This window comes from Capsicum annuum, chromosome 3 (genome assembly GCF_002878395.1).
Source record: "Capsicum annuum cultivar UCD-10X-F1 chromosome 3, UCD10Xv1.1, whole genome shotgun sequence".
Taxonomy (NCBI): Eukaryota; Viridiplantae; Streptophyta; class Magnoliopsida; order Solanales; family Solanaceae; genus Capsicum; species Capsicum annuum.
In genome coordinates this window covers 269,918,579-269,989,258 of record NC_061113.1, presented here as the reverse complement: position 1 = coordinate 269,989,258, position 70,680 = coordinate 269,918,579, and the positions used below count along the sequence as shown (strand labels likewise).

The 70,680-nt window shown below is 35.1% G+C and overlaps 7 protein-coding genes across 10 annotated transcripts in view; 2 read left to right on the top strand and 5 right to left on the bottom strand.

Moving 5' to 3' along the window:
* The window catches only part of LOC107861644 (1-phosphatidylinositol-3-phosphate 5-kinase FAB1B), a 10,585-nt gene extending 668 nt beyond the window's left edge, over positions 1-9,917 (top strand). For 2 of the 3 annotated variants that reach the window (XM_016706944.2, XM_016706943.2), the window contains exons 2-12: positions 1-750; positions 1,654-2,382; positions 2,916-3,069; positions 3,159-3,503; positions 3,694-4,536; positions 4,646-4,980; positions 5,149-5,272; positions 5,351-5,518; positions 6,014-7,567; positions 8,017-8,283; positions 9,241-9,917. The exon at positions 1-750 is cut by the window's left edge and continues 281 nt beyond it. In XM_016706944.2, the coding sequence (XP_016562430.2) occupies positions 173-750; positions 1,654-2,382; positions 2,916-3,069; positions 3,159-3,503; positions 3,694-4,536; positions 4,646-4,980; positions 5,149-5,272; positions 5,351-5,518; positions 6,014-7,567; positions 8,017-8,283; positions 9,241-9,555 (5,412 nt within the window). In that variant the 5' untranslated portion in view covers positions 1-172 and the 3' untranslated portion in view covers positions 9,556-9,917. The remainder of the gene's footprint in view (positions 751-1,653; positions 2,383-2,915; positions 3,070-3,158; positions 3,504-3,693; positions 4,537-4,645; positions 4,981-5,148; positions 5,273-5,350; positions 5,519-6,013; positions 7,568-8,016; positions 8,284-9,240) is intronic. The other variant, XM_016706945.2, reaches the window with a different exon arrangement.
* A 333-nt stretch (positions 9,918-10,250) lies between these two features.
* LOC107861645 lies at positions 10,251-11,197 on the bottom strand. Its single transcript, XM_016706947.2, has 3 exons — positions 10,859-11,197; positions 10,621-10,745; positions 10,251-10,503 (listed from the first exon to the last, which is right to left on the bottom strand). The coding sequence occupies exons 1-3, from the start codon at positions 11,036-11,038 to the stop codon at positions 10,434-10,436; spliced, it is 375 nt and encodes a 124-aa protein (XP_016562433.2). The 5' UTR covers positions 11,039-11,197; the 3' UTR covers positions 10,251-10,433.
* Positions 11,198-30,758: 19,561 nt separating this feature from the next.
* Positions 30,759-34,558, top strand: LOC107861642. 2 transcript variants are annotated; one of them, XM_047410245.1, is made up of 5 exons: positions 30,759-31,154; positions 31,244-31,799; positions 32,155-32,662; positions 32,740-32,821; positions 33,663-34,558. In XM_047410245.1, the coding sequence occupies exons 1-5, from the start codon at positions 31,098-31,100 to the stop codon at positions 33,888-33,890; spliced, it is 1,431 nt and encodes a 476-aa protein (XP_047266201.1). In that variant the 5' UTR covers positions 30,759-31,097; the 3' UTR covers positions 33,891-34,558. The 2 variants fall into 2 exon arrangements, with proteins under 2 accessions (XP_047266201.1, XP_047266202.1); XM_047410246.1 differs by having other exon boundaries at positions 30,760-31,159.
* A 1,139-nt stretch (positions 34,559-35,697) lies between these two features.
* On the bottom strand, positions 35,698-43,231 carry LOC107861641 (alanine aminotransferase 2, mitochondrial). Its single transcript, XM_047410247.1, has 14 exons — positions 42,156-43,231; positions 41,950-42,000; positions 41,521-41,586; positions 41,379-41,440; positions 39,911-40,007; positions 39,741-39,845; positions 39,528-39,638; positions 38,836-38,973; positions 38,589-38,663; positions 38,296-38,416; positions 37,992-38,146; positions 37,101-37,175; positions 36,568-36,771; positions 35,698-36,138 (listed from the first exon to the last, which is right to left on the bottom strand). Exons 1-14 carry the CDS (start codon positions 42,207-42,209, stop codon positions 36,022-36,024), a joined length of 1,431 nt encoding a protein of 476 aa, XP_047266203.1. The 5' UTR covers positions 42,210-43,231; the 3' UTR covers positions 35,698-36,021.
* A 26-nt stretch (positions 43,232-43,257) lies between these two features.
* Positions 43,258-50,788, bottom strand: LOC107861640 (alanine aminotransferase 2). The gene is made up of 15 exons (XM_016706941.2): positions 50,421-50,788; positions 49,553-49,603; positions 49,349-49,399; positions 49,124-49,189; positions 48,986-49,047; positions 47,973-48,051; positions 47,787-47,891; positions 47,573-47,683; positions 47,201-47,338; positions 46,969-47,043; positions 46,665-46,785; positions 46,329-46,483; positions 44,989-45,063; positions 44,286-44,489; positions 43,258-43,649 (listed from the first exon to the last, which is right to left on the bottom strand). The coding sequence occupies exons 1-15, from the start codon at positions 50,643-50,645 to the stop codon at positions 43,533-43,535; spliced, it is 1,635 nt and encodes a 544-aa protein (XP_016562427.2). The 5' UTR covers positions 50,646-50,788; the 3' UTR covers positions 43,258-43,532.
* A 2,092-nt stretch (positions 50,789-52,880) lies between these two features.
* Positions 52,881-56,047, bottom strand: LOC107861639 (pectinesterase 3). The gene is made up of 2 exons (XM_016706940.2): positions 54,779-56,047; positions 52,881-53,777 (listed from the first exon to the last, which is right to left on the bottom strand). The coding sequence occupies exons 1-2, from the start codon at positions 55,812-55,814 to the stop codon at positions 53,098-53,100; spliced, it is 1,716 nt and encodes a 571-aa protein (XP_016562426.2). The 5' UTR covers positions 55,815-56,047; the 3' UTR covers positions 52,881-53,097.
* A 2,812-nt stretch (positions 56,048-58,859) lies between these two features.
* LOC107861638 (pectinesterase/pectinesterase inhibitor U1) lies at positions 58,860-63,468 on the bottom strand. Its single transcript, XM_016706939.2, has 3 exons — positions 62,878-63,468; positions 61,554-62,234; positions 58,860-59,860 (listed from the first exon to the last, which is right to left on the bottom strand). Exons 1-3 carry the CDS (start codon positions 63,272-63,274, stop codon positions 59,169-59,171), a joined length of 1,770 nt encoding a protein of 589 aa, XP_016562425.2. The 5' UTR covers positions 63,275-63,468; the 3' UTR covers positions 58,860-59,168.
* Positions 63,469-70,680: the final 7,212 nt, after the last annotated feature.

The following is a 70,680-nucleotide window of genomic DNA, read 5'->3' as shown; positions in this document are numbered from 1 at the left end:
CCATCTAGGGTTCTACTAAGACTTTGTGAGGTCAACTTGTTGAGTTAAAGGTTTTGTACTGTTGTTTGGATCAGAAGCATTTTGTTGAGGGAAATTTGGTAGCTGGAATTGGATATGAGGGTCGTGACCGAATGATTGTGGAAATGAGTGGGATAGAAGGTGTCGTTTGTCGATGGATAGGACATCCCTTGATCTGTTAGGGTTGCTGAAATCGTGGATCCCTAAGCGGGATTCTTCTGTGGAAGTGTCGCGGGATTTTTGGATGCCCGATCAGAGTTGTAGGGTGTGTTATGAGTGTGATTCTTTGTTCACGTTGTTTAACCGTAGGCATCATTGTAGACTTTGTGGACGTGTTTTCTGTGCAAAGTGCACATCTAATTCTGTTCCTGTACCACCTCGCGAACCAGGGTTACTGAAAGAGGAGTGTGAAAAGGTCAGGGTCTGTCATTTCTGTTTCAAGCAATGGCAGCAAAGTTTGAATCATGCTATTCAGGTCTCTAACCTGGATTCCAATAGTTTCCTTTCCGCGGCTAGTTTTATCAGCAGCAAATCTAGTGGAACTGGTGACAGTGCTAGCATTTCCATTACTTCAGTACCACACTCTTCTGTACTTAGTCCACTCCAATCACCAGTAATGGAATCTTCTTTGGTCAGTCAAAATAGTGTTGCCACAGCAAGAGGGAGCACTGATCCTGCTGATACAAGGGTTGGGGACCTGTCGACAAACCAGTTTTCATTTTGCACAACTAGGTACTTTTCTTCACATCCTTACTGATTTTTCACCTTGGGAAGTTGCAACAATTGTCGTTTCTTTCTTTTCAAATGTTAATTGGTAGACTGCCTAAAGGTTTAGGCATCTTTTTATTGGATAGTGAATGAGGTAGATTGGCCTATTAGAGATATTTGTGATCGATCACCCTCAGGCTTTGCCCTCTTTATTAGATTTGATTCTACAATTTTCCTCTATGCCAAAAGTGGCATTAATTAAACCCATAATTGAAATACTTTTCCTTCTTAAATGGAGTATTATAAAAAAGAAAAGTAGAAATATTATGCGCTTTCTCAAAAAAATTATGCGCTTTTGTTGAAATACTTTAACAAGGAATATCAGAAGCAATATTATAAATGCCATGTTGTGATTTGCTGCCTGGTCAAGGCCCTTATGGTGGCACATATGTTGTCATTGCAAGCCTTCGTTTACCCAAGGCCAGCTATGTCCAAGCAGTGACCAGTCAGAGGAAATCTGATGCTATTCTTACATGCAGCTTGCATGATAATTATCCAGCGATAGTACCTGACCAATCTCCATTAACCCTAATAAATTATAAGCTGAATAGAGAAAGGAGAATTTATATGTTTTCATTTGCTATAGATATTTCTTTCTTTCCTCAATTTGTCTGAGCTCATGAGTCTAGACATGAAAATAGGAAACCTAAATCCCCTTTTCTAATGATCTGATGAAAGATGGGTTTCATTGAGAACAATGTTTTTTCCTTGTTGCTTTTCTGAACTCGTTTCCAGGTCCACTTTTCTAGTTGAGATTTTTTTAATTTTTAAAGTTTGATTTCCTCTATTTGACTGCCCTTCTTGCTACTTTTGGTCGCACATGTATTTCACTTTAGTTAACTGTTTCCTGTTATATTCTGGAATCAGGAGTTATGACGAAGATGATGAGTATGGTGTTTACCAGTTAGATTCCCAAGGAAAACATTATTCTAAGACTAATGGATACTTTAGTTATGTTGACTATGATGACATTGATAAGGACTACGGATCACATAAAGTTCATCCTAATGGGGAAGCTACTGATGAAAAAAGTCTGAGCAGGTTGTCCTCGCAAAATAATTTTGATCCCCAAGCTTCTGAAGAAGTACAGCAGATTGTAAAACAGGATATTGGTGATGAAAGTGAAGCTTCATCATCCCTATATGCTGCACAAGATGCTAATCTGGAACCTGTGGATTTTGAAAGCAGTGGAGTTCTGTGGCTCCCACCTGAACCAGAAGATGAAGAAGATGAACGGGAAGGACTGCTGTTTGATGATGATGATGGAGATGCTGCAGGAGAGTGGGGATATTTACATGCGTCAAGCAGTTTTGGAAGTGGTGAGCATAGAGGTAGGGACAGGTCAAATGAGGAGCAAAAGAAGGTAGTTAAGAATGTTGTTGATGGCCACTTCAGGGCTTTAGTATCTCAGCTTATGCAGGTTGAGAAACTTGTCATTGGTGAGGAAGACGACAAAGAGAGTTGGTTGGAGATAGTTACATCCCTATCGTGGGAAGCTGCAACACTTTTGAAGCCAGACACTAGCAAAGGTGGGGGAATGGACCCTGGGGGATATGTGAAGGTGAAATGCATTGCATCTGGGCGTCGTAGTGACAGGTAAACAAAATAAAAAATTTCATTTTGGTGCACTGTGTTGCTCAGTTCTTTGTTTGATTTTTGCCTCTTATATTACATGGAGTTAGGATTATTAGCAAAACATCTTCTGAAATTGGAGAATCGGAGCATTATTGTGGGTCCTCTATGTGTATGTACAATCTCTCACTATCTGTCTGTCTCCCCCCTCCCTCCCTCCTTGTATGTGAGCCATTTGTTTCTGGTGAGTTAGTGAGAGATTGTGGTTGTCCTCGACTAATATTTGGTATAGTGGTTATAGCATTACAATGAGTAAAGAGGTTTTTGGAATTGGGTTTGCTTCCTTCCTATGATCAGCTTGTCTTATTGTGCTAGCTGTAAACACGGTGCGACATAATTGGGAAGCTTTTATTTCTTGTGATTATGTTCTTGCCTCCTCTTCTTCTTCTTCTTCTTCTTCTTGAGTTCTATCTGCACTTCTTCGCCTCCTTTTGTTTTTGTATAAATTTTTGGACATATCTTCTCTCATCTGAGCATGTTTCCTTCCCTTTACATAGTGCTGTGGTGAAAGGAGTTGTCTGCAAGAAAAATGTAGCTCATCGGCGAATGACATCAAAAATAGATAAAGCCCGCATATTAATCCTTGAAGGTGCTCTCGAGTACCAGCGTGTCTCTAACCACTTATCAAGTTTCGATACATTGTTGCAGCAGGTTTTGATGATTTTTTTACCTTTACTTCCGTGACTTTTTAACAGATAATGTTAAGCTCTTTGTGCTTATAAATATTTATTGCTCTTCAGGAAATGGATCATCTGAAGATGGCTGTTGCCAAAATTGATGCACACAATCCAGATGTCCTTCTGGTGGAAAAATCTGTTTCTCGCTATGCACAGGAGTACCTCTTGGAAAAAGACATATCACTTGTCTTAAATATCAAAAAGCCAGTCTTGGAGCGTATAGCTCGCTGCACTGGTGGTCAAATAGTTCATTCAGTAGATCATCTATCATCTCAAAAGATGGGATACTGTGATATGTTTCATGTTCAGAAGTTTTTGGAAGAACATGGTACAGCTGGAGAGATTGGAAAGAAGCTGGTAAAGACACTGATGTACTTTGAAGGCTGTCCAAAGCCACTGGGATGCACCGTAAGTTTATTATAAATACAAGAAGAATAAGAACATAAGTGGATAGCTATCTATTGACTAGCAATGATCTAAATAGTTATCTGAAAGCCTACTTTTTGACAAAGACCAAATTCCATTAACATAAAATCTTTGCAGTATTCCCCAGGATATTGAAATATTTAATTGACTTTCTTTGCATGGGTTGTCTCAGATATTACTCCGTGGTGCAAATGGGGATGAATTGAAGAAAGTGAAGCGTGTGGTTCAATATTCTATTTTTGCGGCTTATCATTTGGCTTTAGAAACATCATTTCTTGCTGATGAAGGAGCCTCTCTTCCTGAACTTCCTTTTAATTCTCCGATAACGGTGGCACTTCCGGATACACCATCAACAATCGACAGATCCATCTCAACTATACCTGGTTTTACGATTCCTGCCAGTGAAAAAACTCAAGGCCCCCTATCTGGTAGTGAGCCACAAAGGTCAATGAGTGCTCCGCCAACCGACATGGTCAAGGCTGCCAGCATTTGTGCTCAGAAAATGGGTGTGTCAGAGTCTCCTGGCTTGTGTGCTGCTAAAAATACCATGTCTTCCTTCTGCAAGCCCTTTCTTGATCATGAATCCGACAAAGGTATTACAGATATGATGAAGTGCTATGTGGCAAAGGCATCAGTAGCCAACGATGTAGAAGATGCTCAAGGATACAAGTTCCTTTCTACTAATTTTGGTCCTTCACAGGATGTTGATCAAGGCATGCTGTCACAGAGTGTTCCAAATGAATGCAATGCTATGGATGTGAATCAAAGTCATTTGCAACTAGATGGGAAAGACATTCCTGATGAATTGACTTCTTCCAAGGAAGAGTTCCCTCCATCTCCATCTCCATCTCCATCTCCATCTCCATCTGACAATCAAAGCATTTTGGTTTCCTTGTCGTCCCGATGTGTTTGGAAGGGAACTGTCTGTGAAAGGTCTCATCTCTTTCGGATTAAATATTATGGGAACTTCGATAAGCCATTGGGTCGTTTTCTTCGGGACCATTTGTTTGATCAAGTAATCTCTCTCTCTCTCTCTCTCTCTTTTTATGCTAGAATCATTATTGATATGCTTAAAGTGACTGAAAGGATCTTCACTTTTTTTTCTTTTCAATTTGTATTCTCAGAGTTACAGGTGCCGTTCATGTGAGATGCCTTCGGAAGCTCATGTTCAGTGTTATACTCACCGACAGGGTACTCTAACTATTTCTGTTAAGAAGCTGCTGGAAATTCTTTTGCCTGGTGAAAAGGAAGGAAAAATATGGATGTGGCACAGATGCCTTAAATGTCCACGTGATAATAAGGGCTTCCCTCCGGCAACTCGAAGAGTAGTGATGTCTGATGCTGCTTGGGGCTTGTCCTTTGGGAAGTTTCTGGAACTTAGTTTTTCAAACCATGCAGCAGCAAGTAGGGTGGCAAGCTGTGGTCATTCTTTACATAGAGATTGTCTTCGGTTTTATGGGTATGATCTTACTCTCTTGGTAGTATGAAACGCTTTGTCCTTCGTAGTCATGCATGATATTTAATATGTTGACATGATTTCAAACGTTATTGGTCTAATAATGTTTGACTAAGCTATGATGAAACTCAGTTGAGTATATTTTCAATACTCACTTTGGAACTTTTGCAGCTATGGGAAAATGGTTGCTTGCTTTCGCTATGCATCCATTGATGTTCACTCAGTATACCTTCCTCCCTCAAAACTGGATTTCAACTATGATAATCAGGAATGGATACAACATGAAGTGAATGAGGTGTGAAGAATGTGACTTTTTGGATTTTGAGTAGCTGGAATCTCTCCCTTTACTGATTTGTTTTTTTAATATAAGCAGGTCATTTTCCGAGCTGAACTTTTGTTCTCTGAGGTTCTGAATGCTATTCGGCTTTTGGTAGAGAAGAAATCTGGGAGACAACTTAACAGCAGCATTAATGTACCTGAAGCAAGACGTCGGATTTCTGATTTGGAAGGGTTGTTGCAGAAGGAGAAAGAAGAATTTGAGGTATGAACCAATGAATTGGACTTGTAAATATGGTTCAGTGATCACTAATTGACCACTGTTTAACCTACATGGTCCTGCAGATCTCTCCCTACCGTTACCTCTCTGCATTTGTTGGATGTTGACTACTAGTAATTACACTTAAGTGCACCACTAATTTTATCTTCAGTTGACTGATCAGAAACCTCTCTGACATATAGATCTCTATATAATTCCTTATGTTGGTTTGATTGTGGGTTTATAACCTGTCATGCTTGTGGAAGACAAACTGTGGTGAAACTGTCTTCTCTGCTGGCCGTGTTGCATTTGTCTACCGACACGGTCTGATGCATCAGATACTGTATTGTTTGCTTTCTGTTAACCATTTGCATGATTGTTGAGCTTAACATGTGTGTCCTGATCTTACCGTCCATTAATTTAAACAGAAAAGCTGAATTCTCGAAGGGTTTGATTCCAATGCTGTTTTGGAGGATATTACTAATCTAGTTTTGATATTAGCAGGAATCTCTTCAGAGAATGCTTTCGAAGGAAGTGAAAAAGGGTCAATCTGTTGATATTTTGGAGATCAATCGACTGAGAAGACAGCTCCTTTTTCAATCTTATGTTTGGGACCACCGTCTAGTATATGCAGCCAGTATGGATGACAAGGCTCATTGGATTAATGGAGATGTCATCTCTCTGGAACCTGAGAAACCATTGGTTTGTAGTGATAAGTCCACTGATCTAGATAATTGTTCTGATCCCAGCAAAGGACTTAATAGCTCTGAATCTCTTTCTGCAATTTTAAAGGCTGGTGAAAATGGGGATGACGCAAAAAGTGTTAGCCAATTCAGTCATGTGGATGCTGTTCATCAAGAATCTGTAATTGGTTTTGATGCTGATTGTGCAATCGAAAAACCACCTGGTCATCCTGTTTCAACAAAAAGTTTCTGCGGATCACATCCCGAAGAATCCATATTACAGGGGCGAAGAGCACTATCCGATGGGCAGTTCCCAAACATGGAGAGTTTGTCAGATACTCTTGACGCTGCTTGGACTGGTGAAACAACTTCCGGTGTTGGAGTTATTAAGGGTGGTACCTGCAAAACTTCTGAGCCACTTCTGGTGGATACGTTGACTACTGGAATGGCAGAAAAAGTGTATACCAATGACCATGGGGTGGATGAACACAGTGGGACAAAGGTGTCTCAGTCTCTTCCTCTGTTATCCTCTAAAGGCTCTGAAAACATGGAAGATGCTAGAAGCTGGTTAGGTATGCCTTTTATTAGCTTCTATCGGACGCTGAACAAAAACTTCTTACCAAGTGCTCAGAAATTGGATCCACTTGGGGCATATAATCCAGTATACATTTCATCATTTCGGGAGTCAGATGCCCAAAGTGGAGCAAGATTGCTCCTACCTGTTGGGGTTAACGATACTGTTATACCAGTGTATGATGATGAGCCCACTAGTATTATATCTTATGCCCTAGTATCTCATGATTATCATTCCCAATTATCTGATGAGCTTGAGAAATCTAAGGATGCTACTTTGGACTCTAGCTTTTCTTTCCAGTCACTAGATTCCAGTAATCTGCAGTCCCCTCAATCAATTGATGAAATGGTTTTAGAATCCTACAAAAGTCTTGGATCTATGGATGAGAGTCTCTTGTCCTTGTCCGTTTCTCGCAGCTCTTTTGATTTGGATCCACTCTCATATGCAAAGACATTGCATGCCAGGGTTTCTTTTGCAGATGATGGATCGCTAGGGAAAGTGAAGTACTCAGTGACTTGTTATTATGCAAAGCGCTTTGAAGCCTTGAGGCGGATATGTTGTCCTTCAGAGATGGATTTCATAAGATCTCTTAGCCGCTGTAAGAAGTGGGGAGCCCAAGGAGGCAAGAGCAACGTTTTCTTTGCTAAAACCTTGGATGACCGATTTATTATCAAGCAAGTGACAAAGACAGAGCTGGAATCATTTATGAAATTTGCTCCTGCATATTTCAAATATCTTTCTGAATCAATAATCTCGGGGAGTCCAACTTGCTTGGCAAAAATTCTGGGGATCTATCAGGTATTTATAAAAAGCTAACTACTTCAGCTTCTCAAATTGCTGATTTAGATTTATAAAGCTCTCCGTGACAAGACTTGCAACGCAGATAATGGCCTGATTGCTGTGAATTATGAGGCAAAGATTAATTCCGCTGTGGCGAAACAGGATTGATATTATGGATTCTTGATTAATGGGTTGTGAGATTAGTATTTACTTTCATCATGGTCTTCTAACTCTAAAGACCGATGATATTATAGTCTTTAAGGTGATACTGATTAAATGCATGGGGCACAAAACATGAGGTGCATTTTTGTTGCTGCAATGTTTGCAAATATTTTCACAAAATAACAAGTTCTTCATTTTTTCCTTTCTGTGTATTTTGGCTAGTCATAGTGCCTGCATAGTTGAGTGAGTATATGATTTTATTATCAGGCTGTTTAGAGTATTTATTTCTGTTGGTTTCTGTGAAGGTGTCGTCAAAGCATCTTAAAGGAGGAAAGGAATCTAAAATGGATGTGCTAGTTATGGAGAACCTTCTATTTGGGAGGAACCTGACTAGGCTTTATGACCTGAAAGGTTCTGCGAGGTCTCGTTACAATCCTGATTCCAGTGGAAGCAACAAAGTCTTGCTGGATCAGAACTTGATTGAATCAATGCCAACTTCACCTATTTTTGTTGGAAACAAAGCAAAAAGACTTTTGGAGCGAGCTGTATGGAATGACACTGCTTTTCTTGCTGTAAGTTTGGGATGTTGTGATTACATATAATGTATTTACTGTCCATTCCATTACTGTGCACCTATTGTGGTTGGATCATGTACTGTGTTCTCTCTGTGATGGCCCATCATAGCTTGGTAAGTGGGCATTGCAGTTGATTGAAGCACTTCCAACCAGTGAGATTCTCATATCAATTCAGAATAACTTAATCTGTGTTTGTTACTAGATTGGGTGTGGAAGAGCGAGGGGTCAATACACGTTTGTTGACCATTAGGAGTCATTCAAGTGATGATGGTCCAGCAGAATCTGGGGGTGTTTGAGACTGAACAAACCTTATCATTCCCTCCCCCCCAATTCCGCACCGAAAACTAAATAAGTAATCAGATGACATTATGACAGTAATAAAGTGGAGATTTGGAGTTCAATCCCTCCTCCAAAATCTTCCATTGTCCAGAAAAATCAAGATGGGGGTGGTCATTTTAAAACTTTGCCTTTTCTTCCCTTCCAGATAAGGATTAAGATGCTTGCCTTACCCAAAGCCCTTCATATTCGTCCTACCTAAACCACAGTTTGGGTGCCAAGAATGGAAAGGAAAGAGCTAGAATATTAAAATTGTCAACCTTTTTATTTTTTGTGTGTTTGGTTAGTAGGGAAAGGGTGAGAAAGTGGTTAAAATACTTTTTTCTGGAAACAATATCCTCCAGAGCAAATCAGTCCTTCAAAAAAATGCAGATCTCGAAGGAAGTGCCAACTATCCTTCCATTTCAAATAAATACATGCAAGAAAGTTTGTTTCTTTCCTATTTTACTTTGCTTTTCTCAAGAACATAAACTTTTTTTGACATTTTATTGAAGACCATTATGCTGTTGTATATGTTACATTTTCTTATAGTTGGCATCTAAGTGTACTTCCTAACAAATTCCTTCTGTGGTCAGGATTAGTGAGGTTCTTGACTAACTGAGTAAATTATCCTTGCAGTTAGTTGATGTGATGGATTACTCACTATTGGTTGGGGTTGATGAAGAGAAGAATGAGCTTGTACTTGGGATTATTGACTTCATGAGACAATATACGTGGGATAAGCACCTGGAGACTTGGGTTAAGGCCTCTGGGATCCTTGGTGGACCCAAAAATGCATCGCCGACTATAATCTCACCTAAGCAGTACAAAAAGAGATTCCGGAAGGCCATGACGACCTATTTTCTGATGGTCCCTGATCAGTGGTCACCACCGTCTGTTGTTCCCAGTAAATCGCAGACTAATTTATGCGATGAGAACATGCAAGGTGGATGATCTGCTGGGTGATTCTGTAAATCTGTTTGTCTGTATATTGAGCCACATAATTGGGTTTCTTGCATTCGGTATCCCAGGTTCATACATCTCCCCTATATTTGATTCCCATTCTTTTGGAACACAGTTCCAGTTGTGTTCTCCCTAAATGGGAGAACACTCGATTTCTTGTCCGGACACTGTTGAGGCTTGTATTTCGTTGAAAGTCTCTGCTGCTTAGAATTCAGGTGCCCCTCCGTGGAAATATTTTGTACATCTCTTTGGTTTCGTTATGTTTATTTTCCCCTTTTCTAGTGTAAAATACAAGGTATACATGAGTTCCAAAGGATCAGTGTCAATTTTATAGAATGCATGATTTTGGAGCACTTTAGCTGGTGTGGTGTAGTTTCAAGTGTATCGAGCTAGTCTTTCCTCCGTGTATTCTTTGTTATTGTGATTTGGAAAGGTGAATTATTCCATTCAACTTCCCAACGGGTTGATTTCCATGTTCTCGGTATAATCTTTAACGGAAAACAGAGCTGATGGAATGAAGTCTTCGGAGGCTGGACATGTGGTCCAAATGGTTGCGCATGTACCTATCCGACACTTAAATTCATAACTGAATCTTGTAAATGTTAATGTATACTGATCCATCTGGTATTTATTGTATTGCAGTAACTAGTGAGGGGAGAGAAAAATAGATTGAAGCAAAAACAATGGGTTGCAATGAGAAAATTAATTATCAATGCTTTTTTAACATTGGACTATTTTACACTAGGACCTTGAAAAGAAAGGTCCTTTATCTCATACTCCAGCAACAACTGAACAAGCAAGCTAGGACGCGGAAACGAGCTATCACTGTTTCATTGTGTTATTGTCAGTAGTACGAAAGTGCTGAGAATCTAATTGAACTCTGCAGAATCAGCTATATGAAGCCAGCATCTTTGGAGGAGTTCTATGATTTCTTCATCTCTGCATATATATTTACAGAGAGATAATAATAATAAGCCACTTGTCCATTTCCAGATGAAATACTCAAATATAGTCAGTCTTCATGTACCGCTATTATAGTATATGTTGCATATGTACCTTGACTTAGAGGAAAATCTGGGCAATTGCTGGCAGTAACGAGGACCTTCATCATATCCTTCACAAGTGATGTCTCCATTCTCATCTCTATAACAGACTATCCCTGTCGACCGATCTTCAAATACCTATCAAAGGGAAAAACAGATTAATAAACATTTGTAGCGCCATGGAATGGTAACTTTCCGACTAAGGGGATTCAGTTGAACCCCTTATTCTGCTTGCAGAAGATAAAGAAAACCTTAAGTTTTTGGCTTGATGTTGATCTGATTTGAATAGCAGTAGAGTTACTTGTAGCTTTGATTGAAATATTTTGATCACTTGAACACACCAACACTACTCTATGCGCAGGTCTTCCCCTTTTGGTGGAAGATGATTTCCAAATTAGAGTAGCAGCAAATGGAGAGTGTCTCACAGCCATTATTAGCAGTAATAGAAATAATGGAGGAAGAAGGAAGTGAAGAAAAATTATAAATGAAAGGAAAGGAAATGTTTGTTGTTTTATACAAATGTCGAATAAACCAAACTAATTTAGACCTTGTATTAATACTAAAATATTCAAATGATTAGGTGTTAACCATTGTTTTCTTTGTAAGCTAAAGAGGATAATATAAGCTAACATTGGTTGTCTTGTCACAATGCATCATCTAATTATAGATTCAAGGAGGAGTGGGACCTATGAGCATTATCTTCATACTATTAATGTTGGTATAGAAGGCTAAGTCATTTGGACGGTTCATTACATTTTATTTTCTTTCCTATTTGATTGATTAATTGGTGGGTCTCCCATTCTCTTTATGTGACAGCATATTTATATTTGCCTCTATTTCCATGAGAACTAAAATAAGAAAGAAGAGTATTTATTCTAAGTATATTAAAAGGCAATTGCAACTGATTCCCTATACAAACATTAATTGATAACCTTAAAAGAAGAAGAAAAGACAGAGAGAAAACAATCTTGTATAACAGGTCACATTAATGCTTAAAAGTTTGATAATATACTTATATTGCCAATATATATAACTTAAATTCTATTAATAAAATCAGAAAGAAACTATTTATGGACTAAAGAATGACTTTGTTAAATATGGACCTAAATCAGAGTACTTGAAGAAATGACAAACTTCTGTGTTTTCGTTGAATGATTAGTTTTTCCTGATTATTTCTGGCAAATCAAATCTTACTATTTGTTCTCTCTTTTTTTTTTTCGTCTTAATTTTAGTGTCTTACTTTTTTTTTTTTTAATTTATTTATCTAAAAAAGAATCACTCGCTACACTTAGTAATTGACACTTCAAACATCCTAAAAAATTTAAAATCACAAGATTCAACAGACTTTTTAATACATTACACATATCTATAATTTATAACAACAAAATTTTAAAAGTCTCTTTTTATTTAATAAATTTCATGTCGAATCAAACTAAAACACTTAAGTTTGGGCTGAAGGAGTATATCTTTTACAACGAGTTTCGTCTTTAACTTTATTTCTTCCCTCATTTCTGGAAATGTAATTAGATTCGTTGAAGAAAAAACGTACTTAGATTATCTCGTCTCTCGTTGTTTATCAGTAGTAGAAATATTTGATTATCTCAAATGCCTAACTGATAGTAATTACAAGGTAAACTAAATAGATACTCAGTGTACTTCGGAGAAAATGTAGCCTCTTATAATTTGATTAGAAGAAAATAGATCTCCTATGTGTAAATTGAAGAAATCTTAAATATAAAAATGAAAATTTCTTATAAAATGACAAATGACATAAAACTTTAAAAAAAATGGTGAAGGACTAAAAAATTATTTCTCCATGGAGAGAATTTTGTATAATATCTCAGAAGTTGTTGCTTGCACGCTGAATATTTGGCTATTACGTACTATAATTTTATTTAAGCATTTTAATACACTTTTTATGACTTTTCATGATTTCAGAAGCCAATTTAACTTTACACGTTATTCAGAAGTATTGCTCGATTGGGGAAGAGACCTATATTACTCCATAATGAGTTTTAAGATTTACACTACAGTTTAATTAAAAAGTAAATGTAAGTAATTCAACTTAATGCATTAGAATGAAATATATATGACTGTTATAATATGTTAAATCTGCTTTTTTTATAAAAAAAGTTATCTTGCATCATAATAACGAGATTACTTAGTAGATATATTTTAACAAGTTTGGTTGATAGATTAAATAGGCGTTTGGACATGCGATTTCATTTTTGCGATTTAAAATCATAAAATAAAATTAGCATTTGGACGTGTGATTTCATCTCATGACATGAAATGCTAAATTTTTCAAAAAGTGTGATTTGAAAATTTCATGTCATGATTTAAAAATTTTCAATGTAACAATGTTGGTTCGTCCTCTTGATCATCTGATCAAGAAATGTATACTTAACGTGAGGATATTGTCTTATATTAAAGAGTAATACACTACAATTCATGTTCAATTTTACTTTTTTATTGAGCTAAAGTTGATAAGAAAATGTTGTATTTTCTTTTAAATAGCTTTGTGATAGTGTATCATACTTTTGTTATAAACTTTGCTTATTTTTGTAATATTGATAAATAATTAAGAAAATTTTAATAATTTTCACAACTTAAGAGGATTTTATATTTATAGAAAAAAAAAAAAACACTAACTTAAATCCTAAATTGCATATCTAAAAAAACTTCTGCTTCATCTCATATAATTTCATATTGTTATAAATGTACCATATATAGTGAATGTTTACTTTACCATATATTGTGTATGTCTATTTATGAAAAAATTACAAATTCCAAGGTTAGTTTTCCCTTATAAATAAAAGGATTTTCGTTTATTGTAATTCAACCCTCAATAATTCCTCAAAAGAAATAAAGAAGTCTCTCTTTCTTTCTCTCTTCTCTCTCTACTCTTTTTATTTGTTCTTTATTATTTTATAACACGTTATCAGCATGAGACTCTGTCAAACAAGGTGAGATTACAAATCTAAAGGTAATTCAAGGTTAGTAATTTCTTATGTAATTTGTCTTTTGCTACTAGTGATGTAATTATTGTTGTATTTGAGGAAAAATAATTGATTTTGAACCACTTATACTTTATATTTGTTCATGAAGAACAATATTGTTAAAAGATATGATAATGAATTTAAATCTCATCTCATTAAGAGGGTAAGATATTGGGTTAAAAGTATCAATGCACCATGATGATAAAATGTTGGGTTCAAGTCCCTTCGAGTTATAGCCTAAGACGCTTTTTTATATAGATAAGATATTGAATTTGAATCTCAATATACCATACTGATGATATTATGATAGCTAAGGCAAAATAATGGGTATTTGGTGAAAATTCATGAAATTCGACCCATTGAATATGCTTCATTCCATGAAGTGAATGTGGTAACAATATATGATAAGTCTGAAATATGACAACTTACTTCATTCTTGAGGTGTATATAGGAGCAGTGCATAATATGTCTGAAAGAAGACAAGCGATTGAATGCACGAATATAAGTGTGGAGGGACAATATGATAATAATCATCAAAAGTGATAATAGTTTCACACACTTAGTATGACTATAAGATATGTTAGAGAAAAATTCTCTACATCATATGTATGCCTCGATTTGCTCTTGTAATAGCATATCTTGAAAGAGGTTATAAGCTATCAATTTGAAAGGCTTAAGACACGATTATATTTCATTCATGGGAATGAGAATTTTAATAGTTATAAGCATAGATCCATTCCTTAGGGTGAATGTGATGATACTTAGTAAAGCTCATCAATATAAACGTGCACTTGATTGTGATGGTGTTGCCACCTAATTTTTGCCTTCCATAACCCAATTTAATTTTGAGTTTCTTCAATTTTAAAATAAAATCAAAACAATTATTTATTCAAATAAATGTAATTTAAAATATTTATTTGAGTTAATTTTAGCATTTAATTAATGATTATACGTTTTCATATCTTTATATACGAGAGTGTATAAATTTTGTTATTTAAATGAACATTTTTATTTTAAATTAGACTTCTATCGATTAAACTTGAAAACTAATCCAAATGGATAAAATTTTGATTTTAAATATAATTTGTTCTCCAAATATTTTATTTGGAGGAATATTTGTTTGATTTTTATCAAATCAAAAAACTCGAGGTTAATTTGTTACTTAATTTATGTCGGCTTGCGATTCAATTTAGCGAACTAATTAAATATGACCTCAATTGAAATCAAATTGGCGTCAATTATAATGCAATTGACCAATGGATATTCAATTTGGTTAGAGTTTAAAGAAGTCGCCTAAATTGTAATTCAATCTTAATCCCCAAAAATTATCACTTCCTAATTGGGATTATTTTAGGGGCAAAATTCAGAAATAGCATACTTATCCCCTTAATTATAAGTTTCATAACAACAGTTTCATAATTACATAATATAGCAAGTTGTATTTTATATTTCTACAAAACATTGCTACAAAAATACAAATACATATGATTTTTACTTCCCTTATTGATCGATATGTATTTTGTATTTTTGCAAACTGTTGCTACAAAAATACAAATACATATACTACAAAATGTAATTTAATAAAAGTGTTGCTATTTTTTGTAATTTAATACTTAAGTATGTTAATTTATATATTTTCTCCTTATTTCAATCTAATTAAATTTCATTAGGGTTATTTAATAACCCCCAAACATAACCCAATTTGAGACCCAACAAACAACCTGCCCACAGCCCAAAACCTCACTCCAAATCTGCCCAACAAACCAAACCCGCCCCAAGCCCAAATGCTAACCCCCAATTCATCAACCGCACAAGCCCAGTCCACTTATCCATGACCCGGCCCAGGTCCTATATCATTCAATAAAACAATGACATCCACCAGCTACTAGATGCGCGTACAACTCCTACAGCAACATCATCGGCAAAACGACAACAACGGCAATCCCAATTCAGCGATTCCACCACCAACAACGAAGACCCGTATGTGTCCGACCCGTTCAACAATGGAAAATTCACCAGATTCCAACCCGATAACCCCTAATAACCGACCTCAACCCGCCCCTTTCCCCATTCGCACGCATCACGTGATCCCCATGCGATGTTATGGGCATGACCTTGAATTCATAATGCCCCAAGTGTGTTTTAAAAGCTGTCTTGTGAATGTCTGGCTCATTCATTCTAATCTGATTATAGCCAGCCCGCAAATCTATTTTTTAAAACACCACTGCCCCATGTAGTTCATCTAATAGGTCATCAACCAAGTGAATGGGAAATTTATCCTTCACAGTCATTTTATTTAGTTCCCTATAGTCCACACAAAACTTATAGGTTTCATCTTTCTTCTTAACTAATAACACTAGAGAGGAAAAAAAGGGGAGTGGTTGGGCTAGATAATGCCATGCTTTAACATCTCTTTAATCTGATTTTCAATTTCATTTTTCTAAAAATAGTTACATCTGTAAGGCCTTATACTTACAGGAATGCTTTCGGGTTGTAGGGGAATAAAATGATCATGTTGTCTTCGAGGTGGCAGAGTAGTTGGTTCCATGAAATCATCAGTGTATTCTTCTAGTGTTTAGCTAAAATTCCTGGTATGCTCTCCTATTCTTTTCCTTATACTGCTGTAATGGTGAAAAGCTGGACCTCGACCAGGTGAAGTGCATTAAGGGGGAGGATGGTGGAGTGTTGGTGGAGGACGGGCTCATTAAGATAAGATGACAGTCGTACTTTGATATGTTATTGAATGACGAAGGGGATAGAGCTATTGTGTTAGGGGATCTGGAGCACTCTGAGGAGTATCGTGATTTTAGGTATTGTAGACGCTTTAAGGTAGAGGAGGTCAAAGAGGCGGTTCGCAGGATGCGTAGGGGTAGGGCGACGGGGCCTGATGAGATTCCAGTGGATTTTTGGAAGTTTTCTGGCGAGATCATTTTGCGATGGTTGACTATTTTGTTTAACGACATTTTCAAGTCGGCAAAAATACCCAAGGCTGGAGATGGAGTACTATGGTCCCGTTATATAAGAACAAGGGCGACATTCAGAGTTGCAACAGCTATAGGGGGATAAAGTTATTAAGCCACACTATGAAAATTTGGGAGAGCGTGGTCGAGTTGAGGTTAAGGAGGTTAGCGACTATCTCAGAGAACTAGTTTGGATTTATGCCCGGGCGCTCGACGACGGAGGCAATTCATCTGGTGCGGAGACTGGTAGAACAGTATAGGGAAAGGAAGAAAGACCTGCACATGGTGTTTATCGACTTGGAGAAGGCGTACGACAAAGTCCCTAGGGAGGTTCTTTGGAGATGCTTCGAGGTGAGTGGGGTCCCGATGGCGTATATCAGAGCAATCAAAGACATGTATGATGGAGCTAAGACACAGGTTAGGACGGCGGGAGGAGATTCAGAGCATTTTCCTGTCTTGACAGAGCTGGATCAGGGATCTACTCTTAGCCCATTTTTGTTTGCTTTAGTGTTGGATGTGTTGACGCGACGTATTCAAGAAGAGGTGCCTTAGTGTATGCTTTTTGCAGATGATGTAGTTTTGATTGATGAGGTGCCAGGGGGGGAGGGGGGTGAATGATAAACTAGAGGTGTGGCGACAGACCTTTGAGTCTAAAGGGTTCAGGTTGAGTAGGACCAAGACAGAGTACTTGGAATGCAAGTTTAATGACTTGCGGCAGGAGGACGATGTGGTAGCAAGGTTGGATTCCCAGGCGGTGTGCAAGAGGGGTAGTTTCAAGTATCTCGGGTCTATGATTTAGGGAAATGGTGAGATTAACGAGGATGTCTCCCACCTTATTGGGGCGGGATGGATGAAGTGGAAGCTCGCCTTAGGAGTGTTGTGTGACAAGAAGGTGCCGCCCAAGGTAAAAGGAAAATTCTAGAGGGTGGTAGTTCATCCGGCCATGTTGTATGGAGCGAAATGCTGGTCAGTCAAAAACTCTCACATTCAAAAATTGAAAGTGGCAGAAATGCAGATGTTGTGTTGGATGTGTGGGCTTACTAGGGGTGATAGAGTTCGAAATGAGACCATTCGGGAAAAAGTTGGAGTGGCTTCGGTGGAGGACAAAATTCAGAAAGTTTGATTGAGATGGTTTGGGCACGTGATAAGGAGAGGCACGGATGCCCCGGTTCGTAGGTGTGAGCGGCTAGCATTGGATGAATTCAGGTGGGGTAGGGGTAGGCCAAAGAAATACTAGAAAGAAGTGATTAGGCAGGACATGGAGTAGTTGCAGATCACTGAGGACATGACCCTAGATAGGAAGATCTGGATGACGCGAATCAGGATAGAAGGTTAGTGATAGTTTGGGTCATTGGGGTAGGGCAATACTGGGTGGGTGTACTTTTCTTGTTATGCCACATTGTTGTATGCCTTATTATGTATTTGTTTACTATTCTTTGTTTATTATCCTTTGTGGGTGGATTAGTTATGTCTTTTCATCTTTTCCCATGCTTTATTTCGAATTTAATTAGTATCCCGTGCCGTGAGCTGGGGGTCTATCGAAAACAGCCTCTCTACCTCATTGGAGGTAGTGGTATGGACTGCCTACATCTTACCCTCCCCAGACCCCATTATGTGGGAATACACTGGGTTTGTTGTTGTTGCTGTTGTTGTTGCTGTAATGGTGAAAAGATGACCCCAAACTGATTTTCCCTTCTTCATTAGTTGTTTTAAAGTTCCAGATGACATACTTTGTAATGTAGCTTCATGGTAAATACCCCTTAACCTCACCCTTTTTCCTTTGTGTGAGACTTGAGCTTCATAAGCTATGAAGTCCAGCAGCATCGGATTGTGATTTTTCATCCAATCACCCTCTAAAATCATGTCACAAGCTCCCAATTTTGCCAATCTGATTGAGTCTTCAAACCCTATTCCTTGAATTTTCCATTTGAACATAGGACAAGAGTGATAACTCATAAGGATACCTCCATCCGCAATTGTCACCCTCATTGGATTAGCATCTCGTATGGTACATCCCATCCTTTTTGTTGTTGCTATGTCTAAGAAACTGTGTGTACTCCCTGAATCTAACAATATCATCAAGTTTTTCTTGCCCACTTCCCCTTGAAGTCTTATAGTGTTTGGAACTTCCACCCCTGATAATGCATGTAGGCTAATGGCCTCATCCAATTCCAGTTCTTCATTGAATTCCACTACTTCTTGTGCTTCTTCTGTTATAAGATCCTCAACTGCCCTTTCTTGTTCTTCAATAGCAGTTAAAGCATTTAACTGTTTATTTTTGCACTGATGCCTAAACAATACTTATCTCCACACTTGTAACACAAGCCTTGTGTTCTTCTAGCCTCCATTAACTTATTGTTAGTAGATATTGTGCCGGATTGTCCTTGCTTTTGTGCATTATTGATTTGTTTACTAGGATATGTGAGGGATAGATTGCTAGGCTTATCCCACTGAATTCTATTCCTCTTGCTTGCTGCTTCTAGAACCTTCTCCTAGCGCCTAGCTTTATTTACAGCTTGACTAAAGGAAAAAGGGTTAAGCATTTTCACTGTATACTTAATATCTTCTTTTAATCCTTCAATGAAAAATCCCAAGAAAAATTCCTCTGGTATAGTAGGATTTCTTATCAATACCCAAGACTTCAAATCCTCAAACCTCTCCAGATATTTATTGACAGTGGTCTGTTGCTCTATCTTCTTGAACTCTCCCAACAAATTTAATTCACTATTAGCTGCATCCACAAATCGTTTACAAATTTTGTCCACAAACTCCGGCCATCTAACAGTTCCTCAACTCAATTGATAAGAGAAATACCAAGCTTTTGCTCTTCCGCTAAGATGTAACACCGCCATTTCCAATTTTTCTTCAGGCATCTCGACTCGATGGTAGTGAAAATACCTCTCACACTTTCGTAACCATGCTTGTGGATCACTGTCTTTGAAATAGGGAAATTCAACTTTGTGATTAAAATTATGCGTTTGGTGTTGTCTTACTGCAGGTACTTCATGATGTTCCATGCTCTCATGCCGTCCAACTGAACCACTAGCTTGAGCTACTCCGGGCGGTGCTCCCAAAATTCCATCTCTCGTTGGTATTAACCTTTCCATCATAATGTCCAATTTCCTACCAAGGTCATCAATTTTGGCGTCTGTAGCTTCCATCTTCTGATTTGCAGCTGATACATGGGCCGTGAATTGAGATTCTAGCTTTCTAATGTTCTCCTCCAATGTTTTTTACCGTGTTTCTGTCATTGTCATTTATAGGGCCAGGCCGTGCTTTGATACCACTTTGTAATATCCAAAAATACGAATCGATTGTAACGAATTGGGGAGTTTTATTGATAGTTCAACTATTGTTAATTTTACAATTTCAACTGAAAGACTACAACGAAATTGTAACTACACATTCATCTCTTCCGCCATTGATGGTACTTGAGCCTTTAACTGAGTTCCTGTAAGAAAGTATTAGAGTGAGAATCGGGAGAGGTAAGGTGAAGAAGAAGAAAAAGAAGAAGAAAATAGAGAGAATTTCTGAGAACTGATTATATCGATAATTATCTAACTGCCAACTCCCACTCCAATTGGGATATTTAATGAATTGGAGATGAATCTTCTGGAAGATTTGTTTGCACCGTTGGATCATGAATTGATCTTCTAATCTCAACCTTCCGTTTTATTCTCTTGGACAACCTCACTAGTGATGTGGCTGCTTCTACTACACACGTGTCTTTCACTTTACTCTTATTTCTCCAAATCATCAATTACAATTATATAAAATTATTGGACATTACAGAATAAGGTTGAGGTGGCTTCTCAAATGGTTGGATTCGTACAGACTTCGTACCTATTTGGAAGAATTTCATTGGTTCATGAAGATTATGCTTCCGCCCCCCCCCCCCCCCCCCCCGCCCCCCTTTCAATTGGATGGCCAAGTTTGAATTTTTTGAAAATTAAGAGAATTGGTACAATCCGTTGAAAAAAGAATCTGATGTTGAGTTGGAATTGATTTCTTCCCATTTTTTCAAAAATTCCCAAAGGTCATTGAGAGTGATTACCGCACATCTGTGGAACCCAAATTCGTTCCCCTTTTTCCATTCGCTATAATTAATAGCTCCTCCATGAACTAAAATAAGGTGGAAAAAGTTAAAAAACCAGTGTTGAATTTTTTTTTCATTATTCTTTTTAGTAAAAATTTTCTAGAATTTGTTTGTCGATTGATCGGAACCCTTGAAAGACTGAACTCACGGTGGTGGTAGAGTCCAACGATAGCTCGACAATTTCATTTTGCTGCCCCGAAAGAGGTAACACTTCGTCTCTTTCAGTTTCAAATATTTTTCCTCTTCTTCTGGTCGATTCTTCTTTTGGTATCTTAGTCATATAAATGTGTTATTCGTGATTGTAGTTGTAATCATTGTTGTTGGGATTGTTCGCTGTAGAAGCCATAAAGACCATAGGATTTTGTAATAGCCGATTATTGTCCATGTTGTTAATGCTTTAATGATATCAGTGAAACCTCTCGAAAAATCTTCTCAGTTTAAAATACTGAAAAAGGTTTAGCGAAAGGGGAAGTATAATTTTTGTGAAAATACCTTGTAGTATTATTCAAAGAATTGAGAAATTTGAATAGAATTGACCTCGCTGTCATATTAATTTGTATTCGGGTGCGAGTGCTGATCATTCTTAGTTTGATGTTGCAATTATTTGCTATATGGCCTTGCTGTTTGTATTTTGGTTGCAAACGCTAGCTACCTCTGTTACTTGACACTATATTTGCTTAATCTTGATCAACCCAGTAAGATCTTAGAGGTTTAGGGCCTTTGTGTTTGTTTTGGGTGTTATATATTGAAAAAGTCTTCATTTTTACTTTACTTGAAAATCCTCAATAGTATTGAATATCACTAGTTTTTTTTTTTCCTTTAATGTTATGGATTCGAATTTGATAAAATTTCAAAAGGGTTTATCTTTTGTTTAGAGTGGATTTAGCCTTAAAATTTCTTAAAAGCCGATCGTGCCCTTTTGTGTGACTGTGATTTATTTTCTTGTATGATATTGATCAGTAAAATATGGTTTGGCTTGGTATAATGTTGGGTTTTGAGTTGAAAATTGTTTAATCCTATTCGCCTCCTGTTTACATTTTTAAACTTGTGATTTGGTGTGTTGGCTGTAAACTTTCTGGACACCTAGAATAAGAATAGTGTGAAATAGAAATTAGGCAATAGCATATGACATCTTTGGCCATTTGGGTTTAAAGTTTAATTTTTGTTCTCTCATGGTTAATGTGTTCTTGGCTCACAGCAGTTCCACTTTTAGTCTCCCTCACGTGTTATTAGTCTTGATAGTGAATTTGATTTTAGTTTCTCCCATTTTCTTAGCATTTTGCCCACAGTCATGAAATTTGAGCACTATCCGTCTCTTTTTCACCTTTACCTGAATAGTGGTTTATTTCAAGATTAACTGGAGTATCGAGAGTATTTCAATGATCTTGACCTTTGCACTATTTTTATTAAAAACTGTCTACACGCTTTAGAATACAATGCTCAGCTAATCATAGGGAAATGTTGTTGGAGATCTCGTTGATTATCCTTTTAATCATATGGCTACATTATATGCTATTTTTACTTGATTCTTACGCATGAGCTTGTTTCATGTTTTTCTTAGGTTACTCTATTGATTTTATCACTCTCCTTTAGAATATATATTAATTCCTTCATCTTTTTCTTTGCATGAACCCACCCTGGAGTCCAAATGGACTTTTTCTCCTTGCATTTCATAATGGGCTAACATGGCCCACTTTCTCGAGTCAAGACTGAAAGAGAATCGAAAATCGATTACATAGCATACGGATGCAAGAAGTTGAAAGAGGAATAATGGGTTAAAATCTCATCGTTGAAGCGGCCAAGGGATTAGAAAGTCTCTTTTCTTTTATTTGTTTATTTATTTATTTATATATTTATTGTCATTTTTTATTTATTTATTCCTTTATTCATTTATTTGGCCTCGAAGCCAAAGTTGTAAATTCAATAAAGGTACAATAGGTTACGTGCCAAGGCTCGAAAACTAGATTAGGACATGTGAAATGGGTCGAAAGCCCAATTAGACTAGGACAAGTCTCATTGATTTCGACCCAATGGCCTAAATCCTTTACTTTCTCCTCCTCTTCCCCCTCTTCTTTATGCTTGTTTGCCTTATGTGTTTTGCGAACCTAGTTAAATCCTTAACTAAGTCGCTAAAAAATTGATTTTGCAGAAACATCAAAATATTCCTAAAATCGCTTTCTTTTCAAAAATCAACTTTTCATTTTTCAAAGTTAGTCAAAAATGATTTTTTTTCAAACAGTCCGGATAACTGCAAGTTAGCGGACGTTTTAGGTGCCTAACACCTTCCTAAAACGTTAATAGGAACCGCTTACTTAAAATCTCAAACGTAAATGATTTTTCTGTTTTGAATCGTTTAAAGTATCTTATAAATGTTTTTAAATTCCTTTTCAAAATTAAGTAGCAACTCTTTAAAAAGTTAAAATTTCCGCAAAACATATGGTACCACAATTCACCTTCGAAAGAGGTAGAATAATTGAGAGGAGTTATTCTGAAATCTACTTTTAAAGTAGTAAATCTGAAATCTATTCATATCATAGTACAACAACAACAACAACAAACCCAGTGTATTCCCACCTAGTGGGGTCTGGGGGGGGTAAGATGTACGCAGTCCATACCTCTACCTCTGAAGAAGTAGAAAGGCTGTTTCCGATAGACCCCCGGCTCAAGGCACGAGATACCACACAAACACATAGTAAAGCACAGAAGCAGATTACATAACATAAATACGGCACCCATAAGTAATATAAAACAGAGGAAAGCACACAGATTCGTAATAAAACATGGAACACGGAACACGGAATCATAACAGGAATAAAACCCCCACCAAGTAATTCCCTACCCTAGCGACCCAAACTGGCCCTAGTCCTCTGCCGTAATTCGCATCCTCCAGACCTTCCTATCTAGGGTCATGTCCTTAGTTAGCTGTAACTGTTCCATGTCCCGCCTAATCACCTCACCCCAGTACTTCTTCGGTCTACCCCTACCCCGCCTAAAACCATCCAACGCTAGTCTCTCACACCTACGGACCGGGGCATCCATGCCCCTCCTCTTCACGTGTCCGAACCATCTCAATCGTGCTTCCCGCATCTTGCACTCCGCTGAAGTCACACCAACCTTCTCCCGAATAGTCTCATTCTGAACTCTATCCCCTCTAGTCAGCCCACACATCCAGCGCAACATCCGCATTTCTGCCACCTTCATTTTTTGGATGTAAGAGTTCTTAACTGGCCAACACTCCGCTCCATACAACAAGGCCGGACGGACTACCACCCTGTAAAATTTGCCTTTAAGCTTGGGCAGCACCTTCTTATCACACAGCACCCCCGACGCGAGCTTCCACTTCATCCATCCCGCCCCAATACGGTGCGAGACATCCTCGTCAATCTCACCATTACTCTGGATCACGGACCCAAGATACTTGAAATTATCCCTCTTACGTACCTCTTGTGCTTCCAGCTTCACTACTACCTCATTCTCCCGCCTCACGTCATTAAACTTGCATTCCACATACTCTGTCTTGCTTCTGCTCACCCTGAACCCTTTAGACTCAAGAGTTTGCCTCCACACCTCTAATTTGTCATTCACACCCCCTTGAGTCTCATCTATCAGAACTACATCGTCTGCAAAAAGCATACACCACGGCACCTCCCCTTGAATACGCTGCGTCAACACATCCATCACCAACGCAAACAAAAAGGGACTAAGAGTAGATCCCTGATGCAATCCTGTCAGGACAGAGAAATGCTCTGAGTCTCCTCCCGCCGTCCTCACTTGGGTTTTCGCTCCATCATACATATCCTTAATTGCTCTGATATATGCCAGCGGTACTCCACTCACCTCCAAGCATCTCCAAAGCACCTCCCTGGAGACTTTGTCGTAAGCCTTCTCCAGGTCGATAAACACCATGTGCAGATCCTTCTTCCTTTCCCTATACTGTTCCACCAACCTCCGTACCAGGTGGATTGCCTCCGTCGTCGAGCGGCCGGGCATAAATCCGAACTGGTTTTCCGAAATAGACACTATCCGTCTCAGCCTCACCTCGACCACTCTCTCCCAGATCTTCATAGAGTGACTCAATAACTTAATCCCCCTATAGTTATTGCAACTCTGAATGTCCCCCTTATTCTTATAGAGAGGGATCATGGTACTCCATCTCCAAGCCTCAAGCATCTTTGCCGTCCTGAAGATTTCATTAAACAATCCAGTCAACCACCTTACACCAGCCTCTCCAACGAACTTCCAAAACTCCACCGGTATCTCATCCGGCCCCGTCGCCCTACCCCTTCGCATCCTGCGGACAACCTGTCTAACCTCTTCTACCTTAAAATGTCTACAATAGCTAAAATCCCGACACTCCTCTGAGTGCTCCAGTTCCCCTAACACAATAGCTCTATCTCCTTCGTCATTTAAGAGCCTATGAAAGTACGACTGTCATCTCTTCTTAATGTGGCCGTCCTCCACCAACACTCTACCATCCTCCCCCTTAATGCACCTCACCTGATCGAGGTCACGACCCTTCCTCTCCCTAGCCTTAGCAAGTCTAAACAACTTTTTCTCCCCTCCTTTCCCCTGTAACCCTGCATACAAGCTCTCAAAAGCGGTCGTCTTAGCTGCCGTGATTGCTGACTTAGCCTCCTTCCTCGCTAGCTTGTACTCTTTCCTGTTTACCCGCTTCTCCTCTTCGTCCTTACTTTTCACCAACTTAGCGTACGCCCCTTTCTTGGTCCCCACTTTCTTCTCCACCTCTTCATTCCACCACCAATCCCCCCGATGGTGCCCGGCCCGGCCCCTAGAAACACCCAACACTTCACTTGCATTCTCCCTGATGCACCTTGCCGCCCTGTCCCACATACTATCCACGTCCCCCCTAAAGTACATGTCATGGTAAACTTGGATTTTAATAATATAAAAGTTCATAAGTTGACATGAACTATTGCGACATCCCAAAGATGTGCATATTAAGTATTAAATACATATTGAAGAATTCAAAAATTCTTTTTGAGCTTTTAATGCTGTTTGTTCTCATGATAAGATGGTTGGACCAACTAATGCTGGGATTGGATCCCTTCAAATCTGAAAATTATAAAAGGTGAATATGGACCCGTTCACCTATCATGTGATATGTTGAAAAGATGCATCAATAAGATGATCATATGTACATTTATTGTCAACTTGCAGTTTGACATTTATAAAGTTGCTTGCTCAATAAAATTGAGTTAAGAATATAATTTTCAGACTGTGTAATCAAGACAATTCATCTTGATAATGATGGTTTAGCATTGAATGCCTTCGATAAATAGTTGAACTATTGCTAATGAGAACAAAGCTTCATGTGTTTGTTTGAAATATTATATACAAAAGTATTTGTATGCATCAAACCAATAAATTATGATTAATTCCCCCCTCAAAGTTGGTTTTGAGTCAGGAACCACACGTTAACCATCTAATAATTTTGATGTGCCTCAAAGAAGATGGAGGATGTATGTTAGTTTTTCTAACATAAGGGGGAGATTATAGGCAGCTATGAAATATGTTAGGAATTATCATCACATCCTCATTCAAAAGATAATTCAAGTCAAATGTCGAAAGCATCTCATATTTAAGCTACAAGTGCTCCTATTTTGTGTACCTAAAGAACAAAGTCTATCATGCGTGAAGCGTGGTAGACCAATCGGTTCCAAATGAAATAGTCCTTGAAAAGGATAAGGAACAAATAATCATAATCAGAAGGCAATGTATTCTTGAAGAGCCTACAACATAACTCTTCATGAAACCTTATGAGAGGTTCAGGTACCTGAAATACCTGAAAGTAATAAAGTGATGAGGTCTCAAAATGTTATGTCACATTGTGAACCGATACAAAATGATATATCATTAACCATATCTTTGATACAATATTAGCACAATATTGTACAAGATTACGAAGATCTGAATTTTACGTTTATTTAAACATGCTCCCGTAGAAATATTTATTAAGTGACATGAAAGGATGCATCTTGGTAAGCATAAAACTTATTTGATTTGCAATCCAAACACTTAAGATGTCACTCATGAAATGTTGAATATTGTCACTTGACAAAATTTACATGAAAACTTTTAAGAATATGAAATGTTGAATATTGTCACTTGACAAAATTTACATGAAAACTTTTAAGAATTCAAAATGTTTGAAGCATATAAAAGTTTCTGAAAAACTTATTTATAATCCTTATATTATATAAGCGTATAGCTTGAAAATTATTGAAACTCTTGGAGAGTTTTCAAAAGCAATAGAATATTTGCTTAAATGAGAAACATGCATAATTGAATAAGGGTTCATTCCGACCTCAAAAAAGAATGAGGAACTCATTGGTTATGAAGTACCATATCTTAGTGCAATTGATGCACTAATGTATCTTACAAATACTACAAGGTATGACATAACCTTTTTCAGTCTATTTGTTAGCAAGATATATATAGTTCTGCTTCTACTAGGAGACATCGAAAATGTGATCAAATATATGGGCTTATTTTATTCTAAAGATTGTAGTACCGATCTTGTTGGTTATGCTGATATTGGAAACTTATCTGACCCGTATAAAACTTGATCTCAAATAAGTTTTATGTTCACATGTGGGGATATTGTCATATCTTGGAGATATACAAAGCAGTCTATCTAGCCACTTCATTGAACCATGCTGAGATAATAGCTATTCATGAAGAAAGACGAGAATGAGTATGATTGAGATCCATGATACATCTCATTCAAAAAATAGGTGGTGTGAAATGCGACAACGTACCCATAATTTTATACGGAGATAACACAGCATGCATAGCACAACTTAAGGGAGGATTCATAAAATGAGATAGAACGAAACACATTTCGTCAAAGCTTTTCTATACACATGAGCTCCCAAAGAATGGTGATATTAACGTGCAACAAATTCATTCCAGTAACAATGTGGCTGATTTATTCACCAAGTCTTTTCCAACTGCAACTTTCAAGAAGATGGTGCACAAGATCGGAATGCAAAGGTTCAAGGATGTTCTCATTAGGGGAGTTAATACGCGCTGTACTCTTTTCCCTTACGAGGTTTTATCCCACTGGATTTTCCTTGTAAGGTTTTTAATGAGACAACATTTATGCGTATTATCTATCAATTAGACATTCATAGGGGAGTGTTATAAATGTACCATATATAGTGAATGTCTACTTTACCAAATATAGTGAATACCTACTTTACCATATATTGTGTATGTCTATTTATGAAAAAGTTACAAATCTCAAGGTTATTTTTTTCCTATAAATAAAGGAATTTTCCTTCATTGTAATTCATCCCTCAAGAGAAATAAAGAAGTCTCTCTCTCCTCTCTCTACTCTTTTTTTTTTTTGTTTTTTATTATTTTATAACACATATCATGATTTTAAATCATAATTTTACCTCAAGGCCCAAATAAGCCCTAAAAGTCGGAATAAATTGAAGGGAACCTAGAGAGAGGACCAGCTCTTCCTCTATGCTAGATTTCGGCAATATATTTTTAAATACGAAAAAGGTACAAATATACTCATGAACTTTGATAAATGATACAGATATATCTTCTGTCATACTTTAGGTATAAATATACTCTTGTCGTTAATGAAAAGGTACATATATACTCCTGAACTTTGATAAATAGTACAGATATATTCTCCGATATACTTTGGGTACAAATATACCCTTGCATTAATGAAAAGGTTCATATATACCTTTCTGACTAACGACAGAATACATGTCACAATCCTATTCATTTGACCTTTTTAAATTTAATTTATCCCAACTCCACCCCAAAATAATTCCAATTTAACTCATAACCCAATCTAAATAATAACTCAAACCTGACCTGATCTAATGGAAAGAGAAAAAGAAAATGAATATGCATGAATAGAGATGCGTCTTGAAGGTTCTATTAGACCGGGTCGAGTTTGGGTTATTATTTGAATCGATTTGTGGGTTAAATTAGAATTATTTTCAGGTAGAGTGAGGATAAATTAAATTAAAAAGGGGAAATGAAAAAGATTGTGACACGTGTCCTGTCGTTAGTAAGAAGTGTATATATATACCTTTTCATTAACGACAAGAGTATATTTGTATCTAAAGTATGACGGAGGATATGTCTGTACCATTTATCAAAGTTCAGGGGTATATATGTACCTTTTCATTAACGGCAAGGGTATATTTGTACCTAAAATATGATGGAGGGTAAATCTTTCTATTTATCAAAATTCAGGGATATATATATATATATATATATACATTTTCATTAATGGCAAGAGTATATTTGTACCTAAAGTATGACGAATGATATATCTGTATCATTTATCAAAGTTAAGGATTATATTCGTATCTTTTTCCTTTCAAATATTTTTGTCATATTTTGGTAAAATTTCATTATGTGTTTGATTATAATATTTGAAAAACATATTTTCTCTTTAAAAGTATAAAAAGTTAAAATTTGACCCAAATATTAATTTTTTTCTAATATTTATGAATTTGAATTATTTATCAAAAATATTTGTCAATAATGATAATTATATGACCAAACATTATTTACCAAATTTATTAAAACTACCTGGGAAATATATGACCAAACGGGTCCATAGGAGGGCCCCCGACATTCCTTTCAACTTTTGGTTTACCAAACCGGACGTTTGGTTTGAAGATAAAATTATTTGAGAATTATAATTTATTAATTAATTCATTCTATTTATGTGGAACAAAATAGTTTCAAATTTAAAGTAGTATAAATATATTTTGAGATTAGTTGTACTTGCAATCAAATAAACATAAATTTAGTTATGAAATACTCCTCATACCTTATCCTATGAACCAAATAAGACAAGACTAAAATCAATTTTTGTGTAATAGGTGAATCATCAGGTGGAATAATTATCTTAACATTAACACCGAATAAGACAGACAAAAAGTTTTGTTTGGCATTAGGGTAACAAAGCAATTCATTATTTTAACCTTTAATTATTAAGTATCTTAGAGTTAAGAGAATGAGCCCACCCTACAACGGAGTTTAGGGCTTTAAATAACATTATCAATAACCTTAAAAGAAGCTTCCCATCTTCTTACATTATTACATATATTGGAGTAATACAAAATAATAATATCCATACTTTTGTTCTTATAATATCAAGTTGTAGCTGGAGATAATTAGCATCTATTGATAGTTCTTACTTTTTACGAGTAGCTACTAATAATTTCTTTTTAGATAATACTATAATGTAAGCAACACGTAATAACATATGTTCAATGTCAATGTGATCTCATAAGTAAAGTATAAAATAAAACAATATATATTATTTAATAGATATAATATATGAGCACGTCCTTCAATTTAAGCTTAACTGACATCTATGTTTTCCAAATTTGGATATGCATGAGTAGCTAGACACTTAAACTTGGAGTATAAAGTTAAACAAGTAGACATACACGTCGTACGTGACATTACGTTACAATCTCACGCGAATTACCACGTAGATGTCACATACGATGTGTATACCTGCTTGTTCAATTTTATATAAGTTTAAGTGTCTATTTAATTATACACATTTAAAATTGAAGAATATAAATATCAGTTAAGGGGTCAAGTTGAATGACACATTTATGTGTTACGCCTATTTTATATCATTCACGTATAAAAATTAAACACTTCAAAAAATAAATGTAAGTCTATGCACTAGTGTTATAGAGAAGTTACACAATCAAGTCACTCTTACAAGCATAAGAATTAATTGGTAATTTGATAAAAATGACACTTCCCTCCTTCAACATAATCAAAGAAAAACATGCTACATAAACTGATAAATATATTAGTTATATATTAATTTTATATGTAAATAACTTACCTGCTAACTAACCACTAAACCACCAAATGTGGCATTTTTAATGCAAGATTTAATACTTACCTCACTAATCTCCATACTAGCTACCAAAAATGTAAAGGATAACTTAGGGTAAATCATAAAAACAAATCCATGACTTGATAATCCAGCCATTTTACAACTTTGACGAACTTTTTCTCGTCTCCCAAAGCATCACACAACTCCATGTATCTTTCTTTTTTTTAAGTACAGTTTTGTTTGTTTTGTTGCTTGTCCTCACTAGTAGCCATGAATTACTATAAACACTCTTCATTCATTTTCCCTTCACCCTGAAAACTCATCATATGATATATAGTGGGCTTTGTCTTGCCTACCAGTCCATTGCATGTTATTCCAATACTTGCCATATATTATTGAACACTCCTTCTGAAACCTCCCTGCTTCCTTTAGCATTGGCATGTGTTATTACTGTTCCCTACTACTGCTAAAAAAAATAATTATTTTTTTTTTAAAAAAAAAACAGCTTCTTTCATACCAATCTTTTTTAAATATGTAAAAAAATCCTCCAAAAATCTTACTGCATTTATGGATCTTGCAAGTGCCAGCTACTGTGAACCTCCACCTCTGTTTCCATCTCAAGGGGTAATGTAATGCTGAATGCTGACCCCCCTAGTTTTCAAGATTGTTCTTTTTTAAGTTCTTGAATAACTTTTATTTTTTGTTGTTGACAGGAAGCAACAGTAGAAGGGAAAAATGGGAACCCATTCTTGGATAGTTTCCCTGACCCTCTTTGTAAACTTAATCTCAAGGAGACTTCTGATTTTGTGAAGTCGTTGCCAACAGCAAGCAACGTAGCTGAAAGCAGAGGTTTTTTAAGGAAGGAAGGAGGAGTAAGTTCAGTGACAAGGAGGAATATGGATGCTCCATCAACACCGGGTCGACCCATTTTCAGCTTCAGTGTTGGGAATTTTTCAAGAAAAAATTTCCCTTCTAAGTGGGATGATGCAGAGAAATGGCTTGTTAATGGAAGTTCTATTCAAGATTCCCCTGCTTCCCATCATAATAATGGCTTAAAGCCATCCTTAGAGTCCTCAAAATTGTTAAAGCAGTGTAATGGGTTCAAGTATAAAGAAGCTGAAAATGTCTTTGCAGAAAAAAATAGAGTAACAGATGAAAAGGTCTCTAAAGTAGCTTCAGATTTTCAGGTGCCTTTACCTTTACACCATCATCATATTTCTGATGGAGCTTCCAACAGTGTTTCTGCTGCAATAGATGTTTTTCTTAAAGGTAAAAAAAGACTTGTCTTTTACCCCTTAGCTTACTAATTATGGTTCAAGATTTAAACTTGATAGTTTCTATGTTGGGAGTCAAAAGAAATAGGCTCTACCAACAAGAGTTATGGTGCAGTATCATTCACCGGTAACCAGAGGTCTCGAGTCCCGAGTATAGAGTCAGTTTTGTTACCCCTCAATGTGGGAATTCTGGTTTAATCCGGCCCACTGTAGCTACCGGACACCAGATGGGAAATCCCTCTCAAGAAAAGACTTTATCTGGCAATGCATGCTACACATCAATGTGCATTATATGTTTTTGGTTCTAGCTCTCATTTTGGTAAAATTTAACTTTATGAATGTAACTGCAGATAAGTTCACAGATGAAGTGGAATCTATTTATCCCAAATTTAGGTGCTTAGAACCTACAAAGGAAGGATTTTTGTTTGGAAATGGGGCAGGGAAATCGATGAAAGAAGCAACAATGGAGGCAATTCATGAGGTTAAACACAGAGATATTGGGACAGAAATGACCCCAATTGGCAGCTCTACTACTTCAAGATGTCACACTCCATTCAAGAGTCCATCACCTGCTAGACACAATACCCCCGCGGATAGATCTGGACCGTTGGTCTTACCAAGTTCAGGTTCCGACAGCACGGTTGATATTATGCAATTTCAGGAGTGTCATCTAGCAAAGTTGCAGGTTGGGACACCATTTGATTCTGTTACAACCAATTGGAGTTCGAGAGAAGAAGAGGAGGAGGATATATCAAAGAGTTTGAGACATTTCGAGATAAATAATGAGTGCAGAAAGAGTGTCTCGGAGTCCAAAACACATTCGTGGGAAGAAGAAGAGAAGAACAAATACTGCCTCAGGTGATGAGTGGCTTTTGTACTGTTCCCTTCTATTTCATATGTACTTGGAGCTTATTAGTTTTTGTTTTACGTTGCAGGTACCAGAGAGAAGAAGCAAAAATTCAGGCTTGGATAAACCTCCAAAATGCAAAAGCAGAAGCTCAATCGAAAAAACTTGAGGTAGTATTTTATTTTACATCTCACTCTTCCTTTCACTTGGGTACATGAAGTTTTTAACGGCATGCAAGGGAACTACAGACTGGAAAATGTAAAATTGAGCTGGTATGGGTCATTATTTTTCATCAGTAACTCTTTCCTATCCTAAAATTGTCTAAGCCCATAGTGCCTTCTGTTCATTTTGGCCTTACAATCCTCAAATTTGTTACTTGGGCTACGCCAAGAGTAGCATGTGAACACTGTGCTCTGGTCTCATGTAACACCACTTTTCTAGCTTTTTAATGTGAGATTTGCCTAAAGTGGTATATGCACCTCTTCTTTAGAAGCTTGTTGGTCTAAAAGTCCATCAAAACACTCGATACGATGCTGGAGTTGGACCACAATGGAAGCGCTCCTAAGCTTTTTTCCATGTTGGGCGTCACAAGTAGTAGTAGTGCAATGTTGACTGACTAGCTGGGAAGAACTTCTCAGTCTTGTATAGTATTTATCTACATCGAGCCACTCAGTAATCTTCCATTGTGGTCCAACATCGTATGGAGTGTTTCCTCCTCTTCCCTCTATGTACTGCTTATAATTTTAATCTATCACATGTGAGGACGGATAAAATATAGCATATTAGTCAACATTAATGCATTATAATAATTTCATGCATGACAAATTCTTTCTGGAAGTTGCAAACCCATGTGAAGATGGGCACACAGTAAGAAAATTCCTTTGAAATTGGTGTGTCACCCCTCTTTTTTCTTCCCCAGAAAATTATAAATGGTTAAATTTAACTTGGGTCAACAGACTCTAGAAACATAATTTCATGGGGTACGACGTATCATTTGCTTCTCCGTCTCAGGTGAAAATCCAGAAGATGAGATCAAATCTGGAGGAGAAGTTGATGAAAAGGATGGCGATTGTTCACAGAAAAGCTGAAGAATGGAGAACAACAGCACAACTACAGCACAAGGAACAAATAGAAAAAGTGGCTGACCAATCAAGAAAGATGATGTTGACAAGGCAAAACTCACATTTATCTACCCAAACTTCTTGTGGTTGTTTGCCATGTCGTAACCATCTTATTTAATTCGAATCACACAGCAATGTTCAGTGAGATTCACTCTGTATTCCTATTGAGTTTTACCCAGAAAAAAGCTAACATGCAACACTGTTTTACGGGCCAACACATAATACTGTGAACTTCTAGTAGATGAGACCAACTGATAAAAGAGACGATGAGCTTTTCTACAACTAGCAAAATATGATGAAAATTTGTTACTATATATCCTAGAATGTAGTCTCACTCTTAAGTGAGAATCCTAGGAACTTTACTCAAATTTGAATTTATCTTGCATTAACGTGTTCTCCATTCTTAATGGACTGTTTTTGTTGCTCTCTACGGAACTTTTGGCCTAATAGTTTTCATGTTAGGTCATCTAATTTGAAGCCACCTTATGCTAAAGTGATCACTCTTTAATCTTGATTATCAATGTATCTACTCATCAAAGTTGCTCGACATTGCAAAGATGAAGGCCCTTTGTCTTGAATAGGACCACAATATTCCGAATTAAGGCCTCTAGTAATCAGACTGTTGAAACCTGTTCAAACTTCCAGTTACTATGTAGGGGCCTTGTATGTATTAGCTAGAAAATGAAATACAAAGATGTTGATTGTTTGTCAGTACTGTAAGTTGTTAATTTAGATTTCAACTCTTTTTTGTAGTCATAAGTTTGATTTACTGATTTGACCTTTAAATGTCTTGGGACCACGTTCAACTGCTACGGAAATTACAGGCATTCCCGCATAACTTCTCATTATAACTTGCTAAAATTGGTGCAATAATTGTACCTTACCTTCAATTCTCAATGAAAGCAGCACAGAAATTGCAGTTGTAAAAAAAAAAAAAAAGCTACTACTCCTACTTAGGAATGAAATTGTTCATTTTCTCTTATATGGTAAATACTTAAAAGCTTCCCAAACAGAGTTGCACCAATTAAAAATCGACAATATTAAGCACTGACCATACGAAATTTTCAAATATTTTATGTTATGTATTGGTAGCAAAAGACCTTTAGCTGTGACAAGGGCTTTTTAAGATTCTTGGTCTGCATGGTTTCGAAACTAGACATGAAGACAAAACATCCATCTGAGGTCTATCTGACCAGCTCTACTCTGATGAAAAAGAGAGGCCCCATAAAAGAAGAAAACAGAAAAAGAGTAAAGAGTAAATGGTTAGGTGATATTGTTGATAGATTTCTTTTGGATACATGACGATACCATCACAGATTTTTCTTATTCACTAGGTAAAAGGTCAATTTTTCTTACCTACAGCAAGTGAATCTTATTTTACTCCTACTTAGTCGATTTCTTTCACTTTTCAATTGTCTTTTATAAAGCTTCTGGCATACAAGTACAAGAAGACACTAACCTCTAGGGTAACAAAACAATTCGAGCCTCCAATGGCCTAATAACCAACTAGTCATTGCTATGGTGAATCTTAGCTAATAGGACAAACATAAAAGACACCATCCTTTATGATACACATAAAATGTACTTTACCCTTAATTAGTTTAGCACACTTTAAAGTTAGCACGCCTCTGTCTGATTTCGATTGACGTTTCAGAATAATATATCTAAATAGAAAGTTATTATTGAGTTTTATTTAAAGTTAAAGTTATATTCCTGTTACTTACCAATTTAAGTGTCTATTTCGTTTAGAAACATCCATTAAAGCAAGTTATTAAATAACGTTAGTTTAATGGATGTTATTAAACTAAAGTTATTAAAACCAACTGCTTATGAAAGTTGGTTCTAATAACTTAAATGGAAGTTGGTTCTAAGGTGTCGATAAATTTATTTTGAATAATTTAATTCATTTGTAGAAAAGGTAACTCTCCCTCCAATGAATCAGTCATATATATTCACGTCTAAGATTTACATATGAAACATATTCAAGGAGCCAAGGAGGAATATCTTACTTAGGTAGATCAGAGAATTTAGTTACACATAATGATCATCTAGAAGGAGAAAAATAGACATAGGTCAAATACAAATGAGATTAAAAGATAAACAATCCTTAATATGCAGTGTCAAACAATCCCATCTTTTTTCACTACTGAAGTATTGATTTGTTTTTGGTGAAGATGAAAAATAAAACAACAAGCATACCAGATGTTCTTATTCAAAATTCTCTATAATAGAATGTACCCCCAGATTCCTTAGCCACGAAATTCATCCATGAACTGCTTATGGAATTGTGTAAGACGAGATACAATAGCTGGTATCTTATCTTCTTGCGGTAATATTGTGCACCGAAAATGCCACGTTCCAGGACGCTTCATAGAAGCAACAAGCAAACACAGATTTAGTCGAATCCAACAGTTCCAAATAAACCTTAGTGTCAAAAATTTCCTCCCTATTCTCGAACAACCAGCAGTTTCTTCTTCTCTACTCGTAAGGCGTGCTTCTTTTGCACCAAAAATCACCACCCTCTCGTTATTTAGAAGGTACTATGTGGTACTGCATTCCTGATTTTTTCTTTTATTTCCCCACTCTTTTTCGCAATATCCTTTTCCAATTAATTAGATTCTGTCTTGTTAATGTTCATGAATCCCGGAAAAAGCCATCCGCATTTTTTTAAATGAGCTATTATGACCGTTACAAGTTCCATACTTTTTGACAAAGAAATGGAGGATATGCCTTGAATATCAGTAACAACATAGTAGAAATAGCATGAAACAAGTGGGCAAAAATATAACAATCACCTGGCCAAATTCAGAGCCTGGGACAACAACAATTCCAGTGGCATTAAGAAGATGCCGAGCATAAAAGGCATCTGGTGCAGTTTTAGCTTCTTCTGCTGCTTTTATTGCTTTGCCAGGTAAGTTGATGCGTGGAAATGAATACAACACGCCTTCTGCTTTATAGCATGTTACACCCTCCAAACTATTGAATGCATCTTCTAGTATCTGTTGATGAATTAGTCAAATCTTTTGGCAAAGACAGAAGAAAAATATAACTGCATCAATTGGACAGATAAATTCAACAAAAGGAAGCTTAAATGGAACTCTAGTGAAAGAAATTTCACACTGTTTTTGGAAAGCTGAAATGTAACTTTAGCAAAAAAAGTTTGGGACAACTTTCTTGGAGAAAATTTTAGATATCTTCGTTGACTATATTAAGCACCTCTAGTATTCAAGTCCAAGGTTCATGATCGGAAAACAACTTCAACCACTTCAGCAAAACAAACTACTAGTTTATTTTGTCAATCCCAGTCGTATATGCCAATTCTACTGACCTTTGCACGCCTTGCCAAGGATGAGAGTATTGCTTCTTTCTCAGCAGAAAAAGACTTGTATGATTCATCGCCCACCTGAATAAATCAACAAAGCATTGCTCATAGTCCGGCATCTATAACATGGATACAAGGGACCTCAAAGTTTACAATTTACAATCAGAGCTGAATTCATGCCGCTTAGTGACATCTAATTTTATCTTACCACATAAAAGAGTGATACCTACAAAGTTTGATAAAATGTTCCAGAAATCTTATCACATTGAAGCAATTACTTTATTAACCAAATTGGACATTTAGACCATGAGATCAGCAGATTTAGATGAATCCACAACACGCATTTGGGAACTTTTCGGCAATGAAGGATTATTATCCAGGATTAGGAAGCGAAAATTCCCTCTTGACTTGAGCAATGGGAGGATTCTTATCCGGGATAAGGGGGTAACAATCCCTCTGAGGGTTTTCCCTTCTCTCATTTCATCCTTTTCCTTTTCTTCCTCCTAGAAAGCCTGAGGAAAAAAACAGCTATCCATATGGTTTAAGGTCTATTTCGTCCGATTTTAACACATTCAATCATCATGGTTTCACAACTCCGGACTGATGCATCTGCAGGTCGATAGAGGACTATAGGACATCACCAATTCATTTCATGCAATATTGACCTCATACCAAAATTACTACTATATGAAAGACTCAGATTCTACTAGACCAAATAAGCCAGAAAACCATTGAGGTAGCATCTGGGAATGCTATAACTCCCAATTCCCAAATACTGAAATGATGGTGGAGACCCCACCCCTTCTTAACAACTCTGCCTCAAACCCAAACTTGTTGGGGTTGGCAATATAATCCTCAATATCCATTTCACTCCTTTTGGAACATGGCTTTACCAACCTTTGGAGGGCTCATGATGAGACTTGCAAGAATCTGACCGGAAATGTTGGAACAGAGATTGACAGATGCCACTTTGTATATCTGTTCCCTTATCTCAGGACGAAATCCAGTGAACTCCATGTAGCCTCCTCGCTTTCCACACTCGCCATAGTATCCTAAAGCCAGCAAGAAAAGTTAGCAACAGAAATAAAAAATTCAGAGGCATTTGTAAAAATCAAATATCGCCTGCCACGTTCCTAACATCTAGTCAAACAGAAGAGAAGTACAGCCAACCAGAGAGGGAGGGAACATGCAGCTGTTCTACCTTTTGAGGCAGAGTGAAAAGAAACTAAAGAGATGTCCTTTTCTCCAAATCCCATAGAGCGGGATCTGTTCTTAAATGAATGGAACTGCTTGTCATGTGCATAAACATTTTCCTGATACACTTGCACAGGTTCCACAAAATATGAGAGAGCTTACAATTTTGAACATTAATCACAGAAAATTAAAAATGAAAAAAATTGAGAGCCTGAAGAATCACTGGTAATCACATTTCCAAAGAAGCAAGAGAATTTGTCAGAATCAAGCAAAGAAGCATCTAAAGGGGAATTAACTCACTTCATCAGCCAGAAGAACAAGGCCTTCTTTCCTGCAGAATTCCACAATTTCCCGTTGGTTGGCCTCAGCAAGAACCTAAGGCATACATAGAGGACTAATCATGCCACATGTAAAGATTCTTAAATATTTGTGAGGAAGGGAGGATCACATTTTCCATCGCTGTATGCTCTCATTAAATGATGTTGATCACGGTCTCCATTAAAAAAAAATTGACTATGAGCTTCCAAAATCTTATATAAACCATTACCCGCCCAGTTGGGTTGCCTGGATTGATCACAACCAAAGCCCTAACATTAACACCCCTGGATCTTGCAGTTTTCAACTGATTCTCAAACTCTGAGATTTCAAGTGCCCAACCTGATTCTTCATCAAGATAATAAGAAATCTAGCACCAGAAAAAAGCATATATTAGTGGATTCTGCATGATTTACCTGAAAAGTAATTTTTTTTTAATGAAAGGGTAAGCAAGCAGTATATTATTAACAAAGCAGTGTGACACTAAAAAGGTGCAAAGGCAAATCATGCAGTGTTCCACAAAATCTACTCATGTAAAGTATCTATAAAATCTAGCATGCAGTGTTCATCCTTTACATCTTGAAGATTACACCAAAAAGCCAACAATCACAAACATTTGTATTTCAGCTTCTGAATTTTATCTGTTCAAACGAAGAGTACATCAAATCAGGTTAGCTATTTTTGTAATAGCTGTTTGCAGCAATCTCTTATGAGAGCCTGGTATTAAAGCGGAGGAGGTTAGATGGGTGGCCCCGTTATCCACAATATGCGTCACTGACCCTTGGGGATTTCTCAATAATCAAAATGAAAAATAATCTTTTCCAAAAGTAAGTAGATTAAGCTAAGTTTATATTTAAGAACCTAATTCAAAGCTAACTACTCAACTAAGTATTAATGAACTTAAATAGAAGCAAAAACACGTACATGAGTGCCACGGTGGAGGGTAATTGAAACAGAATAAAGAGGATATTGGGGGATGGGACATGGGATTCCATCATTCTCTGACCCGATGAGCAACTGCATCATCATGTGAACCTGAATAGAAGATGAAGGAACAGAAATTGTCAACATCTCGCTATTTCTTTCAGTTACTTCTGTCAGAGCTATATGAATAACTTGGAGATCTATAGAATTTACTGCTGGGCTTGCACCATCAGTCAAGAAAATATCATTTGGATCACCAGGGAAGCCATCAAGAGCTTCGATACCAGAAGCAATTTTATCACGTAATCCTTTGACGCCCTAGATTTAGCCAAACACAACAAGAAGTTCAAAGATTATACTGGTCTGCAAACCTAGGATAATACAATAGAAGATATAGTCTCCTGACTGTGGCTGTATGAACCTGTTGCTCTAACAGGAATTTGGTCGAGGATCTGGATAGCTTGTTCTACAGAATCCGCACTACAAAGCAAAGAGATAATGCCATTTAGACCAAAAAATCCTGTAGAATACGGCTGAAGTTGATGAAAATTATTCACCATACTATTTTATAGTGGTAACCATGCTTCAAAAAGCAAGGGTTTCTGCTTCTCTTCAGGTGTAAACCACAAAGATACAAGAATATTTTAGATAAAATACTCGAAGAAAAAAGGAACTATCAACTAGCCTACCAAATTCGAAAAGAAAACGTGAATAACTATAATTTAATAAGGAAAAACTACTATGAATTGTGTCAACAACAACAAGGGATGGATTGATAACTCAATAAACAAGCACATTGTAGCATAACAACAGTTACCGCACTGCATTTCATTGATTTCAAGCAATGATTAAACAAAACAGTCAATGACAATGAGGAATGGATGGATTGATAAATCAATAGTGAATCACATATAGCATAACAAAACTACATTGCACTGATCTCAAAGAACAAGAAACAAAATAGCCACTTGCATTTACTTTAAAACACCAAAAGAATAATTTACACATTTTGAGGCTAAAAGATTAACCGAAACAATATGAATTAGGTGGAAAAACAAACAGACATCAATCATCTCAAAAAGCTCACAATCAATATACTTAGAGAGGTCCCCTATCAGCACAGCCTTCCACATCTTATTTATTTTAGCTTAAAATCATATTTTTCAGTTTTTTCTAGCCTCTAGAACAATCTATACATATTTGACATGAAAAAACTTGCACACTCTAGTACATGTGTGATCTGACAGCAAGGGATTTGTGATCATGTTGGGTTATGCCCATTACCCCAAGATGCATTGCTGCCCATGGGCCATGGGAGATTTGCATGTTCAACATGTGCACTGGGAATTCTATGGATAATGGAAAATGGGGAACTTCCAACTTGTATGAAGAATAAATGCTGCATTAGTACCTTACAAGACATTTGATCCATAAAAAAGACAAAAGAAACATATACTTTTTCGACAAGCTTTTCCTTTTGCTTTCTTAATTGAATAGCTTCAAACATATCATCATAAGTTGACAGCTCACTTTCACCCTCATAGCCCACTCTTCCTCACTTGCAAAGATTTCAGTAACAATCACTTGAGTTTATAAGTTGGACATTTGGAAAAAGAGTACATTAGTTACATTAGTTAAACTTCGAATCTTTACTCCTGCAAATTATTCACTATATGATATCAGTAGTAGCAGGAGAATTAACCATACCATGCTAGAATAATACAAGGGAAAACATTTGTCTTATGGAAACTGGTCATGTTAATTCTAGATAGACATTAGACTACGGAAACTTGGGTACATTTCTGTTTCATTGAGCTACAAGGTACCAACGTTGATTGACAAACTTCATACCTGAAAAGTGATTTTGTTTCACTTCTGTCCACAATAAGTGGATGGTCACATAATGCAAGGACCTAATAAAGGAAACCTCCTTAGAAATCACTCTATAAGCTTAAAAAAAACAATAATCCAAAATGAAACAATTTATTCCCACCTCCCTAAAGAAAGTAATAGGCTTCTGACCTAGGGAATCAGGATTTCCGATGTTGTAGTACAAGATCTGCATGAATAAGCAAATATTACAGAAAATATCTACACGACTAAAAAAATCTCCAACTTGTTACTCACTTATAATTGTCAGAATAATTCGCTAAGATATGCAAAATGACAATGGAAACGAAAAGCAAAGTCTACAAAAGTTAGTACCTCATCAAAGGGATGAGATCCTGGATTTTCATTCTATCATTACACAGGACACCATCAGTACATCATAAATGTTTTTTTTTTTTTTTTTTTTTTTTGGATTTGTAAGATGAATAAGGTACCATTTGTTTCAAAAACCGGTAGAAATGTTTTTTCCTGGAAATGCTGAAAAATGAACGACAAAGGCAGCTATTGTAAAATGGAGCTTGGGAAGTAGTACCTGAGCATGGGTGAGAATTTCTCCTCGGATAGCATATTTGCATTTCAAAACCTGAAACAAATAAACAACTATACCCTGAGCTTCGCTCCCGTTTTTCAAGTGATTTTTTTTTTTGCAATTACATTCTTCAAACTAAATACATATATTTTACGTATGTCCAATTGCCTGCGGAATTGTCAAAAGAAGAAAAGGGAAAAGAAAAGTACCTTAGGATTAACGTCGTTAAGAGTGATTGGAGTGGATGAATAATCGGAAGCCATAGAAGGAGAAGGAAGAAGAAGAGGGGATCATGATGAAGAGTGGAGAAGCCGCACATGGAAATAAAACCGGAAGAGTTGCGGTGCGGTGCGGTGCTACTGCAACACGGAAGTAACGGGAGACCAACAGGTGGTGTTGATGATGAAATTTCTTCTGCCCTTTGACACCTATCAAACTCTGAAATTGTAACTGAATTTGTTCAAACTAGGACTAAACTGAAAAGGTAAATGAAATAGCAAGGACTAAACTCCCAACTGTGTAACTTATGATGACCTGTTTGGATTAATTTTCTTAGTAGGACTGACCAACTGACCGACGGCCACCAACAGCTAGGTACCACCCTTCAAGCATCAAAAACAACTTCCTAAACCGTAGCTTCCTCCTTTTTAAGTTTTAAGATCATTAGCAGTATGTATAAGAGGTTGCTTCCTATCAGAAATTTGTATGACATATGACTCGTGTATACAATGTTTAATACTTAATCATGGTTAAGCAATATTCATTCTCACTTTAATTTGTCAATAATTGAAGTTAGTTGTAAACACCAATATGAGTGCATATAAAAATTTATGCTGCCCACTTGCTTTGAATTGGAAACAGAAAACTAAACGTGTTGTGTGCCTACGTGTGTCGGTATGTGTAATCCCTACTGGGGATAAAAGCTCTATATTTAAGTGGAAAAAAGTCAAAAAAAAAAAAAAAAAAAAAAACTACCTAGACCAAGTTTTGAATCATGCGCCATTAGTCCTCAAATTTTTTTTAGCTATTTAAAATTTAGAAAAACAACGCAAAAGGAAGCCCAGTCTTCTTCAAACCGACTGGTCTAGTGCTCTCATGACTAAAATCATGCTGCATATGCAACAAAAAATCATCAGATTTGTATGGAGGTCAATAAAAACAGAGTTAGAACAAGGTTTTTTCTCTGATCACTTTCATATGTAGCACATATAACTCATCCATAGTTGGTATCAAACTGGACTTTACTAATTGAAACTGACAAACAGTGACTGCGTTATAACCTTAGATTGCAAAGAAACCAAGACGTTTAAATTCCGATCAACCATGTCGACTTTGACTAGAGCTTAACCTGTTTGGCATACAAAACAATATTCACATTGATCATCTAGAAGGAGAGAAGATCAACGTCAAAGTCAAATACAAATAAGATTTGAATAAACAATCCCCAACTTGTAGTGCCAAACAATCCTACCAGCTTTCACTATTGACGCACAATTGTTTTTGGTGAGGATGGAAACAAAACATAATGATGGCTTATTCAAAATTTCTCTATAATCAGTCTCCAATAGAATGTACTCCCAGATTCCTTAGCCGCGGAATTCATCCATGAACTGCTTATGGAACTCTGTAAGACGAGATACAATAGCTGGTATCTTATCTTCTTGCGGTAATATTGTGCACCTAAAATGCCACGTTCCAGGACGCTTCACAGAAGTAACAAACAAATACAGATTTAGTCAAAACGAACAGTACTCAATAAACAGCTGTGTAACAAGTACCCCTTAGTTCTTGAACAATAAAGTTTCTAATCAATGGGCAAGGTATTTCTTTTTTAACCAGTACCTTCTTCTATATTCTTTTGCACCAAAATCATCCCCATCTCACTATTTACTTAGAAGATACTGTGTGGTATAACATGCTTTTCTTCCCCAGATCGGTATCGAGCATCTCAAATTAAAACAGGACGAGATTTTAACGTCTACCAAGTATGCAAACTAATCAGCTGTGTCTTGACAGGGAACAATTCTTGAATGAGACAAACTTGACTGCAGAAACAGCTGTTGTTTTCCTATTGAAACGATCTTCCAAATTTGTTTGTCAAATTCCTTTCACATGTCATTTTTCATTAAGCCCTTCTGAAAGTAAGAAATTTTCTTTTTAAGATGATACAGATATTCTAACTGTTCAGGAAATGCTAATTAATTTTTGTCTGTTGATGTTTAATCATCCGGGGTGAAAGCCATGTGCATTCCTTTAAAATTAGTGGTGACAGTTGCAAACCATATAAATACTAGGCATCCGAATATCATGAAGCAAGTGGTAAAAAATATAACAATCACCTGGCCAAATCCAGAGCCCGGGACAACAACAATTCCAGTGGCATTAAGGAGGCGCTTAGCATAAAACGCATCTGGTGCAGTTTTCGCTTCTTCTGCCGCTTTTATTGCCTTGTCAGGTAAGTTGATACGTGGAAACAGATACATAGCACCCTCTGCTTTATTGCATGTTACACCTTCCAAACTGTTGAATGCATCTTCCAGTGTCTGTTGAAAAATTAGTCAAAAGTTTTGCAAACACAGAAGGAAAACAGAAAATGTACCTATTGGACAGATAAAATTCACCAAAAGGAGGCAAAAAATTTAGACACCATTTTTTGAAAAGCTGAAATGGAACTCTAGACGAAATTATTTTGGGAAAACTTTTTTACTTTTCTATAGAATAAACACCTCCCACTGCTAACTGCTGCTTGTGGGGCGCGGCCATCCGGCCCCGAATAGGAGGGGGGCTCTATTTCCCTCTGCCATTCTATGAGTCTCTTCCTTTTTGCATATGGCATCGTCACTCCCTTTGGCAGCATCCACTAATTCGGAACTCAATTTGAAAGCTATGAGAAAACTTCAGACATCATTTTTGCTTCCTACTTTAACCAGCCCCTTTTTCATATTCAAGGTTCATGATCCGAAAAGCGACTACACTACTTCACCGGAACAAAATAGTCTATTATTTAGTCACCCATCAGTTGGATATGCTGATTCTACTGACCTTTGCACGCCTTGTCAAGGATGAGAGTATCCCTTCTTTCTCAGCAGCAAAAGACTCGTAGGATTCATCACCCACCTGCAGAAATCAATAGCACAGTACTGATAATCAAGCATCTATAACACAAATAGAAGGAGCCAATCCAACAAGCTTCTAAGTTTACAGAAAAAGGCTGAGTGAATATCACTCTAGTGACACCTAATGTTAGCTCACCACATAAAGAGTATGATACACGTACATAAAAAAAATATGTTGCAGTAGTCCAACTCAAAAAGGGTTTATAGTCTGATTGAAAGTAATTACTTCATCAAACCAAGTTGATGCTGCCATGAGGTCATCAAAATTCGGTATAAATCTACAACCCCCAATTGGACGCTTTTAGGCCATGGGAGGATTATAATCCACGAAGGCCTAGGCAAAACCAGCCACCCACGTGCTACCAATTCAGACACCATCACTTAGCTTGTCATCTTCCTCCTCCCTGCACTAAGAAGACCCATAATCAGCCACCTTGCTAAGCCTGAATCTCCTTTTCCTCATCTCTAAAGCCAAAGAGCACGATCTCCCGCCTTCCTGAAACCCTGTGAATTTCTATAATTAATTTGGACAGATTTCATTTGTCTCCTCTTTTTGCCAACTAATCATTGGTAAGATTCAATTACTAATCATTGGCGAAAATATTACTCCCATTAATCATTGGTCAATCATTGATAAATAATTATCCCCCAAACAATCCAACAACATTGATTCATTCAAGTAATTCAACCACTTATCCAATGGAATTATAATGTATTCCAAGCTACACCAATGTTAATTCAAGGGTTTCCATGACTTTGTTATACTTGGGTGGTCCAACGTGTCTCTTTTTCCTGCAGTTTTAGCGTTTGTTTTGTACAGTTCGTCGCTTCAGATTTTTTATTTTTTTTTTTGATAAACGTGGTGTTCGGGCCAGCTTTCGCGCACATCGACTAAATCCACGAGATACATGAGACCTCAGGTTCTCAACCCACTTCATTAACCACGAGGCCAAACCCTATCTCTCTTGCCCTGGTTTACATTTATAAACAGTGCTCTGAGAAAGATTGCTCATATCCTACCATCTTATTGCCTTATGCAATTATCCTTGTACGAAAATCATTTGAACTGTAGCAAGAGATTCAGAAACAACTCTGCAAAATTAGCAAGGAAGTCACTGAACTACTCGTTCTGTGTATAGATATGAAGGTGACGACTCTTAACAACTACACCTCAATCCCAAGCTAGTCGGGGTCAGTCTCAATATCAATTTCACTTCTTTTTCAGAAGGGAATGCCCATTCATTACAAGAACATATTATTACCAACCTTTGGGGGACTCATGACGAGGCTTGCAAGAATCTGACCAGAAATGTTGGAACACAGATTGACAGATGCCACTTTGTATATCTGTTCTCTTATCTCAGGGCTAAATCCAGTAACCTCCATGTAACCTCCTCGCTTTCCACACTCTCCATAGAATCCTAAAGCCAGTAAGATAGTTAGCAACAGCCAGGGATTAAAAGATTAAAACTATCAGATGTATTTGGGAAAATGAAAAACCGCTCCTTCCCCCCTTCTTCCCCATAACTTCGTGACATGTAGACAAACAAAAGAGATAAGACAGCCAACAAGAGAGGGATGGATTGAGGAAGTAATATCTACCTTTTGACACAGACTGAAAAGAAACTAAAGAGAGGTCCTTTTCTCCAAGTCCAATAGAGCGCGCAACTTTCTTAAATGAGTGGAACTGCTTCTCAGGCACATAAACATTTTCCTGATACACCTGCATGAGTTCCATAACATATAAGAGGACTTATAAATTAGAATATTAATTGCACAATACTCAGGAATGAAAAAAATTGTGAACACTCCCCAAAACAATTGGAGAATCACTGGTAAATTCTCATGGAAGTGAAAGAACTTGTAGAAATCAAGCAAAGAAGCATCTAGAAGGGAAAAAACTCACTTCATCCGCCAGAAGAACAAGGCCTTCTTTCTTGCAGAATTCCACAATTTCTCGTTGGTTGGCCTCAGCAAGAACCTAAGGTATACATAGAAAACTATTCATACCATTCTGAAATATTATTGACAAAGGGAAGACCAGCATTTTCCACCACAGTAGGTTCTCATTAAATAACATAAATCACATCCACCAAAAAAAGGGTACAATGAGATTCCAAAATATAAAAAACCAATACCTGCCCAGTTGGATTGCCTGGATTGATCACAACCAAAGCCCTAACATTAATACCCTTGGATTTTGCATCTTTCAGCTGATTCTCAAGCTCTGAGACCTCAAGTCCCCATCCTGTTTCCTCATCAAGATAATAAGGAACCTAAAATACCAGATAAAAGCATACGTTAGAGGTTCTTGTGTGATTACCTTCAACTGAAGAGTAAGTCAATCAGGTTACTTCTCATTAATAATAGGTTACAATAATCTCTTCCAGAAGTAAGCAGGTTAACATAACCTGTTAATATAATCTTTTTAATAAAGATCCTGCAGCTGCATTCAAAGACAACTATACAACCTACAGAGATCAACTATAAATTGAAGCAAATACACTTACGAGAGAGCCACCATGGAGGGCAATTGAAGCAGAATAAAGCGGATATTGGGGGATGGGACAGAGAATTCCATCATTCTCTGATCCGATGAGCAACTGCATCATCATGTGGACCTAAATAGAAGATGAAAAACCAACATTATAAGCAACTTGCTACTCTTTTAGTTACTTCTTTCAAAGCTGTACAAAATAACTTTCTGAGATCAATATAATTTACCGCAGGGCTTGCACCATCAGTCAAGAAAATATCATTTGGATCAGCAGGGAATCCATCACGAGCTTCAATACCAGATGCAATTGTATCACGTAATCCTTTGATGCCCTAGATTTAGCAAACACAAGCATAAGTTTTATGATTACACTGGCAGCAAATCTAGGAAAATATGATAGAAGATATAGTCACCTGACTGTGGCTATATGCACCTGTTGCTCTACCAGGAATTTGGTCTAGAATCTGGAAAGCTCGTTCTATTGAATCCGCACTGCAAAACAAAGAGAATGAAAGACATCAAAATAACAATCTCTCACTTTCTGACTGTTTGTATGATATGTAGTTCAGAAATTGAAAACCTTTTTTGCATCTATTTGGGTGCAAGATACAATACCATGATAATGAGGAAAACAAATTCAAAAAAAGAACCTATCAGCTAAAACATAAAACAACACTGCATTGCACTGATTAAACAATACACAAAATAAGAAAGAAGTAGGAGTTTGATTATAGCCAGATAATATGCATACATTTTGAAGCTAAAAAACAGAAACAATACCCCACAGATATTAGGTGCAAGCAACGCAGAATCATCAATTATCTCAAAAAATATTCAACTTAGAGCTCCTCGATCATCACAACCTTCCACATCCTATTGTTTTTAGAATAAGATAATAGATTTTATTTTTGTCGGGAGCGTACAATACACCCTTGTGGTGGGGCCCTTCCCCGAACCCTGCGCATAGCGGGAGCTTTAGTGCACCGGGCTGCACTTTTTTTTAGTCGGGCCTCAAGAACATTCGGATATGTGAAGTTGCATGAAATAGAAAACTCAAGTACATGTGATTTAACAGCAAGGGATTTGTGATCATAAACAAGCACCCAGGCTATGCCCATTGGCCCAAGTTGCATGCTTCCCTTGGGAACTTGCACTTTGGACGTGTGACCAGGGACTTCCATTGATAATGGATGAGGAAGCTCCAATTTGTTTGAAGAAGCAAAGAAGCATTGTCACGACACCATCTTTACAAGCTAAATAGCATGGACTTAACTGTACCATGTTTGAAAAATACAGGGGAAAATATTTTTTCTATGGAAATTAGCATGTCAACTCCACTCTTCTTCAGACATCTATAAAAACTAAGGTACATGAGTTGTTTCATTAAACTACAAGGTGCACCGAGATTGATAGACAAACTTCATACCTGAACAAACCTTGTGTTTCACTTTTGTCCAAAATAAGTGGATGATCACACAATGCAAGGACCTAATAAAGGGAGCCTCCTTAGATGTTAATCAACAAGACAAATAAACATAATTTAGAATCAAACAATTTATCTCACCTCCCTAAAGAAAGTAATTGGCTGCTGAGCCAGGGATTGAGGATTTCCAATATTGCAGTATAAGATCTGCATGAATTAGAGAAATGAGTACAGAAAAGATCAAGACAACAAAGCTCCAGGTCACCTATATTAAGCTTTGTTAAAGGAGAAAAAATCAAAATTCATTAAGATATGCAATATCATACGTTCAATGGAATAAAAAATCAAGTCCACAAGAGTTGGTACCTCATCAAAGGGATGAGAGCCTGGATTCTCCTTAAGGTCTTGCTGTAATTTCTGCATGACGATGAATCACACAGGACACCATCAATATCTTTTTTATTGAAGATTAAGCCTGCTCAAAAAATAATGTTGCAACTGCAACTAACAAGATTCTGAACTTCAGATTGATGATTCTAGCTAGTGGGTATAATTGAGTTCCGAAGCTACCTGAGCAAGGTTGACAATTTCTCCTCGGACAGCATACTCACATTTCAAAACCTGAAACCAACAATAAGTTGTACTACAATAAGTGATTTGACTGTAAAAGGGACAGTAAAATCCTACACCAGAACAGCGCAAAATTATAGCATTCATGTTGATGATCGAGAGTCAAAACAGATTCTGAGCGAAACAACGCATTAAGCTTTTGTTTGGCCATAGATGTTGAAGTTGAAACTTGAAAATTTGAGTTTTCTAAGCTGTGGATTTCAGAATTTGAAGTTGTGTTTGGACATGCCTTTTACTTGGAAAATTTTTTAAAATTTTGTGAGGGGAAGTTCAAAATGCCGCTCAAGTCAGTTTTTGGGAACTCAAAAATATTCAAAGATAAAGTTTTTAAAATCAGAAGAAGAAAAAAACAGGCTTAACAGATATCTGAAAATAAATTTACAAAATCTATGGTCAGAGGAGCTATAAGAATCATAAACACCCCAGTTGAAACAAATAGAATAATTAAATTAAAAATAAAGACGCCACATTCACTACTCTTTAGCATTATAGTTTTGACATGATAGTATCAGGTTAATTTAAAAATATGTAAAGAACAATTATATGAAAAGTTCCTACTTTTGGGAGAAGATTAACCATTAACAATAAAACAAATAGCGAAAATTAAAAAAGAGAAAAGCTGTTGATAATTGGACCAAAGTAGATGAATTTGTAAATATGGTACCACTATCTAACACTAAAACTACTCCAATTAAATCAAGCTGTAAAGAATCTATCACGAAACATTTGAAAAATCCTTAAAATCGGGTCGAAGTAAAAACCCGCAACAGCAGAAATTGGACGGCGAAAAAAGAAAAAACAGGAATACCTTGGGATTAACGTTGTTAAGAGTAACTGGAGTTGATGAATAATCAGAAGCCATTGAATCAGTTGATAAAAAACGAAGAACACCAGCTGATTTAGAAGAAGAGGGTGATGGGGACGAGGTGAGCCGATGAAACAGGGAAGTAGAAGTAGAAGTAGAAGGAGAAGAGCAGGTGGTCCTGGTTCTGTTGATGAGATATTTGGCTTTATCAGCTACGAATCTCCGCATTGGTCCTGGATTTACACAACAACTGTGGGCGGAGAGTAAAGGGAGCGGTTAACCTTTTTGATTCCACCAACTTTTGACTTACTGCCCACGTTTTCACAAACGCTAATTTTGGTACACAATCAGTAACCCCTCTCACAAGTTTTGTCTCACTGGTATTCCCTCAATTAATAACTCAAATACTCAATCAACTCACTTAACTTTAATTTTTATTTTTACTTACTATTTAATTAATTTTTTTCATTAAAATTTATTATCATGTAATTTTTATTTAAAATAAATTTTTATGAAATAAAACAAAATTATTTAAACAATCAATTTAGTGATCCGGACATATCCAAAATTCATTTAAATGATTTAATTGAATATCTTTTTTATTTCTTAGAATTTTGATTTTACTACTATTTTCTTGTCTAACGATTACTCTATACTATAAAGTGAATATAGTCATACAGATCATCAATTAATATCCTAAAAACACATTCATTTGATTGTATAATTTTTACGAGTAATTTTACTTCGTTGCAATGTATATATTATAATATATAAATATTTAATAACATTTGGTTATATTTTATATCATATCAGTTTAGTTTAAAATCTATAACAATCCTTTTTATCAGCTTATTAGGAATAGAATTCATTGTATTTATTTGATGCATATCTATATTATTTATACAAGTGGTAATATAAAAAACTGCATTATGATTGAAAATTAATTTCGTAAATAAGAATCACGTTGAAAGTTAATTAAATCTAATCAACTAAATGAATATGATTCGAAAAATCTTAAAAATTAATATTAACATTATAATTTATAAGTGAATTGATATAAACTATTTAGAATATTTTAAAATTTCAGAGGGTTAAATATAAAGTAAACATGGGAATATGTAATAAATATGGTTCAAATATTTTTTTAGTTTTTTTAGAATTTTTATTTTAAATAAAATTTAAAGTTAGCAAATTTTAATTAAAACAAATAATTAAATAGGTTGAGTACTTAAATGACTTTTGAAATGAAAATCAAAGTTGAGTGACTTTCTGAGAGAACAACCCTAAGTTGAATAACTTTTGATGTAAGAAATAAAGTTGAGTGACTTTTTGAGAAAAAAATCGTAAGTTCAGTAACCATTTGAGTTATTAACTCGGTATTCTATTGATGGCGACTAATTCCCAATCGCCCCCCCCCCTCTGTTTGTAACCAAAATTGGAGAGCAATTTTCGACATTAGTTTAAAAATTAACTTTCGTTTGTTAATTTGTAATTTAATATTCATGTAACTAGAAACTACTGCTACTATAGTGGACAAAATTAGCACATACCAAACTTGGGTCAAAAGTGGGTGTTGAGTTAATTAAACCTAGGTAATTTTTGCTGGTGGTTTTGAACCTAGTCTTTCTTAATTCATAATATTATTTTCTTTATTTTATTTTATATGTCATAGTTTAATAGAATATAAAATTAAAAAATTAAAAAAACTTGATAATTTTTATTAAATTATCCTTTATTAAAAAATATACTAATAGTATTTTTAATTAAATGAGATCAATAGAAATAAAAATAAAATTATGTTTTTAAATAGTTATCAAATAAGGAAAAATCACATTTCTTTTTATACGAATAAAAAAAGAAAATAGTGATACATAAAATGAGTCGGAGAAAATATAATTTTTAGAGGATATAATACGATAGCAAATACTTTCTCCATCCCAAATTGAGATGACACAACTATTAAAAGATCAATGACTGGTAATGTAACTTTATCATTTTGCTCCTATTAATTTTGTCATGTTGTTAGTTTCAATATTGATGAAGTTATTATATGAAAATTATTATCCTCCTTTCGATCCTAATTATACGCTTGATTCAATTTTTTTAACAAGGGATCACATGAATAACTAACCAAACCATCCAACACGGAGGGTGGCACAGGGTTTGGGTTTTATTTAGAGAAAAGAAAAAGGGGGGGCAGGGAAGGGAAAATGGTGAGGGATTACAAGGTGGGGATCCAACCCTCATTGATATGGGGTTCAGATAGTTATCCAACTCTTAAGCTACAAAGATTTTTCAATTTGAGCCGATAAATCGAGCCAAGTAAGAGAAGTTATAGCTTTAACCATTGAAATTAGATCAAGAGCACATCTATTGGGACACTTTATATTAGTTTTTTCTGATTTTTAAAACAGCTATCAATACAGAACTTTATTCGATACCCCCACAGATACTATGAATAACTATGACAACTGTGGAGCCTTCCTTTGTTGACGACTTGTCTCGAAGTTGGTCATTCTGTTCACAAGACTTGTAAAAAATTACATACTCCTACTTGGGGTTAAAAGAATATTATTGCCAGAAAAAGAATACACATAATAGTAGTTGGTTTGCAAAATACAGTAACTGATTTATCACTCCTAGCGAAGCAAACCTGTCTTAATTTAGTCCATATTTATGTCTACAAGGTAGAATCAAAGACCACAGCCGTCGCTGGCAACCAAGTATCGCCTTGTATGAGGGACGGTACGGTGTACTGGGCCGCTTGGGCTGGGGTAATGCTGGACTTATAGCCGGCCCATTTGACCCTTTGGGCCACAGATGAGCCTGGGCCGGTGTTCGCGTACTCGGCATAGAAAATGGTGCTGGCTGGCTCTACACCTTTGACCCATTCAATCCAACCTAGTGGATGCAAAAATGAACCAATAGTCGACTGCATAATCACTGTAGTGGAATATTGCTTCCAGGGCCGGCCCAAGTATGTTGGAGCCGTGAGAGCATCCAATGGCGAAAGATCACACTTTTGAATCGACATGCCTGAGTTCTGATTTGGGTCTTTTTTGCCTTGGGCTGTCACGGTGACAAACTGATTGGGCAATGGTTGTCTGGGCCGGATTTTACAACTTTGGAAAACAACCGCAGCGTTACCAAAGATGAAATCGATTGTGCCTGTAATGTCACATTCCCGATAAAATTGACGGTTGGAGTGAGCATAGAGGGTGTCCTGGAAGCCATCGAAGGAGCATCGATAAAAGACAGATTGATCGGACCCTGAACGCATAGCCACGGCCTGGTGCTTTGCTGCTCCAGCTGTGTTCTTGAATGCTATGTCTCTGGCGATGAATCCTCTACCAGCAACAGCTGATGCAAGTACAAATATGAATCAATCATTTAGCCAGTAGCATGTAAAATTTTAACATTATATTCCTCTCATTTTCACCGAAAGGATTTTTACTAAATTCCAACGAACAGCACAAGTGACCAGTACGTTAAATCCAAAAGGAGATGTAGGGAAAAATGACAAATCAACAGTGATGCCATTTTAATGCTTCAGCTAACCACTCCACCGGTCAGCAACTGAGTTCACATGGGTGGTAAAACTGAGACATCAGATCACACGTTAACTAACAAAAACCATGTGCCTTCTGAGGACACTGTATCAGTTCGATGAGGCCATCAAGCCCACATGCAGACACACCTTAACATGAATCCACGTGTCCACTAATCCATTTAGTCAGCATTTCTGTTTCGCCCTATTCATTTGAAAATACAACTAGTACTAATAAGAAATGGACCCCCACATTCAGGATTAAATATTTCGACCATGAAGAGAAATAAATATGGGCTCAATATCGAGTTGAATAACAAACTGCAACAAGCTTAAAACAAAATATAGCTCAAAATAATGGAATACCAAATATTGCCCTTTAACTCGCCTACGTGGGACTCAACAAGTAATAAACATTTAAATATGTATAACCTCACAAAACAAAACAGAAAAGATCAGAGTCAATTTCTTAGACCGACCTCCCTGTGACAAAAATCCTATTGAACTAGTTTCTTAATGCCATCTTAGACTTCGCGTTTTCTTAACGAAAAAGTTTTAACCAGAACTAAAATGAAGATCTAAATAATTTTATACCCTAAAAACATAATTCAGTCGAGTAATTTGGTACCTAACCTTGTAAGTTCAATATAATAACCACCCATTAATCTTGAATTTCTCTATGACTAACAAATGGCATTGTTGTTCGTGATCAAAATTTCAACTGCATTTGCATTTGACGTAGATATTCGATAGAATGAATGTTTTTCGTGAAGCTACAACAGGAATTTGTATTTAGAGGTTAACGTAAACTTACCAAATGTGGCCGTCTCAAAGGTGGGAGTTCCATCGATGAAATTCAAGCTGCCAGAAATAATGGTCTTCGTTTTGTCATCTCCATACATCATAACATTCCAAAGAGACTTATCCATTCTCACTGTTTCAACATATTCACCTGCCTTCACATATATCACGAATCTTGTTTTGCTCTTTTTCGGCACCTTTTTCACTGCCTCTCCAATAGTCCTAACATCTCCTGATCCATCACTCGCTACTGTCACATCAGGTTTCGGATTAACCTCCTGGATAAGTCTCCTGTCACCTACCGCGACCCATTCAGGGAACTCCTCATTGCTTAACAATTTCCGATGAATCGGAATGTTGAACCGACCTAGAATTCCCAAAATGTTGGCCACAATAGCTAAACTGTTGCTGGTAAACTCAGTCGAGTTCTTCATCAAAAGCTTGGCGTCGTTCACGAATGTGGCATTCATTTCTTCCAGTGCGTCCAAGCATGTCTCCTGATCGGTAAGCGTCGAGCTCAACCAAGTTCTCAGGTCATCAATTTTTGGCCCTGAAAGCAGTTTTTCGCCTCCGTTCACTTTCATTGATTCAACGGACTCGATGAGTTTATCAGCTGCATCATCAAATACAGTCTCGCAGACCTTCAATGCGCGTTGTACTTTGGGTTCTTTAGTCAGTTTCGACCAATTTTGCGGTACAGAAGATAGATTTGTGACTGAACCCATCGCGATTTTCAAAGAAAGTACAAATAGCGCTTCTGGGTCAGTGATATCTGAGGCTGATAAGCTTGATATGCACGAATCTTTGTACTCAGTTAAGCTACATAGAGCTTCTAAAGATTGGGCACTTGAAGGGATTTGCTTAGAATCATCGTCTTTTTTGTTGTTTTTGTGAACCACAGTTCCAATAACTATGCCAACTACTGCAATGAGGAAGAGAATGGCAGAGACAATAAGGATAATGAGACGCTTACGGTTTTTTTTCCTGAAAGCTTGTTCTTCAACCTCGTCTACTTTGCCATAGCCTTTGAAAGATTTTATTGTATCCATTGGAGCAGAAATTATGAACCAAAGTCTAAGGGGTTTCTCACAGATTTGGAAGTTGTAAATGGGAATGTGAGTTTTTGGAATTTGGGAAAAGCTTGTATTCAAATATCTTTTGTGTCTGGTTCGGGAAAGAAGGACATTTTTATACAAAGTTTAGGTGACAATATGGGCCTTCACTTTTTCCGAGTTGTTTCGGTCGTTAAGATTTCATATTCCTAATTCTTGAATAATTTAGTGGCACAACTTATCATTTTATATTATTATAACAACGTAAACATGATTGTTGTCTTCTTAGTTCTTTCGTAAAATAAAAATAAAATTAAGGTGGAGCATTTTTCATACCATTAGATTACTAGAAGATATTATAGATTAGTTTCACTATAAAGAGAAATTTGTAGTCTTGAATTTACCTATTATTCTGTTGCTCTGTATGCTTTAATACTCTCTCCATTTCATAATAAATAAATTGTTGGACTTTGACACACAAATTAAGAAAAAGAATCAAAAATATAAATTTAACATAGTTTTTATTTTCACCCTTGTTCAAAGTACAAAATAATATTTATTTTATTCTTTTTCAATTGATGGGCCCCTTGGTTGTCAAATCCTCAAGGGTAAATTTGAAAAAAAAATTCAATGATTCACTTATTTTGAAACACCAAAAATACTCCAATAATTCATTTATTATGAAACGAAAGAAGCATTATTTTTTGGTTGTCTTATTTTCTAATAATCGCATTTCGAATTTTTTTTTTCTTTTCAGCCAAAAATCTATAGAAGATGATTTTTCTACCTCACATACAAAGATGGGAGTAAAATATTGGTACATCTGCCACCTTCAATATGTTGAATTTATTTATTAGTGGAAGTGTAAATTTTAGTTGTTTTTGAAATTAAAAACAGCAGGTAAGCCTAGAAAAAGAAAAAGTGAAAAACACAGAATCTAATAGAATGCATTATACCATCATTTTCGAACCAAATTTCTCTCCTTGATACCCGTTGAATAAAAACAAAACACGTAAATTAGGATAGTGAGAGTAGTAACATGCCAAACCGGTATATCCCAAAATCACTTGATGAATGTATGTCAATGGGCAAATATGACAAAGAATTTTAGCTTCAATCAGACATCATATAAACTGCAAGTATAAAAATGTAAATTAGTAATAGTTATAGAAGTGCAGGTCAATTACACAATTCCTTTATATTATGTAATTCCAATTTTGAAAATTGAGACTTTACCCTATCGTGTGACAGATATGCATTTAGTTTGCAAATCAGAAATAATGATATTAGCTGGCTGGCCTGTCTATTTCTCCATATTTTGGGGCAAATTTTAATGGACTTTTTCAAAGTGAAATATCTTGGTTCATTGGCCTCTCATCATCAATTTGCGTGATGGAGAGCCAGCAGAAACCATACACAAAATAGTATTTGAACTTAACTTTTAACTAAACCTGTTGAAAGCAAAGAATACAAATTCATATTAAGTTCGGTTATTAACAACTTTGATCCCCTTATTAATAAATTTTGATGTCGATCGTCGTAATATCTGACCAAGCATATTTAATCTTTAATTGATTGAAATATATTTTAATCATTTTCTAGGCATGAAAATTAATAAATTTGCTATAATAATTAATTGTTTCACTGCCTAATTACTCAAGCTTTATTTTCTTGCTACTTCATATTAATTTGATGGTAATATAATTCTAATAATAGTTGAAATATAACATACTTTCTTATCTAAATACGCTAAAAGAACACCGATTACAATTAGTTAATTTGTTTAATCAAATATTACAAAGACCAAAATCAGAATTTCCTATAAGCGGAGAACTAAAAGTATTATATCACTATCAAGTGTATATAAGAGGGGCAAAAATGTCTTCTTCTTTCTTTAAATAAATTATTGAAGGGTGGATTGAATATGCAGCTGGATGGAACACTGGGAACAGGCGGCCTGCAAGTCCAAATGTGCGATGAAGATTGAATGGGGTAAGGAGGTCAGTGCAAATGGGAAAAAGGGGGCAGCGTCTGCATGCCGCGTGCCTTGAAAATTAAGCCCAAGGGGGGAAATGTTATTATTCCAATCGTGAATAATAGTAGCAGTAGTATATGTACTGAAATCATTGTGTGAGTGTATGTATCCACATGGAAACAGCAAAGCGTTAACAAGGGGGATCCCATTTGACAAAGTACATTTTTGTTGCCTACATGCTCCGTTAATTGCGGTTAATATCATTCTTTTCCTATTCATCTCCTTAGTCTACAAGTTGTCTTTTATTTTTGGTTGGGTGTCTGATATCTATTTTGATTTCTGAGGTCTAGACTGTTGTAGATTTGTGTCACATAAATAAGGAAGTGCTTTCTGCTTATATTTTTTTCATTTGCATGATTAAAAGTAAACATTTCTTTAAAAGAGGAGGGTTATATCCCGCTAACAACAAGCCTCGATGGTTAAGGTTGATCAGTCAGTATAGACTTCCCACTTATACATAGTTAAGTGCAAACTAATACTTGATCAAGCAAGAGATGGGCCATGTTGATTGGGTCAAGATTTGATCTATCGTACTCAATATGGGTTTGCAATTGAGCATGGTACCAAGTTCCTACTAATACAAAAGGTGAAAGAGAAACAACCAGGCCCAAGCCCAAAACTAACTTGACATCTGCTGTTCAGAAAATTTCAACTTGTCCATTGTTCATGGACAAGAAGGGATGATTTTCTTTTTCTTTTCACAAGAAAATCCATCGGACGGGTATAAACAACTTTGGAGCTGATCCTAGGGAGCTTCTGTACTACCTAAAAAAAAATAATACTAGAAATTAGAGACAAAGATTTTCTATGTTAAAGTTCATCGCGAATTTTAACAACGGATTACATAAAAAAGAATCTTGTTAGCTACCGTTTTCTTAATGACAAATTTCGTAGATCATTCCTATTGCTTTAGTGTATTCAAGGGTTTTGATGGATATATTAATTTGTTAAGATAAAGTAATGCATTACTACAGTTTTAATTGAGATTCAAGATAAGTATAAGCATATGGAACTTTGAAAATTCTCTTCTTTTATTACCATATTGGCTTTTCACTTGACATAAAAATTACACACAATAGTTAATATTGTCATCTACATCGTTGAAATTCATCGGCACAAATAGAAGTTCATAGCTCATAATTCCAACTCCAATTCATGGACGAATCTTGTTATTTTGCCATCAGCCAAATGCCATTGCCCTGCACACTCGGATCTCCATGGCTGGCTCAAACTAACCATTTCGCTAAATAAAAATGGCACCAACAATCGGTAATTGAAGCAAAATAATACTCTCTCTCTCTCTCGCTCGCTCGGTTTCAAAGACCGAGAGAGAAGGGAAAGCCAGTGGAGGCCAACCAACTACCACCAGCAATGAACCTGCCAGGGGTATAAGCTTGGGCCTCAGTTGCACTTGTAATTACCTTAAACCCTTTCCATTTAACTCTTCCTGAGGTTGATGCTCCTGCCCCAGTATTTGCATACTCCCCATAAAACAGAGTATTCAGTGCAAAATTTCCATTCCATTCATGCCACCCAGCAGGATTAATCACGTCAGTAATCGACGATTGCATGATCACAGTCCTCGAATATTCCTTCCACGGCCTTCCAAGGTACGTAGGGAAACTCTTCTGAACCGGTCTCAAATCAGACGTTGCACCAATTCTACATTTCTGAATAACAATTCCAGTGTTCTGGTTCGGGTCAGTTCTTCCTTGGGCCGTAACCATGTTCTTCTGGCCCGAACCAGGACGTCTGGCGTGAATATCACAGTCTTGTAGAACAGCAGCACCATTTCCGAAAATAAAATCAACGGTCCCAGCAATTATACATTGTACAAAAAATTGACGATTCGAGTGGACGTAGAGAGTGTCCTGATAGGCTAATATGTCACATCTATAGAATGCGGACAAGTCAGAGCCCACGCGAAGTGCCACGGCTTGGTGCTTCGCGGCCCCTGCTGTATTTTGGAAAGTTATGTCCCGAGCCAAGAACTTCTCCCCTACCGCGGCTGCACCACAGGGACAAAAAATTGTTATGTCGTTTTCTATTTTGTGACAACTCATCAATAATTCCATCCATAGAACGAACTATTAATTAATATTTATTTATGCGTGCAATGTTAGATTTTGTATTTTCAAATTGAATATAAATATCCCAGCGACTAAAGTACAAACAGTGAAGGGTGTCTCTATTATTGTCAGCTAAGAATGTACCCATGAGTTGTTCTTATAAGGACCGTAATTAAAGGCAACAATTAGTACAGGCTGCTGCGACGAAGAAAAGGACCTTTTGTACCAATAGAAAATGAATTAAAGAAAATGTCAATTTCCTACTACTATCTAGCTATTCATTAGGAGTAAAATATATTAAAAGGGAAAAATAGAAAGAGGTCATTTACTACTACTATATGTGTGAAAAATAAAAAAAGTAATGACTATTTAAGAGGAAAGAAGCTGCCCCCAGCTGGAAAGCAGCTTATAATGAAGAGTGACTATTGATCAATATCACAAGATAGATACACTAGTAGCCAAAAGTGGATGACAAATTCATATCGTTCTGACCCTACCCTACTATATGCTTTTCTCCACCTTCACAGACGTGAGATTCGTTATAGCCAGATTGATATAAGTCTACCCGAATAATCTAGACTTTAAATTCTGTTCAACCAATACCAAACAAGAAATAGCTACTATTAACTATTCTCTCCATCTCAAATTATGTGTTATCATTTTCTTTTTAATTCATTTCAAAATAAGTATTGTTTTTCCTTATTTGAGAACTTTTTAAAGGCATAATTATCCTTTTACCCTTATTGGTCTCATTTAATTAAAAAAAAAACTTTTTAAAGGCATAATTATCCTTTTACTCATATTGATCCCACTTAATTAAAAAAAAAAGATATTGACACTTTTTTTTTTTTATAAAGGATAATTTGATAAACTTTAGTAAGTCTTTTCTTATTTCTTAAAATCTAATGGGACGAAGGGAGTAATATACTATTATAGTATACGAACTCATTAATTTAGCCTCGAAATTCAATTCTCCTTTCTCCTTTTAATGGCGAATTAGTGAACTGTCTCTATTTTAAGCATACATCAACCTAATTTTCCAAATTTAAATAAAAGAACCCGACGTAACATTTTAAAATTGACAAACTTCTGGCTGGTGTAGTACTATTTTTGTTCACCCATGCATCCCTGCTTCCTTTTAACGTGAGTAGTACTATTTTTGTTCGTCTTGGAATTATTAGCACATATAGCAGGACTCGGTCCGATCAATGAAGCGCATCTTAATTTATTTGCTTTTCACTTTACATGTTCCTACCTTATTCATAAATTAAAGTATTTTTAAGTAATTCAATTTTATCATCATTAATCAGTAACTTTTAACATGCGATGCCAAATTATTAAGATAATATTGATATATGGAATAAGAATAATGATTTCAAAATAAAATTAATTTAACTCCATATTCTTTATTTGTCTTCTTACAAAATTGATAGGAGCTTTCGCATTTTCTTAGCTCCCTTATTAATAATTAGAACTCAAAATCTTAGGATAGAAGGTAGAGAGTATCTTTATTTCATACTTGATTTGATTAATTGCTAATTTTAATATGATAGAATATCCTTTACTTATCTGATTCGGGGTACTAAAAAAAAACTGAGAAAAACACAAAATGCAATTGGAGAAACAACTTACCAACTGTAGCAGAGTGGAAGGTAGTGCTACCATCCTGCACATTCCTACTTGCAGTAATAATTGTATTGTCTCTGCCATCTCCCATGAACATAATATTCGTCTTCTTCTTCGGCACATCCACATTTTCCCTGTAAACACCTGCCTTTATTCTAATTACATACCTCTTGCTGCTCTTCTCCGGCGCTTTCGCTACCGCCTCCGACACCGTCTTGTAATTTCCACTTCCATCCGCAGCTACAACCACATCCGGCGTCACCGTAGACGACTGCAACAACCTCCTGTCTCCGGCGGACAACCACTCCGGCCACTCGACGTTATCCTCTATTAACTTTCGGTTATTTTTGTTGGCAGATAATTTCATCTCATTGGCAATGTCTGTGTTGGTCATGTTGCAGATCATAGCTAAAGCATTGCTGCACATTTTTTCTACGTGCTTTTGGCCTTTGAGCAAAACTTTGCGGACTTTCTTATCGGCCTCGTCGTGAGAGAAACCGTCGAGGCAAGTCTCTTGGTTGGTAATTGCTGAACTTATTAGAGTTTTCAGGTCATCCGCGTGTGCTACCAGAGATTTTTTTTTGGGATATAGCTCCAGATCTTCTACGGCCGTGTGCAGCTCGTCGAGTGTTTCGTCCATCGTCTCCAGGCAGTCATGCAGAGCAACCTTTTCTCGTGGGGTTAACCCTGTTGAGACATAATATAAGCACATTAATAACACGTTTCAACTTGATATTTAACCTAATTAATAATGTGAAATCAGATTATATATATGTGAGAGGCATGTTAAGCATAGCCCGATTGGATTAACTGATTAAAAAGGTACGTAGTTGATAAACATTAAGTGCTACACTGAAAACACATTTAAATTAGCTGCTACATTTATCTTTAAGAAAAAAATGGTAAGGTATTTATATAGGACCCTTGAAAGTGATAACAAGAGTTTAGCGTATTTGATGATATATATCTAAACGTGTTTTAACAAACAAAATGACATATATGACAGATCTAAATAGAGAGAAAATTAAATTGCGATTATTGACAGAGAATTTTGAAAATTATAAAACTTATTAATTGGAACTAAATAAATAAAAGGTTTGATTCAATTAAACTAAAAGTGTTTATAAAAAACTATATGTTGAACAACGTAGGTTATGAATTATGTTTGATTTGACTTATTAACTTATAAGCATATTAAATTTGATGCTTACCAAATGCGTGAATAAATCAAAAAGACTTTGTAAGCTAATGGAAGGAGCTTTTAAGTTTAGCCAACCACTCATTTAAACTTTCAAATTAATGAGGTGATTATGTAGTTTAATAATGATACCTTTTCTAGTTTGGATGAGTTTCTTCACTGCATAGAAGTTCTTTCGAACGGCCTTGATAGTGATATTCAAGGACAATTCAATCACATCTTTTTGGCTTGTTACTTTCTTTGAGAAATCAGTAACATTTACAATTGTAGAGTAACACAGTTCAGGATGTAGAGTGTTGCTACATGCAGATTTTACTATGGCATGAGCGGAAGAGGTAATGGCCATTATGTCTGAATGGTCATCGGAGCTATCTGAATGGGATTTTACTCCGGCGACTACTCCGATGACTGCAGCAACAAGGAGGACTGGCGCAACAATGGCCAAGTACAGTTTCTTCCTTCTTTTAGAAAAATCAATGTTCCTGCCGGAATCTAACACTCCGGCGAAGAATTCTTTGACACGTGTCATTTTTTTGTATGAAGAAATTTGAAGGGAGAGTTGTGGAGATGTGGCGGTGGATTGGTGGGGTTTTATACAAGTGACATTCCTCCTAATTTCAACGTTCCATTTTAATTTTTTGTTTATGTTTTATACATCGGTTTTTATACTACAGTCAAACCTGTGGTGAGAGCCTTTGTCATAAGATTTCATGAGTGCTATCATGGATAGTGGTGTTGGAGAAAAGGAAAAAATTTTGTTAGGAGCGCTACTAATTTAATGGGTTTTGCAATGCCTAATTTGAATTAGTTGAAGTTTCAAGGTGGATATCAAACAGCAGACGAGAAATCAAAAGAAAAACATATATGTATACTCACATTCAATATTTATATTTATTTTAGATATTATAAATAAAAGAGTGTAAAACTTTAAAAGTATAAATATAAAAAAAGGAAAATAGTAGTAGTATTTTCATCGTGAAATAAAGAAATAACTAATGTGCATCATTTAAGTCAATTTTTATTTTAAATTAGATATTAATACTTGAAATTTATTGTGTTCATGCCATTAATAATAATTACCATAAATATTTTCGTATTTTATATTGTACATAATATATTTTATCTACAAAATATTATTTCATAATATTTGATTATGTCATTATAGAAAGGTGATTTTATAAAGACTATAACGTTATAATAAATGAAATTATCGTTATTGATGGAATTATGTGATAGAAAATAAAATATAACAAGAAAAATTAATTTCGAAGAAAATCAAACCGTTATTTTTAAGATATAGATATATTAAATTTTAAAAAAACGATTTGTGGTATAAATAATTTTTTATTTTTAGTGTGAATTTGCATTTCTACTATTACTGCTATATATATATGTGTGTGAAGCACACACCTCATGGTTGTCATGTGTGCTTCATGGAATTATTAATGAAGTTGAGGGCATTTTAAGTATGTTTTATTTTTATGTGCTTCAAGTTGTTGTACCTAAATATTTATGTATGTGTACATTTTAGGTTGAAAAACTGAGTCTAGGTTTAGTTTTTTACATCTTTAATATATGTAAACCCTACAATTAAAACTTGGTTGGCCACTGTTTCAATTCCTTAGGGGGCGTTTGGTTGGTTTGGTTGGAAAATTGTTATAACTAATATCGAGATTAGGTATCCCGTGATAATTTATCTCACCATATATATGGCATAAGCTATCACATCACTATAGGGAAAATGGTGAAATAAGTTATCCCACCATGGATTAATCCCTCCAATAAAATAAGGAATTTAAGTGATCTTTTATTTTATTCCGAAATAATTTATCCCTTGGATTACTTATACCTCGCACCAAACAATCCCTTAGTATGTATGAATCCCAAAGTTAAAATTTCACCTGATCATTTTACTTTAAGTATTTTTAGTATAATATATATATTGAAATTACGTAAATTAGTTAGTACTATATAGAATCACGTTAAAGCAGCACCTCTTCGTTGATGTGCCTGCTTACTTGGTGATTTTACTATATTATCTATAATTAATTAATATATATTATTTATATATTAAAAAATTAATATTATTTAATAAAAATTAAAATAAACCTTTATGACATGTTGTTTTAGTTGTTTCAATCGTAACTTTACTATATCACTCCTAATTGATTATTATAAGTCATTTAAATATTAAAAAATTAATAATATTTAATAAAAAAATAAAATAGACATAAGATGATAAATTAACTCTTAACATTTTAAATTAATTTGTTATCTTATATGAGGTCCAATTAATATTTTTTCACAAGTACTTTTTATAAAAAAAATTCTTATATCACTTCTAATTAGTTATTATGAATCATTCAAGACATATTTGCTCCGCTACTTCAATCATGATATTTAATTAACTTTTAAAATTATATCAGTGTCGCTTAAATTGGATTAGAAGAAAAATTATTATAAATCACAATAATTAAAAATTTAAATTATTTTTAATATATAAATGACTATCAATGACACAAAAATTTAAACAAAGAGAGTATAATAAAATACAATAACTAATAACTTAAAATAGTACTTAAATTACAATGCCAAAAAAGTATTATAAATTACAATAGCTAATGACCTAAAAAAAATCTAAAAATATATTTAAAATATAATTGATTCTCAAAATTTTAATTTAATTATGTCATTAAACTTGTTATATATTTGAAAAATGTCTAAAAAAGTATTATAAATTATAATAATTAATAATTCATTTCATATAAGTTGGGATAGAGAGATATTACTTGAAAATTACGTAGAAAGTCGTATAAATCATAATATAATTAACAATTTAAAATATCTAAAACTATATAACAAATTTGATTGACTTTCTCAAATATTTCATCAGTGTCACATAAATTGGAACAAAAAGAGTAGCATATAGTCTCTGAAAAAATTATGTAAAAGTAGTATAAATCAATAACTAAATGCGTAAAATATTTTAAAATATATAAAAAAACTATTGACTTTTCAAATTATTTCTGTACCACATAAATTAAGATAAAAAAGTAACATATATTGGGCCCGTGCTGGCACGGACTCCGATATTTAAGTATAGAAAAGAAATATCAGTGAAGCACACACCTCAAGGTTGTCATTGGTGCTTCACGGCATACGAGTGAAGGTGAGGGTATTTTCGGTATGTTTTATTTGTGGGTCCTTCAAGTTGTTGTATCTAAATGCTTTAGTCATGTGTAGATTTTGGTATTGGACAAAAAGGTTAGCTTAGATTTAGTATATTACACTCCTTTCATTGTTTTATTTTTTTAATATACGTGGGCCCCGCATTTAAATTTCAGCTTATCATCATTTTATTTCTTTTCTGGATTCACTTCCATACTTCATAAATAACTTTATATTAGTATATTAATTTAATTTATCTTGTCTTGAATTATTTTTTAGATATAATATATATTTAAAAATTATGTCAAAAGTACTATAAATTCTAATTATAAAAAAAAATTAGTTAACTTTTGAAAATATATTTATAAAACATAAATTGAGACAAAAGAAGTAGCATATATTATGTGAAAATTATGTTCAAAATAATATAAATCACAATAATTAATATTTAAAATATCTAAAATATAATATAAAATATTTTGTTGACTCTCAAAATTTTATTTTCACCACATATTTTTTACTACTATATGTATTTCTATATAATAGAAGCGTTGATTTCGACTGGTTGCTTCATTATTTACTATATTACCCCTAATTGCTTCGTGATTTATCATATTACCTCTAATTAAATATTATAAGTCATTTATATATTAGAATTAATAATATTTTTTACTATATTACCTCTAATTAATTATTATAAGTCATTTATATATTAAAAATAATAATATTTAATTAAAAATAGATATTTATGATGTTTGTTAAGCTGCGTTAATCGTGATTTTACTATATCATTCCTAATTAATTATTATAAGTCATTTATGAATTAAAAAATAATAATATTTAATTTTAAAAAATATATATATGACATGTCTGCTGCAGCTGCTTCAATCATAATTTTGCTAAATATCACTCATAATTAATTATTATAAGTCATCTAAGTGTTAAAAATTTAATAATATTTTAAAAAATAAAATAAACATAAAATGATTAATTTACATTTGATGTATTAAATTATGTTGACCTCCTTCAACCGTGATTTTACAGTATCACCCCTAATTAATTAGTATAAGTCATTTATGTATTAAAAAATTCATAATATTTAATTAAAGAATTGGTTTCGACATGGCTACTTCAAGAGCTGCGCCATGATTTTACTACATCACCCCGAATTAACTATTATAAGTCATTTATGTATTAGCATATTAATAGTATTTAATTAAAACAAGAAAAATAAGCATTTATGACATGTTTGTTGCAGCTGGTTCAACCATAATTTGACTCAATATCACTCCTAATTAATTATGATGAGTCATCTAAGTATTTAAAGATTAATAATATTTAATAAAATGATAAAATTGATAAATGATAAATTAACTCTTGATGTTTTGAATTAAGTTGGCGTCCATCAACCTTGATTTTACTGCATCACTCCTAATTAATTATTGTAGGTCATTTATGTACTAAAAATATATATTTAATTAGAAAAAGAAAAATAGACATTTATGACATGTCTATTTCAACTACTTTAATTGTAATTTTACTAAATACCGCTCTTGATTAATTATCTAAGTATTAAAAAATTAATGATATTTAATAAAAAAAAGATAAAATAGACATAAAATGATAAACAGGTAGCAGATCGACATGTTTGTTTGTGTTGCCTACTTAGATATTTTCTTTTATATTTGTTTATTTTACTTTCAATTTTAATCTATTATATATTTGAGAATACGCAAAAAGTATTATAAATCATAATAATTAACAATTTAAAGTAATTAAAAAGACATAAAAAAATTGGTTGATTCTCTAAATTTTATTACTGTCTCGTAAATCGAAACAAAAGAAAAAGTACTACAAATCACAACAATTAATAATTCAAAGCATTTTAAAAATATGTTAAAAGTTTAGTTAACTCTAAAAAATTGTATCAATACCACATAAATTGAGACAGGAGGTATGACATATATCATTTAAAAATTACATAAAAAAGTACTATAAATCACAATAGTTAATCTTGAAAATATTTTTCGCGCTGCCATCTCAATTCTAACTGTTGTTATATTTGGATATCTAGATCTGATAATATTGTGCATCCATCTATAAGAATTTCTTAACTTAATAGTGGTTCAAAACATTTCAATATCTGTATTTATAAGTGTTTTGCCTTTGAGAAGATGATCTAAGACTTTGTTGTTAATTGAAGTATCTTTTGTTTCAGTTTTTGTATGAAATAATCTTATGAATATTAGTTCTACTTCTTTTCTATAATTTGTAACAGGTCTCAATCTTGTCATCAAACAATTAAAATAGTTCAACTACACGACATATCACACTTTCTTATCATGTGAAAAAGCTGTCTTATAAAATTTCAATCATTAGCGAGTACCGTCAAATAGTTATTATTTAAAAAGTTATCATTTTAAATCAATGTACATTTATGTTTGTATCTCATCAATATCAAATTTTGGTGCTAAAAAATGTCTATAGTGTTGGGCTCATGCTAACACGAGCCATGCACCTCTAGTACTATATATAAGTGTTAGTTAGTTGATAGCTGAAGCAGACAACTGCGATTGTTCAGCCTGCTTTCAGTTGTCTGCTTATGATCAAAGGCGTTTTTGTAATTTCAAATTTTTAATTATTTTATTTTTAGTTTTAATCTATTATATATTTAAAAATTACATCAAAAGTATTATATTAATTATAATAATTAATAATATCTATTATTTGGAGACATATAAAAAATTATTAATTCAAAATTTTATCAGTGCAACATAAATTAGGATATATAAATTTGAAAATTTTGTAAAAAGTAATATAAATCTCAATAATAATCAAATTAAAATATATTTAAAAGATATATAAAAAAACTATTTGAATTTCCAAATTCTATCAATATCATATGAATGGGAATGATGAAATAACATATATTACTTGAAAATTACGTAAAAAATCATATAGATCATAATAATTAACATCTAAAACTATATAACAAAATTGAGTGATTTTCTCAAACATTTCATCATTGCTGCATAAATTGAGACGAAAAGAATAACATATAGTATCTAAATATTATGTAGAAATACGGTAAATCAATCATTAATAGCTTAAAATATTTTAAAATCATATAAAAAATTTGTTTGATATTACAAATTTCATTTGTCCATATAAATTAAGATAAAAATACTCCCTCCGTCTAAAAAGAATGACCTACTTTATTTTTTAGTCTGTTTCAAAAAAAATGATCCCTTTTCTTTTTTGATAATACTTTAATTTCAACTTTTCATATGACATTTTTAGGACCACAGGATTAAAAAACATTTTGTATATTTGACACAATTTTAATTTAAGGCAATAAGATTCTAAAATATTTTTTATTTTTATAAATTTTATATCAAATTAAAGTAGATTATTCTTTTTAAAACGGAAGCAACAACATAAATTGGGCTAGTGGTGGCGCGGCTGTGATGTCTAGCGTAATAATAGATGCCACGTGAATGGTGGGTAAGGTATCTATACTTTTCTTTTCCTGGTTTCTTTCAAAAAGAAAGAAAAATAAAAAAATTGGTGGTGTGCCCCATTGACTCGTGGTTTTATCAACTTTAATAAACTATTATCACTCGATCATTGATATGCTTAAAAAAGTTGAAATTGTGCTGACAGAATAACAAGTGGGAGAAGCAAAAACAGCCTTAGCCGTGGCCATCAGGACATTGTAAAATTGACAAATCGATCAAAATGTCTATGCTAATCTACTTTTCGAGTAATTTGCTTTCTTTCGCATGGCATTTCTGAGCAAATATTTCATTCACTGTATTGTTGTTTTACCAAATTAAGTTGTTTGTGAAGTTTTTAGTAATAATGGAGCTGTGTAGTGCCCCGGCCTAAAACAAGAACCCAATTGAATACTCCCTTTATACATGTGCCATTAATTATTTCCCTTTTAATATATCTATGAAATTGTTATTAGGGGTGTTCAAAATTCAAACCGATCGATAAATCGAACCGATAAAAATGTTATTGGGTTATTGAGTTAACGGTTTTTTATTGTTTTTATAAAAAAAATTTATCTATTTAATCTCAATTAATTAATATTACACTTTCTTTCTTCATGCTTATTAAGATAAACTAAATAAATAATAATTATTATATTTAATTTTCAAAATAATAAGTAGTAGTACATACATATTTTTGAAATTTAGCCAGTTACACAAGAACAATGAGCAAACATACGTACAGGAGGCAGCGGCTTATTGCATTGAGAACTTTTTGAACTTTCCACAATCAGGACCAGTTAACTAATGGGTAAAAAGCCGTCAATCAATGACTACTCCAAAAATTGAGCGTTGATAAACGAAATTATCACACATAATCATGCTCTTTGACATAAGTTAGCATCCATCTCCTTCGATTTTGTATCTATACAAGTAGCTAGACACTCAAACTAATGTATAGTTAGATAAGTACACATGTATTTTATATGACGTCTATATGTAAAATTGACAAATCAAACAAAATGTCTACATGCTAATCTACTTTTCGAGCAATTTCTTTGCAAAATTTTCATTCACTGTATTGTTGTTTAACCAAATTAAGTTGTTTGCGAAGTTTTTAGTTAACTGATAATAATGGAGCAGTTCGGTGCCCGGCCTAAAACAAGAACCCAATTGAATACTCCTTTATGTGGCATTATTTCCCTTCTGAAAAAAAGGCCATATACATCCACGTAGGTTTTTAAATGGTATCCACGTATTCTTCGTTGTACTT

Excerpts from the sequence above, each read along its gene's own strand:
- LOC107861642 (XM_047410245.1), top strand. The coding sequence starts at position 31,098 with ATGGATCTTGCAAGTGCCAGCTACTGTGAACCTCCACCTCTGTTTCCA. Across the intron at positions 31,155-31,243 it reads CTCTGTTTCCATCTCAAGGG|GAAGCAACAGTAGAAGGGAA; the intron begins GTAATGTAATGC and ends TGTTGTTGACAG. Across the intron at positions 32,663-32,739 it reads AAGAACAAATACTGCCTCAG|GTACCAGAGAGAAGAAGCAA; the intron begins GTGATGAGTGGC and ends TTTACGTTGCAG.
- LOC107861640 (XM_016706941.2), bottom strand. The coding sequence starts at position 50,645 with ATGCGGAGATTCGTAGCTGATAAAGCCAAATATCTCATCAACAGAACC. Across the intron at positions 48,052-48,985 it reads GAAACACAAGGTTTGTTCAG|TGCGGATTCAATAGAACGAG; the intron begins GTATGAAGTTTG and ends TTTGTTTTGCAG. Across the intron at positions 44,490-44,988 it reads CCTTGACAAGGCGTGCAAAG|ACACTGGAAGATGCATTCAA; the intron begins GTCAGTAGAATC and ends ATTTTTCAACAG.
- LOC107861638 (XM_016706939.2), bottom strand. The coding sequence starts at position 63,274 with ATGACACGTGTCAAAGAATTCTTCGCCGGAGTGTTAGATTCCGGCAGG. Across the intron at positions 62,235-62,877 it reads ACTCATCCAAACTAGAAAAG|GGTTAACCCCACGAGAAAAG; the intron begins GTATCATTATTA and ends ATGTCTCAACAG. Across the intron at positions 59,861-61,553 it reads CTTCCACTCTGCTACAGTTG|CCGCGGTAGGGGAGAAGTTC; the intron begins GTAAGTTGTTTC and ends CCTGTGGTGCAG.
- LOC107861639 (XM_016706940.2), bottom strand. The coding sequence starts at position 55,814 with ATGGATACAATAAAATCTTTCAAAGGCTATGGCAAAGTAGACGAGGTT. Across the intron at positions 53,778-54,778 it reads CTTTGAGACGGCCACATTTG|CTGTTGCTGGTAGAGGATTC; the intron begins GTAAGTTTACGT and ends TACTTGCATCAG.
- LOC107861641 (XM_047410247.1), bottom strand. The coding sequence starts at position 42,209 with ATGGCTTCCGATTATTCATCCACTCCAATCACTCTTAACGACGTTAAT. Across the intron at positions 38,974-39,527 it reads CCCTCCACCGTGGCACTCAT|ATTTCTTATTATCTTGATGA; the intron begins GTACGTGTTTTT and ends TTCTGGTGCTAG. Across the intron at positions 36,772-37,100 it reads CCTTGGCAAGGCGTGCAAAG|ATACTAGAAGATGCATTCAA; the intron begins GTCAGTAGAATT and ends ATTCATCAACAG.
- LOC107861645 (XM_016706947.2), bottom strand. The coding sequence starts at position 11,038 with ATGGCTGTGAGACACTCTCCATTTGCTGCTACTCTAATTTGGAAATCA. Across the intron at positions 10,746-10,858 it reads CATCAAGCCAAAAACTTAAG|GTATTTGAAGATCGGTCGAC; the intron begins GTTTTCTTTATC and ends TCCCTTTGATAG. Across the intron at positions 10,504-10,620 it reads AGATTTTCCTCTAAGTCAAG|AGATGAAGAAATCATAGAAC; the intron begins GTACATATGCAA and ends ATATATATGCAG.